The 70443-nt window shown below is 45.3% G+C and overlaps 3 protein-coding genes across 7 annotated transcripts; 2 read left to right on the top strand and 1 right to left on the bottom strand.

The window, feature by feature from the left end:
• Positions 1–36069: 36069 nt before the first annotated feature.
• BNIP2 (BCL2 interacting protein 2) lies at positions 36070–45356 on the top strand. 5 transcript variants are annotated; one of them, XM_070953542.1, is made up of 12 exons: positions 36112–36150; positions 37138–37178; positions 37345–37470; positions 38111–38175; positions 39191–39358; positions 40387–40563; positions 40677–40779; positions 41179–41310; positions 41489–41575; positions 41670–41768; positions 42428–42463; positions 43941–45356. In XM_070953542.1, the coding sequence occupies exons 3-12, from the start codon at positions 37421–37423 to the stop codon at positions 43987–43989; spliced, it is 966 nt and encodes a 321-aa protein (XP_070809643.1). In that variant the 5' UTR covers positions 36112–36150; positions 37138–37178; positions 37345–37420; the 3' UTR covers positions 43990–45356. The 5 variants fall into 5 exon arrangements, with proteins under 5 accessions (XP_070809640.1, XP_070809641.1, XP_070809644.1 ...); XM_070953539.1 differs by lacking the exon at positions 37138–37178 and having other exon boundaries at positions 36070–36150; XM_070953543.1 differs by lacking the exon at positions 37138–37178 and having other exon boundaries at positions 36095–36150; positions 37330–37470.
• Positions 45357–46647: 1291 nt separating this feature from the next.
• Positions 46648–51707, top strand: GTF2A2 (general transcription factor IIA subunit 2). Its single transcript, XM_070953715.1, has 5 exons — positions 46648–46758; positions 48620–48753; positions 49420–49524; positions 50074–50200; positions 51381–51707. Exons 2-5 carry the CDS (start codon positions 48682–48684, stop codon positions 51404–51406), a joined length of 330 nt encoding a protein of 109 aa, XP_070809816.1. The 5' UTR covers positions 46648–46758; positions 48620–48681; the 3' UTR covers positions 51407–51707.
• Positions 51708–58202: 6495 nt separating this feature from the next.
• On the bottom strand, positions 58203–59600 carry GCNT3 (glucosaminyl (N-acetyl) transferase 3, mucin type). Its single transcript, XM_070953649.1, has one exon. The coding sequence runs from the start codon at positions 59598–59600 to the stop codon at positions 58203–58205; it is 1398 nt and encodes a 465-aa protein (XP_070809750.1).
• Positions 59601–70443: the final 10843 nt, after the last annotated feature.

Below are 70443 nucleotides of genomic sequence, written 5' to 3'. Positions count from 1 at the left end.
ATGAGCTGCCTCTAAAGTAGATTTATCTTTGTTTTAGTCTCATTGCAATCAGTAGTAACAAGTTAATCACGCCTAACTTCAATCCCATTGGTTTCAAGGACACTTCTGGATCAATCTACGGTTTCAGTGTCAATAAAGGAAGATTTTAAGAAACAATGGAATTCCGTGATTCAATTCCCCATTCTTTTTCTTTTATAACTTGCCTTTATATATGTGTAGGGGAGAGAAATCTGCAGTTAGACTGTTGCTCTTTCAACACCCAAAATGTTAGAAGAGAGGAAGACGGCCTAGACTGAGTCCAGCCATTGGTTCATCTATAACTCAGTGTTTTGGGTGAAGCTTTCAGGAACTCTTAGTAGAATTTTTTTTACAGCTCTTCCTGGATACTGGATACAAATTGAACTTGGCCTAAAGTAAGGGTAAAGGTTCCCCTTGCACATATGTGCTAGTCATTCCCGACTCTAGGGGGCGGTGCTCATCTCTGTTTCAAAGCTGAAGAGCCAGCGCTGTCTGAAGATGTCTCTGTGGTCATGCGACCGGCATGACTCAACGCCAAAGGCACACGGAACGCTGTTACTTTCCCACCAAAGGTGGTCCCTATTTTTCTACTTGCATTTTTTACGTGCCTTCGAACTGTTAGGTTGGCAGAAGCTGGGACCAGTAATGGGAGCTCACCCTGTTACCCGGCACTAGGGATTCGAACCACTGAACTGCCGACCTTTCGATCAACAAGCTCAGCATCTTAGCCACTGAGCCACCGTGTCCCTCAACTTGGTCTAGGATGGTGATAAACCTAGTAAGCCAAATTGAAAGAAAGAGGTTGCAATCCAGGAAGCACCAGAAACCTACAGGTCTTCAGAACCCTGGACAGTTCCCATGTTCAAAGTTCAAAGTTGGTCTGGAGTCTGAACACATTGGAAGTTCTCTGAGAGCCTGAAACAAATGGATCCCAAATTGCCTACAAATAGAATTCCCACATACCATGTTGTCTTACTCTGAAGAGGCCAAGGCGAGGATAACAGTGGAAGATGTTCCCCTTAGAGTCCCTTGCAAAGAAGACAAAACTCAACACCTTTAATAGTTGAAAACAAAGCCAAGATCATCTCAAGAAAGTGATCTTAACAGCATTCAGAGAGATTGCTAACGACCAGATGACTGCAAACAAATAATATCCTTCCATTCCTCCCCCACCATCCTTCCAGAACCAATGAAGCTTCTTGGATGAGAAGCAAAACATCTTCAAGGAAGAAACCAAGAAAGTGAAAAAAGCACCTTTGAAAAAGCACCTTTGAGACAACCATGACCTGGATGATTGAGAATCTCCACAGACATCTCAAGAAAATATTAAAACCAAATCTGATGTAAAACATGTTTTGGAAGCAACGCCTGTGAAGAAGCACTAAGTTGTTAATAGTCCCCGAAGCTCTTATTGACAGTTAATAAAAACACTCTTTGGCTGCCCCCTCCAAACAGGGTCACACATCTGTTGTTTTCACCCTGTTTATGTTGTATTTACTCATTTACAGGAGGAAAAAAAAAGCAGTTCATTGATTGAATACGAATGTCATGCTATTGTCACTTGGGATAACACTTGGCGTATCCCATTTTCGAGTGTCTAATTATTCCATTTGTAGACATGAATGCCACTTAGATGTCAGTTAATTCAGCACGGTAACTCAATTAGATTTCTACCGACTTGGATTTATGAAACAGCAATGGATTCGGAGAGAGATGGATGGGAGTCCTGGTTTATTTATCTCTAGCCTTCCTGATGCTATTTCTCAGGAGTTCAATTAAACATGCAAGCACTGAGAATGTTAGCAATCGTGAGCTAGCCTTTGCAATTAGACGAAAACGATTGAGAGGCAGCTCAGACAAACAGACGCCTATTGTTCCAGATTTTAAACCTGGATAGTTTCTAATAAACTGTAACGTGCCAGGCAAGAAATTTATGCCACTGAATTTCTCCTCTAGGAATGTGGTCAGCACTAGAAGGAAAGAGAAAGAAAGGGAGAGAAAGGCATGGTCAGGATATAGCCATCACAACGAAAGACAAACCAACCTAAAGTTAAGAACAGAAGGAGAAAGTGATGATAATCTTCATGTACATATTGAACTGTTTGTTGGTAGAATATACATCCTGCTTTTCATTCAATGAATGGTGCTAGGCAATTGTATTTATGCATTGTTTTCCTGCAATTTGCAGATTTCTAAACAATATACTTTTTTTTGAAATGCAATAATAAAAGCTAGGTTGGCTGGGGAACTCTGGGAGTTGAAGTCCACCCATCTTAAAGCATGTTTATTGGGGAATTCTGGGAGTTGAAGTTCACTTTTTTTAAGGTGGGCCAGGTTAGAGAAACACTGCTTTAAGTTCATAAGAATATAAGGGGGACCTTTCCGGCTGCTTCAGTGGAGTCAAGGAGATGTTCTAGGCCTGGCATCCTTCCTCTGGTGGATGGCAAATCAATGGCTTCTTAATACCAGGGAGAACTAAACTGATATTTCATTATGGCGAAGTCGTATTTTCCGTTTTCCCCTCCCCTAAACTGCCTTCAGGTGTTCATTTAATTTTTTTTTAAAAAAAGTTAAAATTAAGAAGATTTTTAAGGCTTAGTAAACAAAAAAAAAAAAAAGGATTTGAGCGGTGCATATCAGCTGGAGTAATAATGCCCTGCAAACTTGCTGGTTCTAGTACCCTGAACAAGGCAGGACGAATGTGGGAATCTCTGCCCACAGATGGCTACGGACCCTGGTTAGCCTTGGATGAATCAACTGATTTAAATTATTAGAAAAATGAAACGAAATCTTTGCCCTCCAGGAGGTTATTCAAATGCCCTGGCAGAAGAACGCGCTTGGATTACAGCTTTTTAATCATTTGGCAACCGGTTGGAGACCCTGCAGGAGATGCTTATTTTATGGCCAATGAGATAGGTCATCGATCTGAACCAATTTGTCAGCTGGCTGAGCATTCATGGAATTCCTCCTTTCCTTTCCTTTCCTTTCCTTTCCTTTCCTTTCCTTTCCTTTCCTTTCCTTTCCTTTCCTTTCCTTTCCTTTCCTTCTTCCCTTCCCTTCCCTTCCCTTCCCTCCCCTCCCTTTCCTTTCCTTTCCTTTCCTTTCCTTTCCTTTCCTTTCCTTTCCTTTCCTTTCCTTCTTTCCTTTCCTTTCCTTTCCTTTCTTTTCCTTTCCTCCTTCCCTTCTTATCTTCCTTCCCTCCTTCATTTCCTTCCTTCCTTCCCTCCCTTCCTTCCTTCCTTCTCCCAGGTGCTGCCTTAACCTTATCCAAATCCACTGAGCTTTATCTGGGATATAGTTTTTCAGCTGCAGAATTCATTGCACTGCTACAAGTTATCATTTCAAAACAGAGGTTGACCATCGTAAGTAAGGGTCCTTCAGCCTTTCTTACTGGACCCTACTGTATTGCTTAAGAATAAATTTTGATGGTCCCCTACAACCACCTGTCCTGAAATTATTATTTCCTTTTAACAGTCTGGTGAAAATCACATTCAAGATCAAGATGGAATGGCAGGCGAACATTTGAAATCCTCCTTGTACACTTTTGAAGAGAAGCTCTTAATACATAGCTTTAAAAACACACACATTAATATTGCTTACATTACAGCAAGCGGAAATTAGGGCCTCTAAGACTTCCTTGCCAGTGTTAGGGAGTTAAATAATAGTGCGTGTTTTCCATTGTACTATGATAAATGCAAAGCTATTACATAACCTTTTAAACAGTTGATGTAATTATCTGTAAATAGTAATGGTACCCCAAAAGGTCAGCTTTTGCTACCATTAGAGGTTTATGGATATAAAGTGAATTTATGCTTCCATAAAACAAGACTTTGACTAACCGGATTAATTCTACCCCAACTAAACCAACTGTAGTAATATTTAGACATAATAAAATGAGGCCAATTAAAACAATTTTATTTTCTCTTCTCTTTCTCTCGTGTGTCATATTGATTAATGGCACACTAAAATTAAACGAAGACCTTAAAACCCGGCATGGTTCTTCAGAAGACGTCCGCAGCTTGGCATTATTATCAACAAGATGAGGAGCTAAGGAAGATGCCCTGCCCGGGTATGAATATTTAATTAATAATTAGTCATGTAATTTCTCCTCAGGAATTATTATCCCTCAAACTGGTTTGTGAATTTAATTATTAGGAGCCTTTTTGTTTCCACGTCCCCCTCATTACTGTCAGGATTGATGTAACATAAACTTCATTAAAAATTAAAGCAAGAGTCTTAATTACAAGGCTACCCTGACTGAAGTCAGAATTAGCCAAGTCAGTGATGTGCAAATGAGTGCATTATTTAAGAAAGATGCTAGAAGTGCTTATGATAATACGCTGGGATCGCAAGAACAGACCTTTCCTCTTGCCGTTGCATATTCATTAAATGCACTATGCAAATTTAATGTAGCAGCCTTAGTAATGCGTTGTTAATTTATTCAGATTTATTGAGTGCCCGTTGTGTGTGTGTGTGTGTGTGTGTGTGTGTGTGTGTGCATGGGCTTGTGTGTGTGTGTGTGTGTGTGTGTGCGCGTGCAAATTTAATTACTCTACCTGCTGGGAAGATATTAAGCATACTGTCAGAGATTTCGGATGTGTTGATCTAGGGTAGCACACACCTTGATGGGGGCTGCAGTTGTAAAAAGGAATACTGTTTTGGGTAACTGGACTTGAAAACCTATTTTGAGTTTTACCTGATAGTCAAAAAAGTAGTGAATGGGACTTCCTAATATGTAAAGAGAATCTGCCCGAAGTCAAGGGAAGATCTAAAGAATTTTGTAACTGACATCATGACAGCAGTAAATGACAGAGGTCCATTGAAGCTTGAAGGAATCATCTCGGTGGAAAGCATCACCTATCTATTTATATTATTCATTTAAGGGTTTTCCGGTTGAATACTGGAGAGGTCAGATGTTGGCCACAACTTGGGCATTTAATAACAGCATCGAGGTAAGAGAAGGAATGGCAGAATCTGGGGGTGGAGTCAAAAGAGAGTTCGGCCTCGAATCCCTACGTAGCCACAACAAACTAAGTCCAACCTCCACCCTTGAGTGCTGTTGAGACTTATCAAACTCTAACCAAGTGCTGACCATTAGTTGAGAAGATTCCTGCACAAAGGCTTTCAGCAATAAATCAGTTAATTGAGATGCCAATCCCCAGAATTGTCAATCATGATGGCTTCTGATGAATCTGGAGGGTCCAAAATGTTACCAAGTGTGAATTTGTCTTTAAATTAAAAAAAAAAAAAAAAAAAAACCCAGCAGCCATTGGACATCTCTGCTTGTTCTGTTTATCTTGTTCATGGACCGACGTCCATCGCACGCTGGGAAGGGTGGGATGATTGGGCATTTGCATCTGTTTAACTGCAGAAAGAGCTTGAAGCTCTGTTTAATTAAGGGCTAATTTGTTTGGGAGGAGGTCTCATGCTGGGAATTATGATGCTTTTGTGACTCGGTTGTGAGGAACAATAGAAAAGGAATAATAAGGCATCCTCTCAGCCTTTAATGGAGAGCATTGCCGAGCGAACAGATGACGGCCAATTTCCAAACGGAGGAATGTTGGCATCGTCTCAAAATGGGGTCTCGGAAGTAGCCCTTAAAGAGAAGGACAAAGGACAGAGAGAGGTCAATCTCGGTAGGTTCTGCATGTAACAGATGTTCAAGAGGTCCATCACCAAAAGCCATGCTATTCTGCCTTGCAATCTCCTGGATTCCCCACCTCCCCCTTGTGTGAACATCACCTTTAGAAGCCCTCCTGTGGTTGCGTCAACACCACATCCGAGCTGACAAATGGAGAGAAATTGATCTCAGTGGTGGCCCTAAATCTAAACCAAGTAAACGAGAGCATCAACACAAGAACCACCATAACCTTGCAAAAACCACGAATCATCTGAAGTCCGGAAATGATGGGAGATGGAATTCCCAGACACAAAAGAAAACCATCGTTTCAACTAAGTGGTCTTCTTTTCCCTTTTGCTATGGACCAGTGGCTCATCGGCCTTTTCAACACCATCTCTAAATGTTGGGCCTTGGGCTCTTCAGAAGTAGGGCGGAAGTCAACTTCCAACCGTTAGAAGTCAACTTTTAACTTCTAGTCGACCTCTCTGGGACCCCAAGGGCCTGGGGGCTGAGTCCAGGAAAGTCAAGTTCTTGGAGAACAGGAGGTTAACAGTCTCCGAAGGAGGAGAGCAGGAGGGGCCGAGGCTCTGCAGTCCCCGGAGACAATCTCCAGCTGGGCTTCCCGGTTGCCAGGCATTAAAAACATCTAATTCCGTCGCACACTCCATCCTTCTCCCCGTCTTAAATGGCTGTCTATGGGGCATGATGTGTAATCGACTGGGGCTTTAGGACCAGTTTCTCTGAGAAGCTGGCAGTGCTCAAGGAGGGCCCTTGACACCATTCTGACTTAATGCTAGGCACATCTGCAGCTCCTTGGGACAAAATTGACACTGTCTAGAGACCAAAGCAATCACCTCGCGCAGCATTAGAGAGCATTTACACTTGAGCCCATGTTACCAGACAGTCAATCTTGACCTTTAAAAGTTCAGAGATTAGATTCTTTTGCGGTGAGCGTGGCAGGCATGGCGGGGAATTGGTTGCTATTCAAAGCAGCTTCCCGCGGTTGCCTTTGGGCTTAATTCTGCGCATCAATCATTTTGGGGAAGGCTCTTTTTAAGCACAGAGAGTTTGAAAGAGAACCCGGGGATTATTTTCACATTTTAGCCCGAGCGGCCGGCAAGGAATTGAAAAGGCAGGCTAAACCAGCTTTTAAAGACAGGGAGATCTTTTTCGGGATGCATGGCTGCTGGTAAATACATGAAAGTTTGGGGAGGGGGAAGGGGGAGAAAGAAAGCCAGGCAAGAAGGCACAAAGGGTAGCAGAAGTCCAGAGGGATGTGGGTGTCAAAATGTTGTTTTGGATCTTAGAGTTTATCAGGCCGAACTTAAACCAGATTGACCTAACTTGGTATCTTGGAGAGAGGGGCTAAGGGAGGCTGAGGGGGTGTATTCTGTAGGCCCCATCCTTAGTTTTATTTAAATATGTAACAAGACAAAGAACCCAACATCTCAACCCAGAGCTACATAGATTCTGCTCTCTGACGGCGTTTCTGTTGACGTCTTCAATCCATTGATCCCAAATCAGCATAAATGCAACCCAGAGCATTACATGACACCAGAGTGAACTGTAAAATAATGAGGGGAAACTTAAATTAGCTTGCCCATTTGGTCAACAGGCAATTGTCTGAGCTTGTTTTGTCCCCTTCCCTCCTTGGAGCCAGGCTTTTGAGGGACTGAAGGCTTCCCCAGTGCTTTAGTTCTGCCAAATGGTCCGATTTGGTTCTTTTTTTCCCTGGTATATCTTTGAGATCTAATTTTCCATTTAGGAGAAAGAACATACCCCAATTGTCTTTCAACGTCCTTTTAATGTTTTGAAAATTTAATTGTAATGCCTCAGCTGTTTGAATGCTTATTGTTTCTGTTAAAAGTCCGCAGAATTTCAAGCCGGGGAAGAATTCCCAGACACTTTTATTGTGCTGGTTCCTCTGATGACCATGTCAATGTGGTGGTGGGTTAAATCTTATCCGCATTAGACAGACGCACTGTTTCATTTATTCGTCCAAATGACCAGGCATGCCACCATCCTGTTTACTGAAACAATACTCACACCAACAAAACAGTCCAATGGTCTAAAAAAAATATATTAAAAGTTTTCTGACGCCAAAACCTAACTAACAACAGGCAGAGGAGTTCAAACTGGTCGTCTCTTCACCACACAGAACACTTAAGCCATCCATGAACAATTTTCCCAGTTGGGTTTTGTTTTTTTTGCCAAATCGCTTGTTTTGATCTCACAGTCCATTTTGCAAAATGCCCAGGTAGAAGGAAAGAACCGATTACCCAGCCACATCAAGTTTACTTTGTCAACCTGCACAATAAATACACTCTGCAATTGCTGTTGTTATTCTATCTGAATATTCACCTTTTCCATAGAGAAAAGTAAGGTTGGGTGCAGGGGTGAAATCCAGCAGGTTCTGACAGGTTCTGGAAAACCTGTAGTGGAAATTTTGAGCAGTTCAGAGAACTGGCAAATGCCACCTGTGGCTGGCCCCAGGAGTGGGGTGGGAATGGAGATTTTGCAATATCCTTCCCCCAGGAGTGGGGTGGGAATGGGGATTTTGCAAGTATCCTTCCCCTGCCACACCACGCCCACCAAGCCATGCCCACAGAACCGGTAGTAAAAAAATTTGAATTCCATCACTTGTTGGATGTATTTCTCATCACCCTATGCATTTCCTTCTCGCTGCTACATTTTTAAGGCAGGTTCTTGGACTTGAGATCTTACAAAGCCAAGTTCTGTAGATCGTGGGCTTTGCCATGCATCTGTTCTGGGGTGACTACCACTGTAGGTGATCAGAAAGTCATTTATAACATATGGAAGGCTGGGTTTCTCACCTTTCTTGAGCTTGCAAAGGAATCCTGTGACAAGGATGCCTCAATCAAGACTTTTGAACCTTGTCTCAAAGATGATGCTTCAAAAGGCAACTGGACTATTTTTTGTTTTCCCTTGAGGAAGAAGACGACGCTTGGCTTCTCATCCGAGAAGCTTCATCGGTTCTGCCAGTTCTCATTCCTTGGATGAGAAGCAAAACATCTTCTGAACCCTTGGCTTGCCCTCTCCAAAACTGGTATGAACTGGGCAGCCGACCGAACGTCTCCTGCAGATTCAGCCTTTCCGAGCATCGCAAGAAAGACTTCCACATGGGCTCCGGAGTACGTTGCTGATTAATTTCCCTTGTATATATTTTTGAAAGCTTGTTATAATTATACCACTGGTTAATATTGTGATTGGAAATGTCAGCCGCGTACTTGATCTGCCTAATTAAAGAAAAGGATTGTGTTGGTTTATTGCTGCGCGGAGGCTGTCAATTTATTATTATTGTTTTAAATTTTTTGTATTTTTTTTTTTGTTTCTGCCCAGTGTTTCCTCAAACCATCCTTTTATGCTGCGTTTAAAAATTGGACAGAGCACCTTGAGCAACAGATCTGCATTTCAAATATTCTAAAGAGCGGTGCAGTTCTTTGCTGATCTGTCATCCTCTGATCTTTGCCTTTTCCTCAAGACCTCCTGCACTGGGGGCTCATTTCCAGAGAAGACTCTTCTCCCAGAGATTGGTGGTGTTCAGTTCCTTGCTCTGCTTTTCTCCCACCCACAATCCCACCCCCTCAAGGGTCTCTCTAGCTCTGCCTCTCAAAATGACACAACCGGCTCCAAAGAACCTGAAGGCAAAACAAGAAGCAACAGATGGAAACTAATCAAGGAGAAGAACTAAGAACCTAGAACTAAGGAGAAATTTCCTGACAGTGAAAACAATTCATCAGTGGAACGGCCTGCCTCCAGAAGTTGTGGGTCCTTCAGCACTGGAAATGTTTAAGAAGGGATTGGACAACCATTTGTCTGAAATGCTGTAGCGTTTCCTGCCTGACCTCCACTGTTTACCCTCAGCCGATGCAACGGGGAGATGCAGCTTGCCTCTCTTGTAAGGTGGGGCGGTTTGCATCCATTGGAAATGGAGAAGGTACATCTTGGAGCCCTTGGAGCCTTCTCCCCCCCCACCCCAAATAATAAAACCTTGGAGTTTAATTGCCATGTCAATTTACTGGACCTAAGGCTTCACTGCTGTTAGCACAGCTAATAAGACGTTATGAGTTACCACCCAGGAATTCAGCCAATTTAACTGTAATGAAGCAGCCAGGAAACATATTCAGAGTGTTGGCAATTTTATCAGGGTTTTCTCCCTCTTCTTTTCAAAATAGGTCAAGAAACTCATTTAGGGCTTACCTGGAAATTCATCTCTAATTCCAAGACTTTTAATTCCCCCCCTTCAGTTCCGTTGTTGATGAATTTTGTGCAGCCGTACTGTGCAGAATACTTTGCAATGGACCTCAAAGTGACACTAATTCTTTCTGAAGTGTGTAGCTCTTCTTCCTTTGACCTTGTCCCTCTATCTGGGGTGATGGAGGGGTCACACCTTGTTCTCTCCCCCCCCAACTCACCTTCGTCAAAAGAAACCTCACCTTCCTCTCTCTGGAGATTCTCTCCTCTGGAGCTCAGAGGAAACTCCCCATTGTTTAAAGGACAGCTTTGCAGTCCTTGTCCGGGTGAAGGAACATGGGACATTTGGGGAACACGTGTCAACCTTTGGAGAATTGGGAGATGCTGCCACTTCTGAGGCTGAAGCTGTTGACACAGGGAAGGCGGCAATATTAATAGCTGCCCTGACTCATCCAGATGATGCGAAGGCTGTGGCTCACATCTGCCCAGACAGCTGTTGGGAACTGAAACTGACAGCTTCCCTGATGATCTATGGGGAGCAACACACATATTTCGCCGAGCTGACAGAATCAGGTCCGTTCTACAGATGTACCTGGGCTGCCAAGAGCCTCAGGATGAAAAATTCCCCAATAAGCACGAAATCTTAATTACTTCATCTCTGCCAGAAATCTTTGGACCCGGGTGGACTTCCCACATGGGAAAGATTAGTATCTCAGTGTAATTATTTATCCCTCTGGACCTGCTCCCGGGGGGGCTCCAACTGCTAAGCGAGTTGCAACCCACAGTCTGTGAAAGACCCTTCAGATGGCCAACGTGAGTTGCCTCTCATTTCTGGGCTATCAGATTGGTATGAAGAACAGAGGCCTGCTGTTTTGGGGCACAGAGGACCCTGCTTTTACCACCTGCCATTTCAGATCAGTTACAGGAGATCCCGTCTGCTGCAGGAATCTTCTCCGAGACTATGATCCTTTTCAGAGGCTCACCTCTCCCTTCTGAGATCAGACTGGAAGGGTCCCAGGTTGAACGTGAGCATCACCAAATGTGCAAAGCAGCACAGGTATGGTAGCTTCTCTTTCCCACGGGGGGGGGGGGGGGGGGGGCTCTGCGGCCTTCCATCAAAAGAGAGAAGAGCCTCATAGCTGATGAGAACAAGCACAGAAGTGGTAATTGCCTCTTGAAGAACATCGCTTCCTGCACTCCGCCATCTGCTAATGACCAGTAGATTCCGAAAGGAAGAAACCATCTTCCCAATTATTTAAGCACCTGGAGCAGTCTCGCTGCACCAGGAGCTTCAAGAACAAAAGGAAGCCAGCGCATCGGGAGGGCGGGTTTGATGTCCTTGTGTCTTTATGTAATTTTGATTTTAGGAAACTAAAGGCAAATAAGACTGGGATGAGGTAGGCGAGGAGTTTTCCTTTGTTCCTGCTGACGACACCACCTTTGTTTGAAGAGCCCGGAGAAACCGCACCAGAAACAGGTTCCATTTTTATCATCTCAGAGAGCCCCGGGAAGACAGAGGCAGACACTTCAATCCTCCCTCCATTCCACCCAGTGAAACCTCTTTTGCCATTATTCTGGCCCCATCTCAAATTGATCTTCCGGCACAACAGGGTTGCAGGATCAGTCCTGGATTACAAAGAGTCTCTGCTCCAGGGTTTGGAGAGCAACTGGCAAGCTATTGCCAAAAGGCTTCTGCTTCATGGTGGTGTTGTGGCCCATCAGTGGCCTGTGCAGTTAGTAGCTGATTCTGATAGCGAGGAGGCTGGTGTGGTGCTGGCACTCGAGTCAGACAGTGAGGAGGCTGGAGAAGATGTGGTGCCAGAGGCGGGGATTCAGCCAGGGCCTTCTGAACCTCCAGAAGCTCCCATAAGTGAAGAGGGAGAAGAGGAGGAGCCTCTTCTCGATGCACGAGCGCACAGAGCTGCGAAAAGGCAGGAGTGGCTCCTCAGGAGGTCTCCTCGAGAGTAAGGCTTGGGGCTAATTGGCCACTCCCCTAGCCTATTTAAGGAAGGACGACGACTGATGCAATTTGCAGGAAACAACTTCGTTCACATTCCTTTGAGTCTTGATTACAGAAACATTTGATTTCGGCTCTTGTTTTTCTCTTATCAGTTTTCCTGCAAATTGCTTCTGGGCATTCTGCCAACCACAGTAAGATTATGGTTATCTGAAATACTGTGCCTCAGAACTGAGTTATTATTCTTTGAATTCTTGTCGGCTGTTAATGAAGTTAAATTAACAGCCTTTGTTCAGAAAAGACTGATTTAAACTATACTTGTGTTCGAACAACTACTAAGAAAGCTCATTAGTAGTCTTTAATTAGTAAATTAAGGTTTGTACGGATTTTGTGTGTGCTGCGTTCTTTGGGGTCCGTAGCTGGGCAGAACAGGTGGGGCCAATGTTCTGGAGACTTCTCACGGGGGAGACTTCTGCTCAGCTTCCTCCTTCTTGTCCCATCTTGCTTGAAGAGAAGCCAGCAGGAGGTCAGAGCAGAAAGCTCCATGTTTGGGGGAAGACAGATGTGCAAAGATATGGGTGCGAATCAACTGCCATGGGTTGCGAGGATCACCTTAAGAGACCAGAGGAAGAATTGCAGCCAGGGCAACGTTCAGATACGAGACATCTTGGCCCACCGAAGGAACAAAGGTGGAGAAAGCTTCTCAGAAGGACCCTTCCATGTTCCCTGAAAAGTAACGGCAAGGGAGGGCAGGAGGATTTTCAGACCTGCAAGATTCTGAACCTTACAATGAAAGCAGAATTTCTGCAAATTGGTTATTTCTATCCTTGACTGAAGATTGGTACACTCCTTCTATCTGGGATGGCCGTCCTCTTCCACCCAGCATGCAGCTTTGGGAGGGGCACAGATGCAATGGTGAGGGAGGAAGGGGGAACCTGCCTAGTCAGTTAAATCAGCCAAATCAACCCAGGTGATCAATGGGGTGACAGATGTCACAAACAGCTCACCCTCCCATCTGTAAAGGGGCTATTTGTACATCCACTTCTGCCGGGGGTTGCAACAATGCTGCAGTGAAGTGTTTGGGGGGTGGAGGTCCACCCCGGGGATCAAAGGCCACATCTAAAACCTAAGTGAGACCTTCTGCCTCTCTTAGCAAGAGAATTGGGGTCCTGCAAGATTGACGGCAGCCCTTCAGGAAACCAAAACCAAGGCTCCCTGATGCCTTCATTGGGCCCATTCCTTCTGTGGGTTCAGCTGCCTCTTATGTGTCCCTTGTCCAGTCTCCGGTTCTTCCTTCCGTATCCCAAGGCCATTCACAGAACATAGAAGAATCATAGGCTGGAAGGTCATCTTGGAGGTCATCTAGTCCAACCCCCTGCTAAATCGGCAGGGAGTCCTTAGACCATCCCAGTGAAATGGTTACCCAATCTTTTTTTTAAAATCTCCATTGTGTATAGATAGTCCATTCAGACTACAACTGAACCCAAAATTTATGTTGCTAAGTGAGACGTTCCTTAAGGGAGTTTTACAACCTGTCTTGCTGCAGTTATTAAGTGAATTCCTGCAGTTGTTAAGTTAGTAACACAGTCATTAAGTGAATCCCCATTGACTTTGCTTGTCAGATCGCAAGAGGGGAATCTCGTCAGAGGTGGGTTTCAGCAGGTTCTGACCAGTTCTGGAGAACCGGTAGCAGAAATTTTGAGTAGTTCAGAGAACCGGTAAATACCACCTCTGACTGGCCCAGTCCCCACCTATTCTCTGCCTCCTGAGTCCCAGCTGATCGGGAGGAAATGGGGATTTTGCAGTAACCTTCCCCTGCCACGCCCACCAAGCCACACTCACAGAATTGGTAGTAAAAAAATTTGAAACCCACCATTGGATCCCGTGACCCCGGGGTCACAACATACCCTTACAGGTGTCTCCTTTCCACACGAGGCTCATTTTAGTGCCCCTTGCACCAGGGTGCATTAGACGAGAAATGTCCCTGTGCCCCCCACCCCCGAAAGCACTTCAAAGGCACGTTCACGTGGGTTGGGTCTGCCATCTGCATCTGTCTCCCAGTCTGTTGTCCTCGGCAGCTGCCAAAACCTTCCCCGGCTTTCCCCCCTCGAAGCAGACGGCATCCCGCGAGGCGCTGCAGGCCCCAGCCTTTGCCAGTCTTGCAAAAACCTTCCTCTCCATTAGTGAAGCATCAGCAAGAAGAAGAAAGCCTCCGACTTTGGACAGGAACAAGTGCTGCACATTATCCTAAGCATCTAAATGAATAATTAGCTGGAATAACGGTCAGCCTTAAGAATGATTCACACCTTGGTGCGTCCATGATGATACCCAGGACAACAGGTGTGGACTCTGCCTGCAAGGTAGAGCAGGTATGATTTCTGGCCTGCTTTTGAAGATTTCCCTCCCCCACCTCGCCCCCAGTGATTATTTCAGGGGGAGAAAAAAAGAAGACAGGGGGGAAATCTACATAATTAATACGGATCATAAATATTCAGCCTCAGTTCATCATTAAGCAGAGATATGCAACACATTTACTTGGAAACTGAGTTTGGGGACCAAAAGTAAAAGACTAATAAGACTCCGTAGCCACCATTCCTGAAAAACTCAGGGATTAAGAGAAAATAGGAGTGGGTGTATGGGTCTGTGTGTGTGTGTGTGTGTGATTAGGTAGAATTTCATTCTTTTAGGACTCCGCCACAAGTTACTGCCAACCATTGAGGGCATCCAGGTGTGTTTCTATCTTAGCAAACCTGAGCTAAGTTCCGAATTTGGCATTTGCTCCTAAACAGACTTTCTGGTTTGTGGGTGGATTGGATTCAGCTCAGGAACGGGCAGAAAATTAATTCAAACCGTTGTCTTTTCCTTTCCCAGCCTGCAAACCAGTAACATGTGAGTAGCATGATGTAAGGGTAATGTGCTGCACATTGGCCCATCAATTATGCATAAAGGAGCAAATGCAGGAGTTTTGACTTATTAGGGAGACAGCTGTGAACGGTTGCTTATGTAAAGAATTATTAATAGATTTCCCAGGAATTCATGTTTGCTGGGCTCAGCCACGCTAAGCAGGAGTGGGAATCTTCGGTACAAAAAACATCCAGGAAATTGGGGGGAAAGAAGTCTTGCAATTGACAGGTAGTTCTTGACTTACGACTGCAATTGAGCCCAAAATTTCCATGGCTCAGTGAGGCATTGGGTAAGTGAACTTTGCCCCATTTTATGACCTTTCTCGGCACCGTTGTTAAGCAAATCACTGGAGTTGTTGAGTTAGTAACATAGTTGTTAAGTGAGCCTGCCTTCCCCGGTGACTGTACTCGTCAGAAGCTCGCAAAAGGGGATCCCACGATATTGAAACCGTCATAAATACGAGTCAATGGCCAAGAATTTGAATTTGGATCACTTGATCATGGGGATGCTGCAACGGTTATAAGTGCGAAAAATGGTCACAACTCACTTTTTCAATGCTGTTGTAACTTTGGTCACTAAATGAACTGTTGTAAATTGAGGAATACCTTTACTGGACTTAACGTTTCAACTGACCTGAATTTTTTTTTTTTTTTTTTACCAATATGATATCTTAAGAATTTAGAAAACGTTGAACTGAAATTAGTGGTTCCCGAAGGAGTTTTTCACTTCTGTTTTCCTTCTCCCCCCCACCCCCGCATGAAATTCCTCCTGCAAATCCAACTAAGGGCATTTTTGAAGGTGCCCATGTCACTCTTTTTCCTGGCACCAAATTCTATACTTTTCTTTGTAGGTCGTACATGGATATGCATTTTTGTCTCTCCTAAACCTCCCTTCATCGGATGATCCTGGAATTCAGGCTTTTGTCTTTGATGAGAAAAAGCTCCCCTCTTCCAATCAGTAATTTTAATAACGATACTAATTAGAGAAGGTTTTCATTAAAAAAAAAAAGTTCATAATTTTACGAGGCATTGCATTGGTCCAATTAGAAGGACGTCAGCAGAAATGCTGTTCCTGCAAGAAGTCACAAAATGTATAAAAGCCCAAAGCGTCTTCTCCAGGCCAGCAGTGACCCAGCGTTGACCTCCAACCAAACTTCTCGTCCCCTTGTTAAGTAAGGAGTGGTTGCAACCAGCTCTTTATAGGGCTCTGTGGAAGCCTTGTTTTCAAAGGAAATTGCAAGAGTCAATAGATGCAAAACTAATATTTACCCCCGCCCCCCCCTTTTGATAGTTACCCCTCCCACTCGAACGTCTTCGCTGAAATCCTTGCGGCCTCGGGATATTTATTCTTCTTGCGAGAGAAATTGCTTACATCTCGCTAATAAGCTACCTTAATTCTTCCTGCTTTTGTGTGGCGGTGAAACAAAGCATAAAATATCAAGCCACCTGCCTGGGAAGATTTGGGGTCTTCTTCCAGGGAAACTAAGGGTGCTGCAAAACATATTGAAACCGTCATAAATACGAGTCAATGGCCAAGAATTTGAATTTGGATCACTTGATCATGGGGATGCTGCAACGGTTATAAGTGCGAAAAATGGTCACAACTCACTTTTTCAATGCTGTTGTAACTTTGGTCACTAAATGAACTGTTGTAAATTCAATATGCTCCGGCAGCCGGTCAGGAAAGCAGAGTTGCCTTAAGAAAGAAGGGGTGGCCTATAAGATAGATAAATGGCTGGATGGCTGGATAGATAGATAGATAGATAGGCACCGACACACACATACACACACATATACATACATAGAGGGAGAGATGATAGCTAGAGATAGGATAGTTAGTGAGATTGGCCAAAATGTTTCCAAATTTATCACCCAAATGTTGGAGATGTGGCCACAAATTAGGAACATACTACCCACATGTGGTGGATGTGCCCTAAAATAAAATAAAAATGGTATAAAATTAAGAGATGGTTGGAGGAAATTACATTACAAAAGATAGAATTTAAACTGGAGCTCTTTCTATTAGGAATAATAGACCCCAAAATAGAGAAAACTTTGCAATACATAATATTACACATATTAATGGCAGCAAGGATTACCATTGCACAAGTGTGGAAACAAAATAACACACCATCAGAAGAGATAGTGATTGGAAAAAATTTACAATGTGCAGAAATGGATAAAATGATAATCGAAATTAAGGATTACTATAGAGTATGGAACAAAATGTATAAATGGTTAGAAAAAAGAAATCAAAATAAGAACTGCGAAATTTAAGTTAATATTGCTGAAATACAGAACTATATTGCTAATCTCATAATATTGATTATGTAAATAAATATAATGTAAATATATGTATTTAGTAGAAGAATTGAACAAAAATGGAGAATATGTATGTCAATACAGAATGGCTGTAAAAATAGCAAATATTGTATTGTTATGTACGGTTTTTTTTTAATTGTGCTTTTGTCTCTGGTTTTTTTTTTCTGTTTTTAAAGGTAAAAAGCTCAATTAAAACTATTTTAAAAATACAGATAGATGAGAGAGAGAAAGAGACAGATACAGTAGATAGAAAGAGAGACAGAGACAGCGATTGAGATAGATGGATGGATAGGTAGGTAGGTAGGTAGAAGATGGATAGATATACCTGTAGTTTTCTACGTGTTCCTGGTGTCGTCATAGCTTAATTCCTCCGTGATAATTGGTATATATTTATCTCCCTGCCTTTCTCCTCCCCACCCCTTTCCTTTTATGGGGTAGCAATCTGTGTGACCCACAGGAAGGGGTGATCCTCCGCGAGATTGTCGGCTGCCTTTCAAGACTAAGAGGCTTTGTTTTGGCTTTGCACCACAAGTAAAACATCAAGACAGCATTTTTCATTGCAATCACCAAACAGAGAGTTGCCAGTTGGGGCAGAAGTCTCTGACAAGGTTAATAAGTTAGATTTAGTGACAGCCGTTCTCTAAAAGAAGCATTTCCTTCCTCTTAACTACCCTATTTAGATGTTAATAACTTTACTTAATGTCACTCCTTCACTGACGGATGGAGGCTGGCGGGGCTCCAGGTAGCAGATGTTGGGGGTCCTTTGTTCCTCCCATGGCAATGCCCAGGAAGAAAACAAAAATGCAAAACAGGTAAGTTTACCCATGCCTGGCTGGGGAATTCTGGGAGTTGAAGTCCACAAGTCCTACAGTTGCCATGGTTGGACATCCCTGCTCTAATGCGAAAGAAGATGGACATTTTTTTTTTAATTTGATTTATATGCCGCCCTTCTCCGGAGACTCAGGGCGGCTTACAATGTGCTAAGCAATAGCCTTCATACTTTTGTATATTTTATACAAAGTCAGCTTATTGCCCCCACAAACTGGGTCCTCATTTCACCTACTTTAGAAAGGATGGAAGGCTGAGTCAACCTTGAGCCTTGGAGAGATTCGAACCAGCAGAAATTGCAGGCAGCTTGTTAATAACAGGGTGCACTAAACCACTGTACTATCAAGGCTCTTAATAGCACGTGTTCAGTGAGCACACTCTCAAACATGAGGCTTTTCCAAACACGGTTGCATCCTGGCTTATTCGCCACTGGAATGTATGAAACGGAGCCCCCATCTCATTCTCATTCTTTGTGCAGCTCCAAACAGTCCGAAAGGTGAATTTCCCAGCGGTTTGGTGGCCTGGATGTTCGGACGGCCACTTCCAACCACACAGAGAAGCCTTTCTTAATTTCCAATCTAATTAGCCATTTAAATTGTCTTGGGTTCATTTATGAACACTTTATTCATCGGGGTGTAACTTTTTACGAGGCTTTATGGCATTTGGAGATGATATTTTACACAAATACAGCGGCGGCTTCCATGTTCGGCGGAAAAGGCCGGCCCCCCACAAGGTTTTACGGCACGGGGCCGTAATGAACCTTAGCAGGCCCAAGCTTTGATAAGTGTAAAACGTCGCCGGACTCATTTTGGTTCGTCTTTGGTGACGGATACTCCGTGTCGATTGAGCACGATAGCCTGGTCCCGTTAGCGTTTTCCTCCCCTCCTAAATGGGATTGCAGCAGGAGCTATTAAAGGTGGCTGCATAATAAAATTAGTCAAAGCAGCTGGTAGAGCTTTTCCAGCCCTCTGAATTTCCATTAGGGTATTGAAATTTGTTAGACTGTAAAACCATCAGGGGTGGCTTGAGAAGAGCCCCTCCGTTGCTCAGGAAAGGAAGAAGGGGGGTAGGAGGAGATCGGTGCGATCCGTTCGATCGGAAAGGAAGAGAGCAGAACAGAAGATAAGAGAATAACAGCGTTGGATGGGGCCTTGGAGGTCTTCTAGCCCGACCCTCTGCTCAAGCAGGAGACCCTATACCAGTGATGGTTAACCTTTTTGGTACCGAGTGCCCAAAGCGCACATGCACACGAACGCACGCACACTTGGCCGAACCCACAAAATACAATGCAAGGGCCCCCCCGTGCATGCACTCCAGCCTCATGCATGCGTGCATGTCCCCCATGCATGGGCCCCGGCCCCTCTCGCGCCCTGTTTTGGCTTCCAGGTTGGTGGAGGAGGCTTTCCAGGGCCAAAACGGGGTGTGGGGGGGCCCCATGCTTCATTTTGGCCCTGGAAAGCCTCCTGCACCAACCTGGAAGCCAAAACAGGGCACGGTGGGCCCGCAAGGCCCCCCCGCGCCCCGTTTTGGGCCTGAAAAGCCTCCTGCACCACCTGTGCATGCACACGCGCATTCCCTGCACATGCACAGATGCATCCCCCGCAAGCGCCCCACTCCCGTGCATGCAGGGCAGAGACCCGAACACTAGCCGGCTGGCTGGAGGCCCGTGCACATGTGCAGTGGAGCTGGGCTGGGGTGACAGCTGGTGTGCTGGCAGAGAGGGCTGTGTGTGCCACCTGTGACACGCGTGACTAGGTTCCCCATCACGGCCCTGTACCATATGTCCAGCCTCTTCTTCAAACCTCCAGTGATGTGGCAGCCACAACTTCCGAAGACAAGCTGTGCCACTGATTCGATTGTTCTAAGGATCTTGCTTTATCCCAAGGAAGAAACCATCATCCTCAAAAACAGCCAGATGTATGGGATGGCGAGGCTGAGCCTGAGGGAGGGGTCAAACGAGTCCTCAGTCTCGAGTCCCTTCGTGCCCACAAGAGATCTAAATCCAGCCCACTTTGAATACCGCTGGCTCTTACCTACTGCCAATTTGCCCTGACTGTCAGTAGTTCAGATTCTTGTAGAGAGCGTTAGCATGCAATAAACCTCGACTCACTTGCTTTAAATTGCTTATTTAAGGCACCGGTTGTAGGTTCAGAAACCCTGCCTGTTTTCTAGGACAACCAATTATCTGTGGGCTCTTGTCTATTCTTCTAATGGCTGAAGGTGAGGACGGTGACCCTGCTTGACCACGTAAGGCCTGGCGGAAGAGGGTCCACCCCTTCTCCTGTCGGAAGAGCCTGCTAAAAAGCAGAAAAGGGGGAAAATTGGGTCTTTTCGTTTAATGATCTGCTCCCCCAGCATTTGCCACCATCCTGGCTTTGCCCCCAAAAGAGCCCAGCAGGCCTGCGATGCAAAATATGCTAAAGAGCGCTGCAGTTGCATTCTCGTGTTGTTTCGCGAGATACCAAGCTGTGAACTTTAAATTAGCAATAAGGGAAACTGACAAGGGCAGCCTCGCCAGGAAAGCACGGAGCCCGACAGGCATAATTATGGAGCGAACGGAGAGACAAAATAAGAGGACGAACAAGAAAACACAAATCCGGTTGCAAACTTGTATCTCGTATAATATAAATAAAAGATTATCTCTTCCACTGGTCGCCTATCAATCAGAAGGATGGCTTAAAAAAAGAAAAGAAAAAAAAGGGGGCGTGGAATCTAATGGTTATTTATCTCCTGTTGCTATTAAATACAGATGATAGATAGATAGATAGATAGATAGATAGATAGATAGATAGATAGATAGATAACTGGGATAGACAGACAATAGATAGATAGATAGATAGATAGATAGATAGATAGATAGATAGATAGATAGATAGGATAGATAGATAGATGATGAATAGACAATGGATGGATGGATAGATAGAAAGAGAAAGATAGATGATGAATAGACAATGGATGGATGGATAGATAGATATAGATAGACAAATAGATAGATAGATAGATAGATAGATAGATAGATAGATAGATAGATAGATAGATAGATGGATGATGGTTAAACAGACAATGGATGGATGGATGGATGGACAAACAGAGAGCAGGCATGAAGAGATGGAGGGATGGTTAGGGTTATGGTTGGGGAGATGAAGATATGGATAGCTACATAATAGATAGATAGGGAGATAGATGGATAGCTAGCTAGATGATAGCAGTTAGCTACAATGAGTGGATGGAATGGATTGATAGATATGCAATGGGCGTATCTTTTTGCTTGAACCCCAGGAAGCCTCTCATTGGGACAAGAAGGTTTAGGGGTCTTTCTTATTCCTTGGGCCTTTCCTTGAAAATAGTTTTAAAAACTTTGATGGTTCCACAGCTCTTTTTTTTTTTTTTTACTGCAAAAGTTTTACAATTACATTTTCAATTCCACAGCTCTTAACAGTGGGAAGGTTGAACAGAGCACAGAAGGAAACACCTTCCCTGCACCTTTGCATTTTACTCCAAATCCAATTCAAGATGATTATAATCTGAGTTTCAACTTCCTTTAATCTTATTCTTCTAAATTTCAATAATTAGCGGTGTGTTTCAACACAGGCATCCTGGTTTTTTTCCCCTAGCTGACCTTTATTTTTCAGGTCTCTGCTTCTTGTTAGTAAATTCCTCTCTCTTCCTCCTCCCACCCACCCACCCCCGTTTTCCTTTTTAACCCCGACAGGAAAGTGCCAACGACAGCAATCCCTGTTCCCCTCTGCTGCAGCAGCTGCCCTTTGCCAGACGAGGAGAAAATCAGTGCAGAGAATTCCGCAAACCTTTGATACTGGCGTCTCTTTCGCCACTCCGGTGCTGGGCTCAATTAGTGGGAACATGGCTAATTGGAACATAAGTGGGTCCCTTTGTTAACACATCTGACAGCCAGCCCCAGGGAATACGAGCACCGTTCATTAGACACTTTAGTAATCCTCCTCTTTCCTGCCCCAAAGTAGACCCCTTGCCTGCTCAAAGATGGCAAAGTCCTTCTCCAGCGCACATTGGCAAGGAGGTCGAAAGGCTTTCTGGTTCTGCCCCCAACACATTCATCAGCACGCCAAGTTTAAACCCTGAGCTGACAGAAAGTTGTTTAACCTTTTTTCTTCACACGTTTTTTGTGATCACAGCCACTCTACTTCCCTTCCCCCTTTCCTTTCCCCTTTCCTTTCCTCTTTCTATTTTCATTCTTCCTCCCTTCCCTTTCCTTTCCTTTTCCTTCCCTTTCCCCCTTCCCTTCCCTTCCCTTCCCTTCCCTTCCCTTCCCTTCCCTTCCCTTCCTTCTCTTCTGTTTTATCAAGGGGAATCCTCTTCCTGCCAACAGAAACTTTCCCTTTTCTTATCCTACTGCAGAACATTGTCCTGGCCAGTGGAAAGCGTTGACAGGAATACAGCTATTGCCATGTTTATTTACTTATTTATTAAATGTATTTGCCACCCATCCAAAGTGACTTTGGCTGAGCCTCATAATAGCAATAGCAATAGCATTTAGACTTATATATCGCTTTACAGTGCTTTGCAGCCCTCTCTAAGCGGTTTTACAAAGTCAGCTTATTGCCCCCAATAATTTTGGATCCTCAACCTGCACTGATGCCAACTTTGGCCATTGCTAGACTACAGAGCGCTGCAGTTGCATTCTTGTGTGGTTTCGCTTCTATCTGCGTTGACCATATCTAATCCATCAAAAGTTCGAGCGTTGTTTTGGGCTGTGGAAATGTCGGCCCTTTGGGTGAGTCCCCTAACCGACAGTCCGTCTGAAAGAATGCTTTTCATTAACGAATATAATTTGAAGAACCGGGTAATTGACTCACATTTGATTAAGGCCATTTCTGTTGGATTAGCGTGATTAATAGGTAAAATTACAATCCAACAGAAAGCAGTGCAAAAGGTGTCTGAAGTCATGGACCACGTCAAGATTTTAAATTTAAAATAACGAAGATCTGTGAGCAGAACCATCATTTTGTGGGCGTACATTGAGTTGGCATCGTCGTTCCAAACAGGCAAGGAGATGCCAAAGGAAGATTGCACTCTGTGCCCCTTGTGTATTAGACAGTAGGTATATTTTTCCACTTAATTCCAAGAATAAAATTCTAAGAATTGATACTTGGCATCCATATTATAATAACTGCATTGACTTCCTGGTCACTTCAAGTACAATTGAAAGTACACTCAAGTCCCAAATATCTTAATCCAAGGAAGAACATTTTCAGGTTTCTAAAAAGTATAGGTAAGTCCTTGACTAATGACCAAAATCAAGCCCAGAATTTATGTTGCTAAGTGAGAAATTTGTTAAGTGAGTTTTGCCCCATTTTATGATCTTTCTTGCCACATTTGTTAAGTGAATCAGTGCAATTGTTAAATTAAAAACATGGTTTTTAAGTGAATCTGGATTCCCCATTGACTTTGCTTATCAGAAGATTTTCAATCTATATCTATAGATCTATAGCTATATAGTGATATTGCATCTCCAACAGTCACTAAATGAACTGTTTTAACTCAAGGACTACCTGTAGTTTGAAAATATCTCTAGTCTTCACACAGACCTTTCTTCTTCCCAACCATCTAGAGCCACTTCAAGTCTTCAACTATCTTCTTTGTTTCCAAATGTTTTGGCCTTCATCTCGCCAAGAAATCAATGGACTACCACAGCTTAAAATCAGACTGGCACCCAACTCTTTCCTGGTGCTAATGTATGCCAACTTGCTAGTGATGTGGAAACACACCTGAAGAAATCACTCTCCATGTGAAGGACCAGGTTCCAGGATGATGACCAAGCTCAAATGATCTACTTCAGACACATTATGTGAAGACTATTGGATTGTTGGAGAAGGTTCTAATGTGGGAAAGGTGGAAGAAAAGAGAAGACAACCGGCAGCAAGAGGGATCAACTCACAGCATTGAAGCAGGCATCATCCTCAAGATCTGAAGAACCAGGTTAGGGACAGACCATCATGGAGAACATCTACCTAAGAGGTCACTAAGAGTCAACACTGCTTTGATTAAACATAATCGATCAACTGAAAAGAAGACAGGGCTGTGGAAAATTATAAGCTAAGGGGGAGCACCAACTTGAGGAAACATAATCAGCCATGCTGGCTGGGGAATTCTGGGAGTTGAAGTCCAGCCATCTTAAAAGTGGTCAAGGTTGGTAAACACTGGTGTCTTCGCTCTTGTCATCCCTGCTACCACCAATGGCTGAAATGCTGAAACTTCTCTCTCTCTCCACGAAGACGTCCGGTATCTCCAATCAAGAAGGCATTCCCCATATAAGCCCGTTTTTACCTGTCAAATTGTGACCTGAATTGAAGCCTTTTCTGACTTCCCTCCAAACAGGTCTCCCAAACCCAAACATCTTCAAGACATTTCCCTGGAAACTCTACCGAGAAGAAGCCAAGAGAAAGCTGGTCTATTTCTTTAAATGTTGAGCCTGCCCAAACAATTAGAATTTATAATCGTTTCCCTATCCGCACTTCCTTAGGAAAGACACCGCCTTAAGCCAAAGAGTCGAATATGGCTTTCAAATGCAAATATTTTAACAAGGATAACACACAGAAGCATGAACTATCAATTCTTGCTGGTAGGCATATGTAAAGCATCTTGTTTATCATACCAGAAAAAAATTAATATATATCTATATATATATAAAAAACAAATTAAGCTAAGCATTAAAAAAAAAACACAGCACGGTGATGAACTCAAATATCATTTTGTTTTTCTGCCTTTTGGCCTTTAATTCCTAAGTATGCAGAAAAAGATGGCACAGGTAGTAACCTTGATTTACGACCACAAGTGAGCCCAACATTTCTGTTGCTAAGTGAGACGGTTGTTAAGTGAGTTTTGTCCCATTTTATGACCTTTCTTGCCACAGTTGTTAAATGTATCACTGCAGGTGTTAAGTTAGTAACACAAATGTTAAGTAGAATCTGGCTTCCCCATTGACTTTGCTTATCAGATTTTCAAACTATATCCATAAATCTATAGCTATCTATAGCTATATAGCAACATTACAGTATATCTTTATCTATCTATCTATCTATCTATCTATCTATCATCTATCTATCTATCTATCTATCTATCCATCCATCCATCCATCCATCCATCTCCATATTCCATCCAATTATCATCTGTCTATCTATCTATCTATCTGTCTATCTATCATCTATCTTCATATATCTGTCCAACTATCCATCCAACTATCCATCCATCCATCTATCTAAATATATATCTATATATTTATGGATCCAGCATCACGGCTTGGAAATAAAACCCCAGCCAGCACTCAAAACCTCCAGCCAGCCCATTCCAGGGTGGGATTACCTTTGGCAACTGGAGGGGAACATCCTTCCCAACTCCGGCTTTGCTTCCCACCTGACCTTGAGGATATCCAGAGCGGTGTGGCGCTTTCCTCAGGCAGTTCCATATCCATTCTCAGTGTCGATTAAACCTTGATCTCATTTATTATCACAGGAAATGGTCTCAAGGTCACAGGGCTGGAAATTTAATTATGGCGGCAGTATATTAAGTGGCACATTTAAAGATGCTGAATCGTAGTAATTAATTTTTTGGATGGTGGTCTCCAGGGAGCCGGTTTCCTCCACACAGGGGATTCAGGCATCCATCAGGGCCACTGAGCGTGGCAGCTGTCTTTTAGCTTTAAGCTGGCCCATTATTCATCTTTTACAGCCGCCTTTAAAAACACCCGACAATGCTACCCCTCTTCTTATTGTAATAGATGTCTCCCCTTTACAAGCAGCCATACTTCACCTTTGCTATAGAGGCAGCCTATGGGGTTGACTGCCACCCTGGCCCATGGCTCAAGGCTGGAGATTGCTTGGGTCAAGAGAAAGGGAAGGAGGAGGAGGAGGAAAAAATTAGGAAGAGGACAAGAGGAAGAAAATGAAGAGGAGGAGGAGAAAACAGGAAGAGAAGAAGAAGAAAAGGCAGGAAAAGAAGAGGAGGAGGAAAGGAGGAGGAGGAGAGGAAGAGGAGGAGAAGGAAAGAAGACGGAGGAAAGAAGATGGAGGGAAGAGGAAGGAAGAGCAGGAGGAGGAGGAGAAACAGGAAGAGAAGAAGAAGAAAAGGCAGGAAAAGAGGAGGAGGAGGAGGAGGAAAGGAGAAGAAGAAACAAAGGAGGAGGAGAAGAAATAAGGAGGAAGAGGACGGGAAAGAGAAGAAGAAAATAAGGAGAAGGAGGAGGAGGAGGAGAAGAGGGTGGAGAAAAATTATTATTATTATTATTATTATTATTATTATTATTATTATTATTATTATTATTATTATTATTATTAGTAGTAGTAGTAGTAGTAGTAGTAGTAGTAGTAGTTGGGCCTTGCCAGCCCTTCTGTTGATCTCACCCAAGAACAAGCCGTAATAATTAGGGAGCACCCGGGATTTGTTCTGCAGCCACTGTTGACTCTAAGTTATTGAAAGTCATGCGGCTCGGCCAAGGTCTTAAAAAGCTTGTAATGTTTAATGAAGGGATGGTCATTAAACTCGCTGGTTCAAATATTAGGCAAAGATGGTCTGGGAGGTGCGGAATAAAGAGCAAGGAGAATAAGAACTCAATTGCCCATCTCCATGAACAATGCTGGCAGCTGCCCAGGGCACCCTTCAATGGCCGGCATCTCCCAAGGGTTCAAGGCACCTATTGGGCAGCCTGGAGTTTCAGCAGGTTCTGACCACTTCTGGAGAACTGGTAGCAGAAATTTTGAGTAGTTCGGAAAACTGGTAAATACCACCTCTGACTGCCCCTGCCCCCATCTATTCTCTGCCTCCCGAATCCCAGCTGATCGGGAGGAAATGGGGATTTTGCAGTAACCTTCCCCTGCCACACCCACCAAGCCATGCCCACCAAGCCACACCCACAGAACCAGTAGTACAAAAATTTGAAACCCACCCCTGGAGGGAGCCACCACTGAGAAGGCCTTCTTCTGGGTCCCACCAGGTGTATCTCCCTCGGGGATGGAACCCGCAATATTCCCTGCCTTCCCACTCTGAATGGGTCGGGTAGGTGTGACCGGCAAGAGACGGTCCCTCAGATCACCTGGTCCCAAGCCATGAAGGGTAAATATTGAGTAACTAGACCTGATATGGCATCAATTCTGGCTTCTTTGTAATTGGGAGGGGGGAGACCCCTTCACTGGGACGATTCTAGTCCACCTGATTAAAAAAAAACCTCTAGGAAATCCATCTGCTGCTTAATGAGCCACCTTACCTTTTCGGAGACTTTTGCCTTGAAAACTCGGCGGCAGAACTGTGGCCCCGCATGACTGATACTCTCATCACCCAGCAGGCTGAACTCTGCTCAACTTTCTAAATGAGATTTTATTGGAACTGATTAGAGTTAGATAAATGGGCAGCTCTGCTAATGTATTATCCCGTTTTCAATTACAGTGTATGTATAATCATACACATTTCTTTTTGGATAGTCTGACATTTATGTGACAGCCCTCAGATGAGATAGACTTTCTGTTTACAGAATAGTTTGGTTCCCCCCCCCCCCTTCTGGCTCTCTCCTTAAGGGAAGCCATGGGTTCTACTCCTGATCTCCTAATCCTAGGCAGGATCTTTTTCTTTAAAAAAAAGAAAAGATCTCTTTGAATCTCCCCATTTTGGAGGCAACGCAGGTGACTGCGTCCTGTTTTGAATCCAGTTCTGATGATCGTCGGTGGTTAGTAGCCATGAAAGCAATATGGAACTCCCAGGCACAGAAGTAGTCTATCTTATTCCTTGGTTTTTAAGAGAGTTTTTTTTTTTTTAATTGGCACATATAGGTAAGTTCTTACAAATTAAGCACAGATGACATTTCAGTGTTTTTGGTAAACTGCAACTGATGGCTCCAGGGTGTATGTGAATGCAGCTAATTGCAGCCAATCCACTAAACTGGTTAAACTATGGTTTAGCGGCAACATGTAATGCAAGCCTTAGTATTTAGACAATTTCCCACTTTAAAAAAAAAATAACTCTTAACCCTTCAATATACCATGCAGATCCTACAGCAGATCAAAGTTATCCAATCCGGCCACAAACCAACATTTGCATGACTCCAGGGATTAGGTTCATACCACCTGCTAAACCAGAAACAAGCAACTGCATCATGGCTAAATGGGGGGTGTAAACAGAAGCATGGTTTGGGGTTGGGGCAGCTCTGAGCCCTTGCTGATTTTTGCACCCTCCCCTAAATATTTGTCCCTGCTGTCGCAGCCAAGATAGTTTTAATTTTTGTAAAATTTGCTTCCCTTAGTTGAGCAGCTATCTTCGTCCCCCCAAACCTTCCCTCTCCCTTAACCTGCCTTTGATTCTACAAGTTCCTTTTCCGAGCTGGCCATTAAGCCATTCACTTCTTCCAATTGGAAATTCTTCCGCTCGGATACAATCGTGCAAACAACTGGCAGAATTTATTTAACCTTCAGCCAACTGCTCAACCAAGTTGAAATTATTGATAGCCTCTCGGTAATAATCAAGATGGAGAGCTCAACCGGGAGGAGGCGCCCCCCCCCCCTCGCTCGCTCGCCCTCCCTTCCAACCCAGACTCGCAAGAGAGCCACTGAGCTGGAGGACTACAAATGCCATCTCTGGGCAGGCGGCATCACTCGGTCAAGGCACTCAGCGGTGGGTGGGAAATAAAACTGTTAAGCCGCGGCGATTCCCCAATCCGTCACGGGGGTAATGGCGTTTCCTGGGAGTCAGCTCGCATGTTAGGACAGATACATCTCCCGGACAGGATCTGAGAGGGCCGGAAGCCCCCGCAGATTGTCTGAGAAAGGGAAGGATCGGTTGATGATGGATGGTCGGCACAGGACATCGAAATCAATTTTGCATTCTGGAGCGGGTAAAGTTAATCTCAATCCCTGCAATCCCGGTGGGAGCTTTTGATAGAATATTCGTTTTACGGGTAGCGATAGGATTATCAACTCCAGTCCAGCCCCCGTTACCTTTCTGGAGAGGATGGGGGCTTCCGACTTGCCCTTTGCTAGCTGCAAAAAAGGGTGTTTTTTTGATAGGGCTGGAGAACTTCCTACGTTTGGCCTGGAGACGAATGAGCCAGTGGTTGATGGGCGTTTTCTGCTCCCCACTTGAGACATGGAAGGACATTCACAACCGGGTGATCTTTGGATGGCCCACTGCCACGCTGAACGTTTGGGGCATGCCAGAGGTGATGATACTAAACGTCCGTGGCCCCATCAAGTGGGAAAGGATTTTTCTATTTGTATAAGTGGAAACTACAAATGAGGGGGGCCTCGCGCTCTCTGAGTTTGGCTGTTTTCTTGCAGACGTTTCAAGACCCAACTAGGGAACATCATCAGTGCTAGCAGGGAGCGCTCATGAGCAAACCCCCTTCCCTTCTAGCACTGATGATGTTCCCTAGTTGGGTCTTGAAACGTCTGCCAGAAAGCCACCAAGCTCAGAAAGCACCAAGGACCCCTCATTTCAAACCTGAGCTACAAATATTCTCCTTTATTGGAAGTGGCAGGTTATTTACCTGATGGGCTTCTTAACGTTAGACATGGTGGCTGAGCACCCTTCTCCCTGCTGGCCAGAGGTCCATGACCGCATCCTGGTCCTGGTGAATTGCCCGCCTGGGCGTCTGTGTTCTGCAGCTGCTGGCTGGGACATGCTATCATCGCCACTCCAAGGGTCTCGTTGCCTTTTCCAGAGTCTCTGTTAGTTCTATCCCCCAAAAGGACAAGGGGTGTGTGTGGTCTCTTGCCATCTTCTTCTCCTTCGTACCTGTGGGAATGCACAAGAAACTTCAGTGGGATTCATGCTCTCGTGTACAGGTAGTCCTTGACTTATGACCACAACATAGTACAAGACTTCAGTTGCTAAGCGCGGCAGTTGTTGCGTTTTGCCCCATTTTATGGCCTGTTCTTGCCGCATTGTTAAGCGAATCTGGCCTTCCCGCTGACTTTGCTTGTCATCAAAGGGGGTCATGTGACCCTGGGACACTGCAACCATCATAAGACCAGGCAGGGGTGAAATTCAGCAGGTTCTGCAGAACCGGTAGCAGAAATTTTGAGTAGTTCGGAGAACCAGCAAATACCACCTCTGGCTGGCCCCAGAGTGGGGTGGGAATGGAGACTTTGTAGTATCCTTCCCGCTGGAATGGGGAGGGAATGGAGATTTTGCAGTATCCTTCCCCTGGAATGGGGTGGGAATGGAGATTTTGCAGAATCCTTCTACCAGGAGTGGGGTGGGAATGGAGATTTTGCAGTAGTCTTCCCCCAGGAGTGGGGTGGGAATGGAGATTTTGCAGAATCCTTCTACCAGGAGTGGGGAGGGAATGGAGATTTTGCAGTATCCTTTCCCTGCCACACCCAAGCCACACCCATCAAGCTACACCACGCTCACCAAGCCACACCCACAGAACCGGTAGTAAAAAAAATTGGATTTCACCACTGAAACCAGGGCATTTGCCAAGGGTCCAAATTTTGATCACGTGACCATAGGAATACTGCAATGGTTGTGGGAAAAACAGTCGTGGGTCACTTTTTTCAGTGCTGTTGCAACTCCAAACAGTCGCTAAACGAACTGTTGTTATGTTGAGAACCGCCTGTACTTGGAAATGCACCCATGTGCCACTCTGTTCCTCTGTTACTACAAAAACCCTAAGAAGGGAAATCCTTAGCCGGTAAGACTTTAGAAGGGGGCATTGTGCAAAAGTAAACGAGTGAATTTTTTTTTAAAAAAAAATTAAATAATTATTATTTGACTTTTGCGTTCTCGTAACGAGTGGGTGGGGATGTTAGGTAGCCCTGTTTAGCCCACCCAGTGATGTCCTTCCTGCCAGGCTCCCCTTGCCTTCAGCCCTCCACAATTACCCCAGCAATGCATGCCAAAATGACAATGGATCTTACCCATTAAGCGCCCTGGGGAGAAGGCCTGGCTTGATAGGCAGATGCATCAATTACTGGGGAGGATGAAATGCTACTTGGAGCAGAACCGTCCCGTCTCTCCAAAGCCCCTTTGCCAAATGGGAAACCCACTCCAGGAGTTCATGAAGAATAATTACCGGCCCCTTTTCTGGGTGGGCTCTTTGACGGTGCGGAAGAAACACTCCTCCAATTGTTTGGGGGGGGAGGGGGAGGGGGAAGCAGGCAAACAATAGATCAGCCCTAGATGAGGCTGGGGTCCCAATGCCTTCGGCACCCGCGATGGGCCATGGACCTCCGGCTTCATGCAGCTGTGCTCCTTTACACACCTGTCCTTCTCCCCAGCATCCAAGACTGGGGTGGGATACAGGTAGCCCTCGACTTACGACCACAGTTGAGTCCCAACATTTCTGCCGCTAAGCGGGACAGTTGTGAAGTGAGTTTTGCCCCCCACTCGGTGACCTTTCTTGCCACAGTTTTTACGTGAATCACAAGATGGGTCAAAAACCACAGAAACAACCCTCTGATGCCTAACCCAACCTGGGCTGGTTTACCAAGATGCTGGGGAAGATGATGGGCTTTGTAATCCAATCCTACAGAGACCACCAAGTTGGGCAAAGCTTCTCTAACAACGGAGGGAGAAAGATCACAGCAAAATCTGCAAGAGGGGGTCCTGTTCACGAGGACAGGAGCGTGCAAACTAGATTTGGGGGTGTGACTAGAACCTGCAATTTCGATCTTCAACACCCCCCCCCCATCCCCACCCCCAGTGCAAAGCAGGCAGGCAGCCTCTCAGCCACAGCATGGAGATTTACACGCTGCTGTGGGTGCTAAGGCTTTAAGAGTTGCAAGCACAGGTCGATGTACAACAGTTGATTTTGTGACCCATCAAAGTTACAAGGGCACTGAAAAAACTGACTGATGACTGTTTTTCACACTTACGGCCATTGTGGCATCCCCAGGGCATCCCCTTGGCAACTGACTTGTATTTATGACGGTCACAGTGTCCCCAGGGTGTGTGTGTGTCACGTGATCCCCTTTTGAGAGCTTCTGACCAGCAATGTCAATGGGGAAACCAGATTCACTTAACAACCGTGTGACTAACTTAACAACTGCCTTGATTCACTTAACAACTGTGGCAAGGAAGGTCATTAAGTGGGGCAAAATTCACTTAACCAATGTCTTAACCCAGTGGAACAGAAGTTGCCTCCAGAACTTGTGGATGCTTCATCACTGGAGGTTTTTAAGAAGAGACCCGACGGCCATTTGTCTGAAATGGCAGAGGGTCTCCTGCTTGAGAAGGGGGCTGGATTAGAAGACCTCCAAGGCCCCTCCCAGCTCCATTCTAATTGAATTGTCTCACTTAGCAACAGAAATGTTGGGCTCAATTATGGTCGTACGTTGAGGACTATCTATATGTATTTGCATGAATCACTGCCATCTTCACCTCCTTTGCTAGTTCCAGGAAAAAGCAAGCATCAAAGAAGTCCATTACGTTTTTCCACTTTAGCTCTTCACATTTAATAATGTTATTTGTAAGGAAAATCACCTCCAAATTTTGGAGACACTCCTATCTCGTTTGTGCCAATCTGGGACTTGGGATCTTGGGCATAACCTGGGTGAAAATGCCATCCATCTGTCCCCAAAACACGCCTTGAGCTCCTGGAAAATATGAGAGATAATTTGGAGGAGCGAAAAATAAAAAAAAATTACAGCATCAACAATAACAGATACTCGACGGTTGTGCACAGCATAATAGACCCTTTAATGTATTCCTTCTGTCGGCATTGTGTATCTGCATGATAATTTTATGTGACAGTGTAATTAAATTGGAAAACAATTCCCATTTCCTATGTCTTTTACCTATTTATCATCATTTATTTCTTTACTTTCACCCCCTGCCATAAATATTATTGTAAGAAGAGTTAAATAAGTTAAACCAATGCAATTACTTTTACAGATTGAAATTAACTTCATATATCAATTTATACCCGTTTCCCAGTGATCTGGCCTGGATTTCCGGGACTATATTTACGATGTCACCGTGGTTTCTGTGTTTGCATTCGTTTTTGAGTAATGATCTGTGTGTTAAAAGCTGACATTTTAACAGTATTTTCAAACATTTTCATTCATTATCAAATAACCATTTGTTACACTGTGGCAATTCCAAACCATTTACTGCTCCCCCCCACACGCCCATTGCTAAACAATGATTAATCAAGCATGGTGCAAATTTTAATGCTTATCACAGCAAATAGAGAAAGTCGCATTAGGAAGTGACTTGACTTCAGGCAAGGTCCAAATTTTTATTCTTATTTTTTTTTTTTTTAAAAAAAATTCCCGATGAGACATTTATTCAGTGTGAAATATTTTGCATTTTTTTTAAAAACAAGCCAGAGAAAAGTATCAAGCAAAGCATTGGGGAAACCCTTTGAAATCCTGCCGCGTTCTTCACGGGTCTGTTTCAATTTGTATTCAGAAGTTTCCCCATCAAACCCAACTTTCAAATGTTCAGTTGTCAGTCCTGAGCCACTTCCTCACGTTAAGCTCGAGTCGAGTTGGGCAGGAGATCAATCAATCAATCAATCAATCAATCAAATAATGCTCCTGAGAAGTGGGATTTTTCGCCCTCCCTCTGCTGCTTCATTCTAGGATCAGAAGCTACCCAGCTTTGCATATCTTTCATTAACTATAGTTTATTGATTGGGTTCACACGATGCTCTAAGACAGTTTCTTAATCATGGTTTGTTGGCTGGGTTCACATGATGCTCTAAGCCAATGTTTCTCATTCTTGGCGACTTTTAAGAATCGTGAATTCTTAAATTCAAACAATGTCGACTGACGGCCCCCAGGAGGAGAGCCTTTTCTGTGGGGGCACCTACTATCTGGAATGGGCTTCCCCCGGAGTTACGAAACATCCAAGACTTACGCATATTCCGCCGTGCCCTGAAAACATTTCTATTCCAACAAGCTGGTCTGGCCTAACTCTCCCTTTTTAATTGGCTTTTAAACTGGCTTTTAAATTGGGTTTTAAACCTCTTTAGATAAATTTGGATATTTTTTAATCTTTGAGCCTAAATTACTTAATCTGTTTCTTAATAGTTTTTAACTTCTATATGTATTTGTATTTATTATGACTGTTCACCGCCCTGAGTCCTTCGGGAGTAGGGCGGTATACAAATATGAAAAATAAAATAAAATAAAATAAATAAATTTCAACTCCCAGAATTCCCCCTGGTGAGGAAATTCTGGGAGTTGAGGTCCACACATATCATTTGGGGAATTCTGGGAGTTGAAGTCCACCCATGCTGGCTGAGGAATTCTGGGAGCTGAAGTCCACACATCTTCCAGTTGCCAAGAGTGAGCAATCCTGCACTAAGCCATCAACGATACAAAATGTTACATCCGAACAAACATGGTTTAGTCAGTTGTCCGAAGGCAACCAGTTCAAGGCTCGCTCCTTTCCTGCCTGGTTTTCCCCATCTCCGTCTTCCTGTCCTCCCATGCATTTCTTCCACTTTTCATTCTGATTGAAAGACAATTTTGGAAGTGAAGAGACCCACCTCGTTGAGAAGGAAACCACACCACACCCCAGAAACAGAACCGAAATGGATTTCCACCTTTTTTTGGGGGGGCCCAAATGAACGGCTGTTTCTTCATTCCAGATTTCTAGAGTTTTGGGGCATCACCCAGCCCCAAAAGGACAATGGCTGCAAGGCGTTAGAAAAAGTCAGAGAAAAGATGGGAAATAAAGCCTCTCTGGGGGCTGAAGGGCAATTTCTTGAATTGATCAAGTTCAGGGGAAAAAGCCCTCAATCCTGGATCCTTCCATAATTAGCCATGTATTTGCTGAAACATTAGGCTGCTTTGCAATTCAACATCTTGTTAATGACGGGAACTTAGCATGCCAAACAAACCCTGGAGATCCTGGGAACAGCCAGGAGTGGTCCACCCTAGGAGGTCTCTAACAATACCCAGGATGCCCAGGTGCTCCTATGCTCATGCCCAGCTTCACCCCATCAAACAGGTGGAGCCTGCCAAGTGGGTGAGAATTTCTGAAAAGCACTATATATATTTAATTTTGTTTTCACATCTAACTTTGTTTAGGAAAGCCCACAAGCTGGGCAGATCATCCACTTTTCTTACCTTCCCTCTCATCTTCCAAAAATGAGAAAAAAGGAGTTGCAACACTCTCCCACACCAATAGAGGGCAGCAAAGAAAACCACTTGTTGCCCCTAGTGGTTCATCTAGAGTACTGCAGGCCAGAAAGAGTAGTTTCAGCCCCTCCCCTCCCCACTTCTATCCAGGTTTATTCTCTGCATCGCCTCTAAATCCTTCCCTGCTTTTCATTCTTTCATGTTTAGGGATCTGCCTGCCATCCTGTGGACAAAGAAAAATGCTGCAAAACAGCAACTTTTTCCCAAGGGGGAAAAAAAAGCAACACAGAACTAACCCCATTGCAAAGAAGTCATTGTTCTACATAAAGAATTGTTGTAAATAAATCTTGCTTTTCAAATCCGAGCCTTCGTTACTTTCAGGCTGAATGTAGCCTAACCTCAACAGTTCTAAGTAGTAAATCATAAGAAGCAAAGTCTTCCAGGGAGAGGAATAATGGAACCTCCAACTGTAGGGGCAGTATACCTGATGTTCTGTTTGTGGGTGACTGGAGGGAGATCTCTGGGCGCTTTTTATGTTCCGTAGGGGTGGCCTTAAAAAGACTTGATTGACCGACAAATATAGATTATGCAAGTTTGATATTGAAGCGTGCTGTGTGAATCAGCCCAGGGTTTCCCAAGCAGTCTGACTGCATGTGTGCAGACAGCCACTTATTCTGTAATAATAATAATAATAATAATAATAATAATAATAATAATAATAATAATAATAATAATAATAATAATAATAATCATCATCATCATCATCATCATCATCTGCAAAGATTGCATCGTCATGCAATCTTTGAAATTAACACCCTTCCTCCTTGCCCATTTGCAACCTGGCGCCCGCCGCTGCAGAAAATCATGCCCTAATAGAACTATTTGCATAAACCACGCCCACCACCTTGTAGACCACTCCCATTGCCCGACTCGGGAGACGAAGGCAGCGCGGCGACAAAACCAGAAGGAAATCTTCGCTTTAGACGCATGCGCAATTTACCCGCAGGCCTTAACCGGAGTCGAGCTCAGCGCATGCGCTCTTGGCCCCTCCCTACCGCGCCCTTCCAGCCGCCTCACAGAGCGCAGGCGCAAAATAGCGGCCCGCTCCGTTTCCTGAGGAAAGGAGGGGGGCTGCGTCCTGCTTCCTGTTTGCTCACGTGTCCTTCCGGGGCAGGGTCGCCACCTTCGGGAGGGGTCGTTCCGGCCGGCTGTGAACGACAGAGGCACCGCGTTGAGGTGAGTCCTTCAGGGCCGGCGAGGGATTATTATGGGATGCGGGGGTCTCGGAGAAGAGAAATGGGGCGGGGTCCTCCGCCTCTCCCCTGCTTCCCCCTCAGATCCTTCCCCAGCTAGATTTCTACCTGCAGGGAGCCTGTGCTGTTTTCTTTCTTGGTGGGTGGGGCCCTGATTCTGAGGGGGAAAACCCCCCATATTTGCTCTTTTGGCTGCTCGTAATTCGGCCTCAGGTCATCGTCAAAGCCCCCTGGTCGATATCATAGGAGGGCGGGGCCAGCCCTTTCAGGGGAGGGGCTAGGAAGCTCCCCTCCCACCTGATTGGTTCATTCGGGTCCCACTGAATGTGATTGGGCAGGGGCTCCTTGGAGTGACAGCATGGGAGGGGTTCCAACTTTGCTATGCTGGGGAATTCTGGGAGTTGAAGTTCCAGAAGTCTTAAAAGTGACTCAGATTAGAGACCACTGTTCTATATAGCTTTACAGGTAATCCTCCACTTACGAAAGTTCGTTTAGTGACATCCTAAGTTGCAACGGCACTGAAAAAAGCGATTTAGGACTGTTTTTCACGCTTATGGTCATTGTAGCCTCCCCATGGCCACGTGATCAAAATTTGGTGATTGACTCCAACAATAACTGGATGGAGTTCGGCTATTTTGAAATCTGCAGCTTGGTTTCCTGCTTCACCCTTCTAATGGGAAGTGGAATTACTCAAATGTTGTTTCCTCCGGGGCTTGAGTAGGCAGAAAACTCACTTTCAAGGGACTATGATTAATATCCTTTTAAAGCTTGCCCTGTAGCCATTGCTGGATACACCCAAAACTGTGGTTGCCTCTCCTACCAGTGTTCTTCCAAAGCAGAGGTCTTCAAAGTTAGCAACTTTAAGACTTGTGGACTTCAACTCCCAGAATATGTATATTGGTAATGTGTAGCAGCTCTTTGCCTTTATACATACATCCACTGGCTGATGAGCACAGTCTTTTCCAAACAGATCTGTAAAGGCACACTGAGAAAATGCATCAATTGCAGCAGGTCGGTTGTGGAATATTTCAGCAGAAATGGAAAAATTGCTGCTGCTTTGGCATAAATGCACTGCCCCAGTTTCTTCTGTGGATTAATTCAGATGCTAAATTAGAGCTTCCTAGGAAGCCACTCCTGGCCTGACTAAGCACGTCTTCAACAGAAACATATTTTGCAGTTCCTCACATCTCCCCCAACAATACGGAACTCTGGATCAAGACAGAGCTGCGTTAGCCCTTGAGGCAAAGCTGAGGATGGAAGGAGTGGAAGTTAAGGAGGAGTGGCAGGACGAAGACTTTCCCAGGTAAGGCACAGCCAACTTGTTTTGGTTCACTTTTGTTGGAAAACGAAGTCAGTGATTGTATAATTTGCAGTGTGGCCTCAGGGCAAGGTTTTCAGAAGATGCATTTGTCAGGGTGGACTCATACTGCATTCAAGGAGCTTGACTGGATTGCAAGTGCACAATGTGAGCCTAAGCTAATCTTTGTGGTCCGGGGAAGTTTGGAGATCTGTTCACAATGTACAAAAAATTTCCTTGCCTATGAAACTCAAGCAGTTTGTTACTCAAGGCGCCGTTGATGATGAAAATTAATGCAAGTTATTGCAATGAGTTATTTATATGCTAGTGATAATATCAGTCCTGATTAGCAAAGGTATCTTTTACAACCCATTGTGGGCAGCTATTTATGCAGCAAGGGTTGAGAAGGTGTGCAGATATCACATGAACAGGTTGGACTTTTGTGCAGTCCTGAGGTGTTCATGTTAGTGCGTCATCTCCTGATACAACAGGACTCACAAGTGATCCGGACTCTGGAAGTAGTTGTGCCATCCACTTGGAACCAAATTGCTTGTGAGCTATTGTAACTCTTAAGTGTTACAGAAAGGAAATAGGAAAGGAAGCAACTCTGATCTTGACTACATTTAATGTCTGCCTTCGATTCCAGACCTTTGCCAGAAGATGACCAAATGGAGGCTATGTCTGGGCCAGCTGAAAGAGGAGACCAATCCGGTAAGTGCATTCATCTCGGTTGGAGAAAGCAATTTCATGCCCTCAAGATATTGTGAACTTGGCCTTGGGACTAAGGCAGCTGAGGTAGAAGTAGAGATGGCGAAGGCCTATGCTTCATCTCACAGCCTTGAAACTGATCCAGTAAGAATAAGAAACTCTGGTGGAACACTTGATATATTCTGATGTTTCACTTCAGATTTTGTTTTGTCTGATACTCCCCTGGCTAATTCCAGTATTCTAGAAGTGAGCAAAACATTTTGATGTTGCAATTCTCCAGCTTTCAAATACTGTTTTCTGTATAGCAGAGGTGTCTAACCTAGGCCACTTTAAGACTTGTGAACTTCAGCTGGCTGGAGAGTTCTAGGAGTTGATCCACTTCTAAAGTGGGCAAGGTTGGACACCCCTGCTCTCAAGGTTTTCCTACTTTGGAGAAGACTGAGGCAGCCTTCCCAGGAGTGGTCTAACCTTGAAACTGACTATCATAACGATGAAAATGGTTTGAAATCAGACTACCTTTGATAAGGTCAGAACATTTCAATAAAGAGGGACTGGAGTGTTGAAGATCAGTCGCATTAGGAATTCAAAACATTATGTTTGCTTCTGATGGATCATAATGGACACAGAATAGAGTGTTTTTTATAAAAGATAAGCACTCACTTCATTAGAATGACTAAAGTTACGTATATGATCTCTGCAGAAATGTCAAAATGGATTTCAAACAGAATAGAAACAGTCTTGTATTTAATTCTAGAACTGTTGAGTATATAATTAATTTCTTTGCTGAATGAAGTGCCTGTTTGGCCTCCCTTTTAAAAAGTAAAGAAAGATTGTAACATAATGCTTATGTTTGACGGGCCTTCAACTATTAGCCCTACTTCTCAACCCCAAGTAAAATAACTTCTAGCTGTCCCCCTTCTGTTAAATAGTCTCTTTTCTAGTTTTGAGGCTTCTTTTTCTAGCTTTGACATTTATCACGAAATCACTTGTTATCTTCCCCTACCTTTCAACCTATTAGAAATTAATGGCAACAAAGTTAAGAAGAAACTAATAGCTCCAAATATAAACTTGACTTTGGATCAGAGTGAAGAGTCCATTTTATCTGGCTTAGAGGCAAGTGGAGATATTGACTTGGATGATATAGACACCCCCTCGGAGAACAGCAATAATGAGTTTGAGTGGGAAGGTAAGGTTAAAAAAAAAAAAAAATAGCAGCGAAGTTTTATCCTTAGGTATGTTCCCTCTTGGGTGCTGCTGTTGCTGAGCCTGCTCCTTTGTATGGATGTTTCACATGTGTTGAAATGGGAGGTGCAGAGTCCACCACTCCACAAATGCTTGGCTTTTTTTTTTTTTTTTTTACTGTGGGTGAGAGGTGGGTTTGGTTGTGTGTCATTGCAATAAGGTTTCTATCTCTTCTCTTTTTAATGCCGCTGTCTGCGTTTCCCTGGGAGGATAGTTTCCCTTAACACAGCCTTCTGTCCTTGGAAACAAACTACTAACTTGCTGAAGTAGTTTTTCCCACCTCTGTGGTAAGGCTTCCACTACTGAAATCCCTGTTACAAAACCAGGAGGATGATTTAGTCCTCGCTAGCGCCCCTCCCCCCCTTCAATATCAGGCGTAGCTTTGATTGAAAAATTTGTCTATTTGCATGACTGCTGCAAATCAGGGCAGTGACAATGATTTTGTACCAAACTTAACAATCAGTGGGGAAATGATAGTTGAAGGGAAACCATCCAGCTGTCAACTTCTCAAAGAGTTTTCAGTATGCGTCTGCACCACCCTAAATACTCTGAATGTGTTTTTTAAAAAGGCCTTGCTTCTGGAATTTGGGTGTGTCGAACTTAAATGCTGATTACTCTTTGTGGATGTAGAGAACATTAATCAGAATGAAACTCACATTGATTTTAAAAATCTGCAAGAGATTCCATGTTTTTAAAGAAAAGGGTAACTTGATATTCCCAAGTATCTTGACTTTAAAATCATTCTGTTCAGTAACTGCTTAATTCCTCGATTCCTTGTTCATTTCCATAAGTGAATGTTGACCCTTCAAAACGTGAGCCTGTCACTCTGAAACTCTTAACTGACCAACCCATCCATGCGGCCTTGGGAGTTCTGGGAGCTGGAGTCCAAACATTTTAAAAGTTGCTGGAGTTGGGAAACCTTGGTCTGACAATCTAACGCTGCTTCCAATCCTCTGTTTCCATGGTGGCCAGATGATCTTCCAAAGCAGAAAAGCTCCGATGCTGCTCGGAAGGGCTCTCTGCTGGAATACACGGCATCGGAAGAGAAGGAGGAAGAACGGCGATGGCGGATGTACCAGATTGGTGACCAGGGTCACCGAGTGGACATGAAGGCCATTGAGCCCTACAAGAAAGTCATTAGTCACGGAGGTGAGTGCTGACTTATTATAATGCTTGGTTGGCCAAGTTGGCTCTCTGCAACCCCAGGAAGCCTCAAAGAAAAAGCATCATTGTGATTGCTATTTTTTTCCCTCTCTCCCTAGGCTATTACGGGGATGGGCTAAATGCAATTATTGTCTTCGCGGTTTGCTTCATGCCAGAAAGTAGTCAGCCAAACTACCGATACTTAATGGATAATCTGTTTAAGTAAGTGGAGGAACAAACAGGTAACCCTGCTTTGATTAGTTAGATTTCGATCCATCTTAACCTGGAAGAATGGTTGTCCGAGGAGCTGGGAGGGATGGCCCATCGTCCTTCTTACAGGAAATGCTAGGGATCAAGCCACAGTTCTTGGTGTGTGGAATACCACCGAGATAAATTTCTCCCATCTGAACAGTCTTTCTCATTTTCAAAGATGAGTTAGCAATCAAATTGTTTTGGGAGCTTCTCCTGACACACAGAGAGGTTGTAAAGTGTGGGCCAAACTCGCTTAACAACAGAAATGTTGGACTCCATTGTGGTCGTAAATTAAGGACTATCTGTATTTGTCTGGTCTTAGTGTGAATCAAGCTGCTACAACAGCTGTTCCTCTTTTCCTTCCCACAGATACGTTATTGGCTCCCTAGAATTATTAATAGCGGAGAGCTATATGATTGTTTATCTCAACGGGGCAACCACTCGGCGGAAAATGCCCAGCCTAGGTTGGCTCAGGAAGTGTTACCAGCAAATTGATAGGAGGTAAGATTAAATTGGGGGAAGAGGTGCAGCCAGTTGGAAGAGCAGTACAAATTCTTTGAAGGGTGGGAATTGGGGATGTCTCTCATATGGGATTGGGATCACGTAATTTTTCGGGAAGAGTGGTGTTGCCAGCCTGTTGCCTTCCATTGCTGACCTCTGTTGCTTTTATTGATCTTAGGTTAAGGAAAAACCTGAAGTCCTTAATAATAGTCCATCCTTCCTGGTTCATTAGAACACTTCTGGCAATCACAAAGCCATTTATTAGGTAACACACATCATATTTACCCTTTTTTGGTTAAGCTATGCATCCGCGTGGTTAGCGCTATAGCGGTGACTGTTTCCCCTCCTGTCTCTTTCAGCTCAAAATTCAGCCAAAAAATCAGATACGTCTTTACTTTGGCAGAGCTGGCAGAGCTCATTCCCATGGACAGCGTTACCATCCCCGAATGCATAAAACAGTAGGTCACCTTTCTTTTTTGTCCACGGCCCCCCAAAGACTGCCTGAACGTTTGGGTCCGAAGGGAATTGGGATAGAGTCATAGTGACCACCAGCTCCTCCCAAACGTGGCCTCTTCCGGGAGTTGGTTGTTAAAATCCAAATGAATTGCTGGCACTCTTGGGAGCTTTCTCAGAGAAGTCCCCTGCCCTGCCCAGATTACAGATTAACAGAGTTGGAAGGGACCTTGTAGGTCATCTAGTCCAACCCCCCGCCCAAACAGGAGACCCTACACCATTTCTGACAGAGGGCAGCCCAATCTCTTGAAAACCTCCAATGATGAAGCTCACACAACTTCTGAAGGCAACTTCTGTTCCATCGGTGGATGGATCTCACTGTTATTACGGAGGCTCTAAATCCATGCTTTCTACCTAAGTTTGTTCCAGCTGCTTGCCTGGGATCTTACCCTCCCTTCCCAGGGGACGGAGCATCAGAGATGCCCAACTGCTCTAAACTTTGGAGGGAGACACCCGATAGTCTGGGGGGAAAAACCCTTTTGCTTAATGTCATTTTTATACGTCGGTGCTGGGAAGTGCTTGGCTAAGTATATGCAGCTGGCTTGGGTTTGGCGAGTTTGAAAATCTGCACCGGCTGTACTAAAATTGAATTTTCCCTACTAAGGTATGAAGAAGAAAAATTTAAAAAGAAACTCCAAAGGTATCTGCACTTCTTGATCAGGAATGCGTGTCTTCTCGTCTTTTCTGCTCTGGGCTGGCTTTGGGAAGGGGGGAAGGTGGCTGGAATGCACGCAGCACTTGGGGATGGGAGTGAGTTCCCCCTTGCAAAGAGCTTGCACGCTTCTTGGACTCCTGCTGGGCTGCCCGGACATACCTCTGCTTGTTTCCAAGAACAACAAGTAATCCCCAAAGCTGAGTCTTGGCTGTCTAACTGCAGGTGGTCCTCGACTTACGACCACAATGGAGCCTCAGATTTTTCTTGCTAAGTGAGACTTTGGTTAAGCGAGCTTTGCCCCATGGTACGACCTTTCCTTGCCACCGTCGTTAAGTGAATGACTGCAGTTAAGTCAGTAACACATTTGTTAAGTGAATCCGGCCTCTCCATTGACTTTGCTTGTCAGAAGGTCCCAAAAAGGGATCATGTGACCCCGGGACACTGCTACTGTCATAAATACGAGTCAGTTGCCAAGTGTCTGAATTTTGATCACATGACCACGGGAAAGCTGCAACGGTTGTAAGTGTGAAAAAATGGCCCATAACTCACTTAGTTTTCAGTGCCGTTGTAACTTTGAACGGTCAGTAAGTGAAGAGTCGTAAGTGGAGGACTACCTATATTGACACTAACCTTCAGATCGAGAGCTGCAAATTGTTCTTGTTAGAATTGTGCAGCCACGTCTAAAAAAAACCCCACTTCCTTAATTTTAGGCCGAGGGAGATTGTGACTCAGTCAACCTCTGTTCATCTACCTTAAAAGCTGAGGGAATTACTTCTTTTTTTCCACATTGTGCTCTTTGCGGTTGCAACCCCTCCCTTCCCCTTCTCCCCCCACCCCATTTTTCAATGCATGCGGAATATTTCTGATGGGGCTTTTAACAAGAGCAGCCTGCTAATAAATAACATTTTGACAACACGATCTAATCTACTGCATTTATTGCTGTGGCTGATTAACAAATCCATTTGATCCAGAAAGTGCTATAATCGTCTATAATTGCTTCAAATCCCCCCCCCCCTTTTATTCTCCTTTGGAGGGACGGCTCAGAATATTAGCAAACTTGGCAAACCCCCCAAAAGCTGATCCCATCTTCATTCCCAAAAGGGCTGTGGTCAACTTCCCCTAAATTCCTTGGGACCTGATCAAATTGCTCCCAGGAGTAGGCTGCCATACTTGGGGAATTCCTATATTATAGGCAGAACAACATTAAAGCTTGAACTCTGCACGTGTGAGCCCGGCTGTTCGCATTTGACCTCCATAGAGGAAGAGTTGCCCAGTCAGTTTCATTTCCCTGTAACTTATCACCATTCAAAGTTCCCCTCAATTCTCTGTAGGAAACTTCCTGCTTTAAGTTGTAATAACTGTTTCACCGCAATTGCTAAATGATAAGTTTCTTTTCTTTTTTTTTCCCCTCCATGCAAACACTTGCAAAATACGGCATGTTTTTCTTTTCTCCAATGAGCAGAATTGATCAAGAACTTAATGGGAAACAGGAGCAGAAGTCTGAACAGTAAAAAGAACTATTTCTGAATTCAAGCCGAGAGTGAAGAACACGCTGGGGGATTTGAGGTCCTGAAGAACACGCTGGCCTTCTGCGTCCGGACTTGGCCTGTTGGATGATGCACTGCTGAGTGGGTTTGCATGTCCCAGGTGATGCCGACACTTCGTAGTTGCCTTTCTTATAACTTTCACACGGCAGTGTCACAAAGGCATCCTAGGAGGGGCACCCATTGTTATAACGCGATGCTTATTCAGTAAGTATTTATATGCTTCAACATTAAGGGGAGAGATAATATATATTTTTATGACTCTTCGATGCATATTTTATAATGTTCATCTGCAAAAAACCTCTTGAGACACATTAGCCCACCGATGACGGTTGTCGTTTATTTAGGAATAAAATGCATGAGAATTTCTTATATATGGTGAAATGCTTCTTGGCTAAAGAAGATGTAACTTTGGTTATCTGCTACGCCTAGCAAGAATCCTTTGCTGTTTCCACTGTGGGATGTGCCTAACCCTTGAGTTGGGTGTCCTCAGCACAAACTCGATTCGGTCCAAGCCCTTCTGGGTTGAAATTCTGAGGTTTCAACTCCCTCGCCTCTGAACAGAAAGATCCGGTAATTGAGAATACCATTACTACTGTTTGAATGTTGGGGCTGGTGGAGGCTCTGTAGCTCTGGATGCCCAGGGATGGGAATATTTCCCAAAAATATTTGGGAATTTGGGCGACATTCCAGAGCGGAATGGTGGTGGCCTCCTACCCAAGGAGATCTCAGTCCAGCTTCTGCTGATGTGCCTTGCTGGTTTGCCGCCCACCCCATAATGTGGAGCGGAGTTGCAGAACATGGTATCGGGATGTGGCACACGAGAGTAGAGAAAGTGTACCCAGAGTTAGGGCCAAGGACAGCTTAGCCTACGGAGTCCACCCTGGGTCTCTCGCCAGGGTGGGAGAACAATGTTACGCGGTTATTTCATACTTTGGAAAGCAAGGCTCTTGAAACGGCACTTTCCACCAGCACTAGCTTCACTTTATAAAAAAGGAGTCTGTGTGTGTGTGTGTGTATGTGTGTGTTTGTGTTGCATGTTTTACCTGTTTTTAATGGCTGCTTTAAGAGCAGCCTCCTCAGTTAAAGGGCGCGGATGTGTCGTATGCACTAATTCCTAGCGGGTTAATCATCAAAGCCGTAGTGGATAGTAGCAGAAACGTTAAAAGCGTTTTTTGGAAAGCTTGGGCATCACTCCCTTTTCATTTGTATTTAACATTTGTGCGTGTCGTTAGCAACACAGCCTTTTCTTGTTCCCAGTGTTTATGGGCGGAAAAATACCGCCCCTGTGTCAGTTCATAACCCAGTCAATAAAATGTTTTTAAATAAAAGAATGGCTTTAATTGGGTGTTTGTCACAAATGCTTAAACTTATTTATTTTAAGATGGGGAAAACCCTACTTCTCTTGCCTAACAAACCCCCAGTCTTCACAGCATTGGGAGTGAAAACGGTTGTTAAGTAGCACGACCATGAAGGGCAGGGAGGGAAAATGGGGCAGTTGCGTTAATTGGGCCAACGACAAGAATAATTGCTGGGTCAGACATTGCTTGTTTGTCTCATAAGAACCCAGACGTGATTTTAAAATGCTGTGGATTTTCTTTGGTGTTCCTGCAAAGCAGTGTTTCTCAACCTTGGAAGCTTGAAGATGGGTGGACTTCAACTCCCAGAATCCCCCAGCCAGTGGTGCTGGCTGGCGGATTCTGGGAGTTGAAGTCCACCCATCTTCAAGCTTCCAAGGTTGAGAAACACTGCTGTAAAGGGTCTGAAGCTGTGGCCCACCTGTTCAAATGCCAGACAGCAAAAAAAAAAAGAGAAATATTAGGCACAGAAAAACATTTTCTTCTCTTCTTCGCCACTTTTTTTTTGATTATTAGAACGGGGGTTATTCTTGCTTCCTTGGTGGAGGTTTGGCAAAATCTGCAGGCGGCATTTGTGTCTGCCTTCAGTTTAGAAGTGTATTTTAAATTCAGCCAAATTATTTAATTCGTTTTTAATTCACTTTAAATTTTTTGTATTTATGTGTTTTATCTCGTGGCTGTTCACCAGCCTGAGACCTTCGGGAGAAGGGCGGTATAGAAATTTAATAAAATTAAATAAATAAATAAAAATAAAGTGGGTGGGGAGACCTGGCTGGGCTGCTGGTCCTCATCTGGGCCCCTAACTTGGTGCCAGGAGGAGGGCAATGAGCAGCGTTTGCTCCAGTTCTGCTTACAGCCGAGGATCTCCTGGTGGCCTCCCATCCAAGGGCCACCCAAGGAACCCTGCCAGTGGGGCGCCCGAGCTCCTCCGCGCGAGCGCAGAGGGCCTTTCCCTTGCATTCCTAACGGATAAAAGACCCTCCGGCGCCGAAGAACGTTTCCCGAAGGGCGATTCGAAGCCGCCCCAAGTAGAACGCGGAAGAACCACCCAGCGAACCCCCCGCCGGCTGCCTTTTCCACGCATGCGCCGACCTTTCCGGGCGCCGTCACGTTCGCTTCGCTGCCGAACGCTCCACGCCCGCTCTCCTTCCCCCCCACCCCTTCCTCAGGAGCGCATGCGCACGCGCGATCGCGGCTTTCGGCGAACGCGGACAGGCTCTATGGTCACGCCCGCGGCGTACATCGACTTCCGCTTCCGGGTCCCGCTCGGTGCTGTCGGGAAGAGGCGGGGATCGGAGCCGGCGGCCCATTTCTCCGCGTCGGAGGTCTGGAGGAGGCCGGCGGGCCCCGTGAGGGCGAAGGAGCCCTCCTCGCCGAGGTAGCCGCTCCCTCCCTCCCTCCCGCCCTGCCCTGCCTGGGACTCCGCGTCCCATCATCCGCAGCCGGCCGGGCCTGGCTGTGCGCCCCCTGCCCCACCAGCCTCCCCCCCCCCGGTCAGCAAAGGCCCCGCGGCTCGGCTCTCCCGGGGCAGACAGGCGCCTGGGGGGGGGGGCGAAGGCGGGCGCGGGTCTCCTGCAAAGCCCGGGCAGGGCGCCCCCTTCTGGCCAAGCAGGCAGGAGGAGCGCGTGCGCAGGAGAGGCGGTGGGGGGTGGGGGTCCCTTCCTCACCCCTCCACCCCCGCAAGAGGAGCTTTGGGGCTGGTTGGGGACCCCCGTAGCCCAGGAAGGGCCCGTTGCCGCCTCCTCCTCCTCATTGGACACGTGTTGCGCTTTGGCAATAAAGGTTGGGTTGGGTTGAGTCGGGTTGGGTTGGGTTGGGTTGAGTTGTTGAGTTGAGAATTGAATTGACACCTCCAGTTGAGTTGAGTTGAGTTGAGTTGAGAATTGAATTGACACCTCCACCTGAGTTGAGTTGAGTTGTTGAGTTGAGAATTGAATTGACACCTCCACTTGAGTTGAGTTGAGTTGAGTTGAGTTGTTGAGTTGAGAATTGAATTGACACCTCCACCTGGGTTGGGTTGGGTTGAATTGAGTTGGGAATTGAATTGACACCTCCACCTGTGTGGGCATTGGGGGTGGGTGGGTGGGAGGTCAGTGGTGGAGCGAAGCCTCTTTGCAGCAGGAGTTTGGGGGGGAATCCCTGCCCTGCGAAGACTCCTTTTCCAACCAGAGATGCACTCATGCATCATTACTCAACTATGCAGGCAGTCCTCCATTTAACAGCAGTTCATTTAGTGGCGGTTTGAAGTGACAGCAGTCCTGGAGAAAGTGACTTATGACCACTTCTCAACTTACGACCCTTGCGGTATCTCTGTGTTTCACGTGGTCAGAATTCAGACGTTTGGCAATTGACTCCTATTTATGACGGTTGCAGCGTCCTGGGATCATGGGATTCTCCCTTTTTGTCGACCAGCAAAGTCAAGGGGGGGGGAAGCCAGATTGGCTTAAAACTTCATTTTAATGTACGCCGATGAGTGGACATTCAAAGTGGCAATCATAGTTATTATTCTAACCACTGAACAACTCCGGTGGTTCACCCAACAGTGAAGAGAGGGGCTCCTCCGGGTGCCGTCGGCCAAACAATGTCGACTGGCGGCCCCCAGGGGGAGAGCCTTCTCTGTGGGGGCACCTACTATCTGGAACGAGCTCCCCCCCAAGATACGGAGGATTCCGGATCTGCGTACCTTCCGCCGCACGCTTAAGACATTCCTATTCCAGCAAGCCGGCCTGACCTAAACTTTTCCTCTTTTAAATGGGAATTTTAAATTTGGTTTTAAATTATTGGGGTTTTAAAATGGTTCAGCCAAATTTATTTAATTTGTTTTATCTCTATTTTAAATTTTGTATTTATATGTTTTATTTTATGGCTGTTCACCGCCCTGAGTCCTTCGGGAGTAGGGCGGTATACAAATTTAATAAAATGAAATGAAATGAAATGAACAGTCATGGCAAGAAAGGGAGTAAAATGGGGCAAAACCTCTTTACAAATGTCTCGCTTAGCAACAGAAATTTTAGGCTCAGTTGTGATTATAAGCCGAGGACTACCTGTAATTGAAAGAGCAGGGTGTAGGCGGGATTTTATTGGCAAGCAAGCTAAGTGGTGTTTTTATTATAGTGTATGTTTTGTGAGAAAAAGGGAACTGGTCTTGAACTGGCTGGAAGCTCTCTTTTATCTCAGTCTGTGTGTCACGTGCATTCTCCCTCCCTCCCCCAGTATAACTCTTATTCTGAATTTTCCAGGTCTTTAGTGAAAGTTGAGTGGTTTCAGATCTGTGGATGATCAGCCTCTGTCTCCTTCAGCCATGGCTTATCAACTGTACAGGAACACCACCTTGGGAAACAGCCTTCAAGAAAGCCTGGATGAGCTCATTCAGGTAAGATATAAGCTCTTTTTTATTCCCATCCGTCTGAATAAATGGCTTAAGTAGAATAAACACAATTTAAGTAGATGCACATTAGTTTTGCAGTCAGAGATCAAAGCAATACATCCTGCTTAGGTCAGGGGTTCCCAAACTTGGCAGCTTTAAGACTTGTGGACTTCAAGTTGAAGTCCACAAGTCTTAAAGCTGCCAAGTTTGAAGACTTCTGGCTTAGGTGAAAACAATGTTAAAAGGGCTTGCTTTTCCTCCGTATCATAATTGGAGACAGAAGCAGAGAGTAAGGATGTCCATGATAATAGGAGAGGTTTTTACAAAAGAAGGCAATAATCTTAACTGCCCAGTTTCTCAAACGCAAGACAAGGGTTTCCATTTTCCAATGGAAAATGTTTGCTAGTCTCCTGAAGTTGTAAATGGGCAGAATCTCATTTATACTGATTTAAGCATCTTTAGAGTTCTGCATTTGTATGGTGGTTAAAGGGAATTGGAAAAACTAGTCAAGTCATGCAGGTTGAAATTGTATCTAATCTGTGCTCTAAAAGTTTTGGCTGTTTGGACAAACTTGGTACGCCAATCCATGTGTGAATATCCAAACGAAGTTCTGATTTTGGGCAGGTGAATGTTTCTCTTTGGAGTTTAAAGTTTTCTTCTTCCATCTTTCAGTCTCAGCAGATTACGCCTCAGCTCGCTCTCCAAGTCCTTCTCCAGTTTGACAAAGCTATCAATGCTGCATTAGCCCAGCGGGTCAGAAACCGAGTCAATTTCAGGGTAAGAAACGCTAATGAGAAATCAGCTGGCATTGACTAAGTTTGCATACAGACATCAGATTGCAGCTCTCTTCTAAGAAGCACCTGAAATGGTAGCAGAATATAGGGTTTTTCTTCCTCCATAGTTTAAATCTGTTTCTTCTAGTTTCCCTTTCAAACGTAAGGCTCAAAAGGAATACAGGTAGTCCTCGATTTATGACCGCAGTTGAGCCCAATATTTCTCCTGCTCACGGTTGTTCCTTTGATGGCCACAAGGGGGCGATAGAACTATTTCCAGAATGGCTGCTTGCCTTTTTATCAGGAAGAGAGAAGGGAGCTCCAGGCATCCAAGGCAGAAACTCAGCCGCCCAATTCAACAAGTGTGTTTTTTCTGCTTTTCCTTTTTCCTAAGCATCTGTGGACATTCTCAGTCATCCAGGTCTTCTTCCTCAAAAGAAAAAGAAAAAAAGGGGGCGGGGGGGGGGAAACCCAGACCAAACCGCCTTTTGAAAAAGACCTTTTTAAGACCCTTTTCCTAAGCCCCCTTTCCCCCCCCTTCTTTCTCCCAAAGGGCTCTCTGAACACCTACAGGTTTTGCGACAACGTTTGGACCTTCGTACTGAATGACGTGGAGTTCAGAGAGGTCACCGAGGTGGTGAAAGTGGATAAAGTCAAAATCGTGGCCTGCGATGGGAAAAGTAAGTTTGTGGGGGTTACTACGTCTGTGTTTCTCAGCCTTGGCCCTCTTTAAGCTGGGGGGGACTGCAACTCCCAGAATCGGCCCACCCAGTTTAAAGTGGTTAAAGGTTGCAAAACTCCGCTCTAGGGATACCAAAACCAGGCAGATCCATGATTGCCTGCCAAAATCAACAAAAGGGCAGGTTCCCTGGTACGAAGAAGCTCTCTATTGCCTGTTAATACAGAGCCTCATTGTGTAAACTCACCGGCTCACTTCCCTCACCTGACAGCAGTTGTTGAACGGGATGTTCAGCACGTCAGGTGAATCCTGTGGCCATTCCAGCTGCACAGACCTCTTGATCTGTGTATTTGCAGAAGTGCTTCCTCCTTCCTTCTGACAGTAACACACACCGTGGCCAGCTTCTTCTTACCTGACTTGCTTCTCCTGAGCTGTGACGTCAAACCCTCCGTTTCATGCTGCAGTTTCCATTTTTGCAATGCTGGTGGAAGGCTGGGTCTGTTGAGGGCAGGGCCCCAGATTAGGAATTTCCACGTAACGCCTTGTATCTTTGGATCAATGTTGACTCAGCCTGCCTTCCATGGTCGGTAAAATGAGGACCCAGATTGTTGTGGGCAATAGGCTGACTCTGTAAACCGCTTAGAGAGAGATGTAAAAACAGTATGAAGTGGTATATAAGTCTGTGCTATTCCTTCCTTCCTTCCTTCCTTCCTTCCTTCCTTCCTTCCTTCCTTCCTTCCTTCCTTCCCTCCCTCCCTCCCTCCCTCCCTCCCTCCCTCCCTCCCTCCCTCCCTCCCTCCCCCTCTCTCTCTGCCCTTCACAGGGCTGTTGTGGGGAAAACAGGAGGAGGAAGCTTTGTTGGATAGGTTCGCTGCCTTGAGTTATTTGTAAAAATAAGGGGAGATATAAACAAACACTGCCTGGACTTGTCCCTGCAGTTTCCTTGGCAAGGTTTTTGGAAGCAGTTTGCCCCGACCTTCCTTCCTGGGCCTGAGTGATGGGCCCAGATTCACCCAGCTGGCTTTGGGGCTGACTGGAGCTTAGCCGTCCTGCAGTTTCTAGCCTGGTGCCTTAACCACAAGACCAGCGTGGCTTATTAGGAATAAAGAAGTCCTCCATTCCTTCTGTGCAGCTTTAGTTTTTGAGCCGTGTTTCTCACCCGGTGTTTCCCTTGCCTCCAGATACAGGTTCCAATGCGGCGGAGTGAAGGGGGATCGGGGCCTCTGTGCCCACGTGGACTGGATGGGCAGGGCTTCTTCCAGGGGAGCAGCCTGGGCCAAGAAAGACTCTGTCAGTTGTTTTAATAATGCAGGCTCACCTTTTCTGGAAGGCCTTGTGGAACTGTCTTAGCCAGGTCCCATAAGGCACCTCCGGGCGTTGGCTCGGTGACGAAGATAAGCAAGATTTTGCCTTTTTTTAAAAAAAACGATCAAAAATAAGGATGAAACATTCACAGCTACTTTTGGGTTCATCAAGGTCACCAATAAATATTTTATTTAAAACTTTTAGTGGTGTGATAAGTATTGAATCCTCTTCCTATGTACAATCAGCTCTTGTTGGATTTGCCTGTTTTGCCCCCCTTTAAAATCTCACTATTTTGCCAGTCTTGGAGCTTTGCAAATGTAGCCAATCTTTTTTGGTATGCTTTAAACCCGAATTTAAGAATGGCTTATTCTTGTCCTTAAAAAAATGCTCAAACATGGTTCTGTATATATATATTTAATTTTTGTTGTATTCACAAGATCATGTTTTATATCTAACCTGTGTAGCCACCTGTATTTTTTTTTTCTTTTAATTTGATTTATATGCCGCTCTTCTCCGGAGACTCAGGGCAGCTTACAATGCGTTAAGCAATAGCCTTCATACTTTTGTATATTTATACAAAGTCCATTTTATTCAGTGTTGGGATCATTACATACCCCATCTCCTTTTTAAAATTAACATTTAATTTAGGGAGAATCAACAACCCAAGTTTAGTCTTGAATCCCAAACTGGGAGTTCAGCAACCTGAATTCTGCCTTCATGGGCTCCTCCAAGCATGCTGAGTAGCGATGAAGGACTCGCCTTGTATATTTGCAACAGAAAGTAAGCCTTGCTCCCTGGAGCTGCACATTTTACTGCAGCCAATGAGAACATTGCTTGTTCTCAACTCCGATTTCTCAGATAAAATGTTCCCTGGCTGGTTTCTGTTTTATTGCGAAATAGTTAAGCCATCTATCTGTGCCATAAGGCAATTACTTGATTGTGGGCATAGCAACATACTTAATTTCCAAAGGCGAATATCCTTTGTGCCATTTTGATAAGGAGATCGGCTTCAAGGCTAGGCACATCCTTTTTCCTCGTTGGCTTTTAGGACTGCTTTTTCCCTGAAGTGTGTGGTTGTTGGGCAGCAGCTGAGGCCTTTACAAAAAGTTTCAAACGGGCACTTGTTTTCTGCATGCAACCCTTAGAACCCTTAGCAATGCTTCAGCGGACATAGCTGGAGATCTGATGGCTGCCAGATGTCACAGATTAATGATTTTTTAAAACGCTTTGGCCAAGTAGACATTTCTTGAAAAAAACCCCAGTGCTACAGTACTGTGACAGGCATGTGAAGGATGTGAAAAGAGGTTGCCCTGCTTCCGAAGGACTTTACAAATCCGTAACTCTAAACCACCTTTGCAGAAGCTCATGGCAGATAGAATAAATCAATCAAGATGGTTACCCTCTACTTGGTTGGGGTCTTCCAAGCTGTCTGCTAGAGGCATTTACATTCCCTCTTGCTAAAGCAGGGGTATCCCATTTCGGCTCCTTTAAGCTGCGTGGACTTCAACTCCCAGGATTCCCCAGCCAGCTTGGGGAATTCTGGGAGTTGAAGTCCATAAGCCTTAAAGTGACCAAGGATGGATACCCCTGCTCTAAAGCTTACATCATAATGACTCAAGGCACCAGTTGTGGACTCATCACACACACACGCATCCACCCACACCAGATAACAAAATGAGCCTCTTGTACAGATAGCCCCTGACTGGTTGCTTAACGACTGATCTGAAAAAGACTTATGACCTGGATTTGATTGATGGTTGTGCCCCCTCTGGTCACCTGATCCAAGCATTCAACAGTCATGACATACGTCCATAATGCACTGCTCCTTTGCAGTCCTATATTGAGGACTGTAAGTGCAAAGGGAGGTTTTAACTGAGCTAAGAGTTGGGGACATGTCAAAAGAAACAGGGAGATGGGTGAAGTTGTTGAGAAGGTAATCATGGACCGGTCAGCTTGATGTCAACCCTTGAACAAACATTTGTGCATCTAATTTATGAGCATATAGTAAAAAGAAACCAGAATTGGCAGGGCGTATCTAATCCCGAACTGTTTTACCAGCTTAATTCTGCTTCCTTGGGCTTGCTGGCTCTCTGTTTTCATGTCACTCTCCATGATTGGTGGCAAAATTCTACTCAAACAATTGTTCCTTTGATGACCCTCTTGAGTAATTTCCTCCAGGGAGAAACTGGGCTTGTTTGCTTTTTTTTGGAAAGGCGGGGGGAGAAGGACTTTCTACGTCACACAGTGTTATCTTGCAAAATAAATTTTGAGGTTTGAGATTAATAGTTACTTGAGCAGCTTATTTACCATGTGGTTATGCTTCCTTTCCTGCACATTTATTACCACACTACGCGCAAGAGAATTTTGCTTTTGCTACAATGAACAACTGGTTTGAGGTGGTGCTGATACATTTAGGCCCAAGCATTGTCCTTTACAATGTTTACCTGTAGGCAGGTGAGCCAATAAAGCCACATCCAAGTATGAAATTTATATCACTATTGACTCCAGTAGAAACGTGCAAAGTCCTGGAATTATAACGTTGGAAAAGACCAAAAGGATGATCTGGTTCAATCTTCTCCAACGTGTCCTCTGGTCATCCAGTGCTAACGAGACTAAGAGAATAGGAATTGGGTATGAGGAAGAACCTTCAAAGGTGGCAGAGATACAATTTTGGAGAAAGAGCAGAGTGAAGGCCACTCTGATTAGCTATACACAAGTCAACTAACGGTCAAAGCTAAATTGGCGATAGAGAAGGATTAACGGAATTCAAGGGGCGGCTGCTGGACTTGGGTGTCTTGCAGCTGCGCAACGACTCCAGACTAGTGACATGTTTAACCCTTCAGGCCGAGCTGAATGGCAGGGTTAAACATGTCATCAGTTTGGAGTCAATGTGCAGCCATAAGACAACAAGTCTATCCCCCTTTCCCTGAATTCAGTTGACCCTTGTCTATCGCCAGTTTAGTGTTGAACGTTAGTTGACCTGATTCTTCCATATAGTACCTGAACTTTACAAATTTGTTATTTGGTTGCTAAGTTGCCTCTGATTCTTCATGACCCCATGGAGCACAGCACGCCAGACCCCCCCGCCCCTCTCCTGGTCGTCGACTGTCTTGTGGAGTTTGACTAAACTCATGTTCACTGCGTTAATGACACTATCTAACCATCTCCTCCTCTGTCGTCTCCTCCTCTTGCCTTCCACCTTTCCCAACACCAAAGTCTTCTCCAAGGAGCCTTCTCTTCTCATTTGGTGGCCAAAGTATTTGAGCTTCAGCTTCGGTATCTGGAAGTTTACAAAAACTCCTGGTTACTGGCACCTGACTTTATGGCTTTTTTGGGGAGAGCCACTTCACCTGAACCTTCAAAGTCCCTCACTGAGACTGGCCATCTGGGGCCCATGGAGAATAGGAACTATTTCAAAGCGACAAAGGGAAACCGGAACAGGTGAGTTGGTGGTTTGACTCCGTGCCGGTTTTCAAACATTTGCAAGTTGTAAGGAAAGGGGCCTCAGCACACCAGCTTTGCCAAGTGTGTTGGGGTGGGGGATATTATTCCATTAATTCCTAGCTTCCAGTTGTGAAATCTAATTTTTTTTACTACTGGTTCTGTGGGCTTGGCATGGTGGGTGTGGCAGGGGAAAGATACTGCAAAATCTCCATTCCCACCCCACTCGTGGGCCAGCCAGAGGTGGCATTTGCCGGTTCTCCGAACTGCTCAAAATTTCCACTACTGGTTCTCCAGAACCTGTCAGAACCTGCTGGATTTCACCCCTGCTAGCTTCCCTCTTTGACTGCAAAAGCTAAAAATTTGGGGAAGATTTGGGGCTATCAAACCTACCCAGATCATGCATCCCTCAACCTAAACGCAGCCTCCCGTGAACCGCCAGGAAGTTGAGAAACCTCTGTGCAGGTGTGGTAGGTGAACAGCAGTCTTTCCCCCTCCCAAGTCCAGGTAGAAGACAACTCTTCTCAATAGGCCCCTTTGGCCGTCTCTGCCCTTCGGATGCTTGGCAAAAGGGACCCAGAACGAGTGTGCGGTAAGACAGGTGTGGCCAGTGAGGCTTCTTTTCAAGGTAAGTGCAAAAAAAGAATAAAGGGATAAAGATCCTTTCCGCCCACCATTGCAGTTTTGTAAGAAGGGCGTTCTTTGGACTTGGCGTTGCGCAGCAGCAGCTGTGGAAATGAAGGTGTTGCCACACCAGGGGCTGTTCAGGGAACCAGAGGAAGGATCGGCTGCTCTGCTGAGCCATTCTCTCGGAGAGAAGGCGAGGGGGGGCTGCTGGGCTCTGGGACGGGAGGAGGGGGAGAGGTCGCAGGTTGGCATTTACCCGTTTTTGACCCGCTCAAGCAGATGGAGAGAGCAGCATCAACTTCTCAACTGCTTTGCTTTAATGCCAATTTCTCATTCCAGTTCAAGGTGACAATCCCCGAAGAAAAGTCCCACAGCTGCTTTTGTCCAAAAGGCAACTGGACTTCCTTGGGTTTTTTTGTTTTTCTTTGAAAATGTTTCACTTCTCATCTGAGAAGCTTCTTCAGTTCTGAACTTAGGGACAACCATGACCTGGATAATTGAGAATCTCCATAGACATTCCCCCCCCCACTTCCCCCCTCCCCCCAAAGAAAAGAGCCTGCAAATTGCCCTGGATCATTATCATCTCCTGGATTTAGGATGAGAGTCAAAGTTCCCACAAAAACCAAAAATAGAAACTGTGCTTTAGTTTATTCTGATTTTTTTTTTTAACAGCGTGGCCTTTTTGAATGTAGACACACAAACATTGGCACATCCATAAATAAACCCCTGGAAACCCGGTGTGACATTAGACCCTGGAGTTACATACATGGAAATATGTAGGGCTTCATTGGCAATCCTAAAACGTATTTGAGCACCTTCCTTACATCATGGCACATTGTAGCATCTATAAACATCACTGAGAAATAGAGACAAAGAGCAGAATTCAACCAAAGGCTCTGTGTCATATTCCTCTTTAATCTGAGGTCCACCAGATGTATTGGACTACACTTCCCATCATCCCTACAAATGTTCTCTCCCCAACTAGCTCATACACCCATCCGATCTTCTTGGCTTGTGTTAGGACAATCTGAATGTGGAAGCTGGTTTAAAAGCTAGACTTAGCCCCGTGTTTCTGAACCGTGTCAACTTGAAGATGGGTGGACTTCAACTCCCAGAATTTCCCAGCCAGCATGTTTTAAGAGAGGTGGACTTCAATGCAGAATTCAGAATAAATAGAGTTGGAAGGGACCTTAGAGGTCTTCTAGTCCAACCGCCTGCTCAGGCACGAAACCCTGTACAATTTCAGACAAATGTTTGTCCAATCTCTTCTTAAAAGCCTTCAGTGATGGAGCACCCACAACTTCTGGAGGCAAGTAGTTCCACTGATCAATTGTTCTGTCAGGACGTTTCTCCTTAGTTCTCGGTTGCTTCTCTCCTTTGTTAGTTTCCATCTAACCAATTCTCAGAAGCATGCTTTAAAAAGAGTGGACTATGAGCCGAGGTGGTGCAATGGTTAGAGTACTGCAGCTACTTCAGCTGACTGCTAGTTCAGCAGATCAGCGGATCAAATCTCACCGGCTCAAGGTTGACTCAGCCTTCCATCCTTCCGAGGTGGGTAAAATGAGGACCCAGATTGTTGGGGGCAATATGCTATTTAGTATACTGTCTTTGGTGTAAGCCGCCCAGAGTCCTCGGAGAGTGGGCGGCATAGAAATATGACTAATAAAATAAAAATAAAAATAAAACTTCAATGCCCAGGATTCCCCAGATAGCTAAAGGAACATCATCTAATCAGTGGGGAATAAAAACCTAAGAAAACCTTAGCACTTGCTGAAAGGAGGGCTTTTTGGCCAAGGAGGGGGACGGGCAACCCTGGCAAGAACAGACTGGCATTATAAGCTGGCAGTATCTGTATGACCTGGGGCACGCAAGAAAGCATTCTGGCTTGTGCAGAGTCTTATCACCAAGAAGCAGACAGCTCATGAGCTTCCTAGAGAACTTAAAAAGGAAGATATTCTTTTGACACTGGATGCCACTTGGAAATGAAAATTGAGCGAAACGCAGAGCTGTGTTGAGAAATGAGATGCCAATTTGCTTACACAGTAAGCTGGATGCAAATCCGGTGCCCTGGAGGCTGTAAAGGGGTGGGGGGGGGGAGGAGGAGGAGGAGGAAGAGGGGTCTGGATGAATGCCTTCCCAAACAGTCCCTCTTACCCGTTCAGCGCAGCACAATTATCACAGCTGTGTATTTCCCACATACGGGAAACAGACCAATGGAAACGAATGATCAAATTCCACCGTCTCCTTTCCAACATCCCTTAAAAATATAGAAGGACAGAGTCCAAATACATTTGTTCATCAGACACACATTTTTTCCACAAGGAAATACAATGCAGGGCAGGAGAGTGACTCATAAATCTAACTCACACTGCCAGTTTTGCGGAAACTGAACAAGTCGGGTTGCGCAAGTCCCCTTCCACCCCCTTCCACCTCTGGAGGGAAAAACGATCTCCGTACCTTGTGGTTTGCAATGTCCCTGAATGTCAGATCTAGGCCCATAAAGGCCTTCGGAAGGCTGAAGGTCTCCTAGGGCGCGAAGTCCGGCCCATCGGATTGACCCACAGTTTGTCTCTCCTGCTGTCAGAGGGATCTCCTTGTCTCTCTCTCTTGATGGATGTGGTGGGCCGTGCTCAAAGGGGCTTTTGATAGATGGCCTTGTGGCGCAGATACTCTTCCAGACACTGGATGACGTAGTCATCCACGCTGGGGTCGAACTTGTTGGCGAATAGGTGGTGCTGTGAGAGTAGCCAGCGAAGGTCTCCAAATCCATAGACGCAGACTGCCCGCTTGTAGGCTCCGGTACACTGGGGGTAAGGGGCTCCCTTGCTGACGTCCCCTTCGCTGTAGGCCCACTTCACCACCCGGGCAATGGCATTCATGTCTGTGAGATCAAATTTGTCGCTAGAAGGAACCGAGCCTGGCACCTCTGGCATGCGATGCAAGGTAGCCCAGAGATGCTCATCAGGGCTATAGGTGTCTTTGGACCACTCGATCAAGCGTCTTGCGCTCGGGTCTGTGAAGAGATGCTGGACAAACTCCCTGGTGACCACAATGTAGGCGTTGCCAGTGAACATGGGGGAGTTTTGGGGAGGGGGGCTCTTTGTCACCTTGGTCTGAACGATGGCATTGGTCACTTCGTGGTGGTATTTCCAGCGGTTCCTTTTATAGGACGAAGGTTTCTCGGATTCCATGTTGTTTTTCCCGTTCAGCAGTTTTAGGGCTCTGACGATCTCTGTGTTCGTCTTGATAGGGAAATCGGTCCCACAGGTGTTCAGGAGGTACCTCCAACGCACCTTACTTTGAAGCAAGTCCTTCATGCAGTTCAGGTCGGCTTGGACCCTCGACCAAGAGGCATACACCACACTCTCCTGCTTAGAAGCCAGAAAAACATTGTCGAAGCAGGAGACAATGGCCCGAACGGCTTTTTGGAAAAGTTCAGGAGATTTTCTGTCCACATGGACACAGTATACGTTCTGAGGAGCAAAGATGGATCTCAGTAACCTTTCAAACATCTCGATATTCTCATGGATCACCATGGAATAAGCAATAGGGAAGTTTTCTTCCTCTTCGCTCAGGTAGAACCCAACGAATCTTCTCCTTTCTTTGAAATTCTGACAATCCTTGGTTAGGTTCAAGTAGAACATCTCATCTAAGGCTAACCGTTTGCTCTTCCATTGCAACCTACTCACCAGAGCGTCCTCCATAGCCTTAATGTCCCCCCTGCTGATCCCAGAGCAACTGATGTTCTCCATGGGGAAGAGCCTCACGGACTGGTAGAACTGGTCCTTGCAGAACTGACCTCGGGGGTCCGTAGTGTCCCTCTCCAGATAGCTGGGGTCACACTGCCAACGGCTGTACTTCAGCATGGCTGTGGCCAGCAACATGAGAGTCCCCAGTGCCAGGAGGTGCGGAAACTGACGCAGGAATCTTTTGTCCCCCAAATACATCTTGCGAGAGCAACTGATTCTCCAGCTTTTGAAATCCAACCCTCTGCTTCCAAACTCCTCTGGAAGATTCAACACTCTCATGCTGCAATCAGCATCTCCTGGAAACAGGTGGTTTACCTGAGCTCTGAAGGAAAGTCCTTTCTCATATCTGGATGGCAGGCTTGTTCGCAAGTGTAACCTGAGAGCTGTGATGAATTGCAGGTAGAGTTCAGACGGGGCGGGGCTGAGTGAGAGAGATCGCCTTCCCATTTGCCCAGGGTCTCCAATCTCTTCACTCCAGAGGTGTGGCCATCCATATCACAGCCATGAACCAACAGAAAGAAGCTGAGGAGATTTTACTTGGCTTGTTTGGTGACCTTTCAGAAGCAATCTGAGGTTCTAGCAGCTTCACAAAGGAGATGTAGATTGGATGTCTAGGTGTAGGTTACGTGAAGCTTTGTGCTTCAGAAGACAATCGCTGGATGTTCTCAGAGTAGAGGAATCAGGAAGTGGGCAATTTTTGGAAAGAAACTCAGCTCTGGGTTCAATTGCAAACGTGCTTACCTGGGAGTAAATCTCACTGGATTCAATAGATCAGGCAAGTAGAGAAGACCCTGATTAATGGATTAGCAAGTCAGGTGGCCTAGAGGTAACTCTGCAGTTCGACCTTCAGAGGGAGGTTTGAAAAGGGATGCCTCGTGCAGTTTTCTAAGTTTTTCCATGAAATATGCCATAGAAAACTTCGTAGCCCCACTATGTGCGATAGCCACTTCTTTTTTTAAAACTGCAGTATAACTTTATTATTTTTAGTAAAATACAAGCTAACGAAACCATGGGGATGCTGTAAAAGTCATAACTATGAAAAACGGTCATAAGTCACCTTTTTCAGTGCCATTGTAACTTTGAACCATCACTAAAAAACTGTTGTAAGTGGAGGACTTTGATTTCCCCCTCTGTCTTGGCTAAAAAGTCCATCAACCAATGGAACCAAAGTTGCCTTCAGAGGTTGTGGGAGCTTCATCACTGGAAGCTTTCAAGAAGAGACTGGACTGCCATCTGTCAGAAATGGTGTAGGGTCTCCTGCTTAAAGCGGTGGGTAGGGGGTTGGATTAGAAGACCTACAAGGTCCCCTTCAACTCTGTTAATCTGTTAGAGTCTTCCCATAGCTGCTTCTTCCCACTGGGGCCTGTAGATCACTGTGGCTGCAGCTAGGAAGAGTTTTCCTAGAGACTTTGAAGCTGCATAATCAGTTGGTTCATGGAAGATGGACCATCTCCCCAAGTTACCTCTTCCCCCCTCCTTCTTTTCTCCTCCCAGAATCAGACCAGATAGAGCAAACAATGCTAACGTGGCCTCCTGAGCTGGCAGGACCAGAAACAGTCTCTCCCCTGACAGCTAAATTGCACATGAAATGCTACTCAGACGATGCTTTAATAAGGCAGCCTGTTCTTTCCTATTAATAAATTACCAGCAATTGCTATCTGACTCAAATCAATGGTGTTTTTACAAGCACCACTTATTTTGAAGCAGTCTACTTCAGCCAAGACAAAAATCCACCTTCCTATTTAAGCTCATTCGAAGGGCGGCCTCCGAAAAACATACCTGAATGGATTTATGAGAATCTTCCTGAGCATAAAACCAACAATAAAGGACAATGAATGCAATAATGTTTCATAAATGGCCCAACTGATACATACCAGAGAATCTTGGCCAACCTGAACTAGCTCTGTCTTTTAACCCCTTCCATGTTCTACTGAGACATGATATTCATTGTTTCTCTTGCAGCCAGATTGTGTGTGTGTGTGTGTGTGTGTGTTAAAAAATTAAAACCAAATGCCAGTGAGTGGGTTCAGGTGAGGAATCACAGCTTGCAAAGATGGGAAATGTTGAGATAGCCTTCTTTGTGTTGACCCAAATCAAGTCCGATCCCAATCAAGAGGTCCTCACTAAATGAGCTTCTTGACAATCATAGAATCGTAGGATTGGATGGGACCTTCAAGGTCTTCTGGTCAGGCCTACCACTCCCTGGGAGAAGCTGGGCCCAGATTCACTCTCTTGCCCCTTCAGTGAAGATAAGGAACCATCTTCTGAGTTGAAGAGCCAAATAAGTTGCTCCATCCATGTTCCCATTGCAGGTTAGTCTAGACCAGAAAGTTTCAGGCCCTCATCGAAAGCTTTGCCCCAGGAATCTCTAGACAGAGGGTGGGGGTGGGGTCCTGGGGGAGTCCCGAGATGCTAAAGCTATGTGCACCAACTGCATTCAGGTGGGCCTTTGCGAGAAGCATCCTGTTTAAACAGGACTACAAATACAGTTTATGGAAGAATAACAGCCATAAACTCTGTGACTGTAAAAGCTGTGATTCATTATTGGCATTTTTATATATTGACACTGGGATAAACTATGTGGACAAGGATGTTGAACCAGGTTGTATGACGTTCCTGGGAGAGATGCCTTTCATACACCACTGGCCTCCAGCAAAGGAACCTCAGGAGGGGAAAGGGGCTCAGCTGTGGATGAGAGGAGAAAGAGGAGGTTCTTGAGTTTGAACTTTTCTGAGAAAAGAAAAGGACCTGAGGTACCAGGTGTCCCAATTGGGAAACGAACACCCCCCATTCATAGATTGCAGATTGTGGGTTTAAAGTGGCGGGGGTCTTCTGACCTTCTGGGATGCAGTTGGTCAACCCCTGCAGAAGAAACAATGTTGGAGGCGGAAGCGGTTTCCAATTTACCTGGGCTCTCTGCCTTGGCTGGCCAGGTATCTGTTGGCATCTGTGTGCCAGATTTGCCTTTGCTGCACTGAATTTTTGTGGTTTTGGACTTGTATTGTTTGCGTTTTGAAAGTATTTATGCGAAGTGGATCCTGGGTAAGCAGAACAAACGTTTATAGGCCCCGACTCAGATTTCTAGCTTGGAGATGGGAGTGGCATGAAATTCTTAAATTTCTCAATCCTGGCAGCTTGAAGATATATGGACTTTGACTCCTACAATTGGCTGGATGGGGGATTCTGGGAATTGATGTCTACACACTTGCAGCTGCCAAGGTTGAGGAACGTTAAAGGAGAGCTGGGAAAGAACAAGAGTGTGATGTATGATGTTTTGGCCTGTAGATGGAAAGAGAATTGGGACATTCAGCAGATGGGGGGAGGAGGAGGAGGAAGAGGAGATCTGAGGGAGTTTCAATGTAGATGAGCAGCTGTCACCAGTGACTTAAGGACAAGAAGCCATCACTTCTGGACAAGATGCACAGTTCAAAGGCCACCATCCCAATGTAGCCCTCCACTTCCAGTTTGACCAGTTGACCAAATGGGGAGCCTACGCTGGGCACCCCACCAAGAGTTGTATTATTGCAACACCATAAGCCAACCCTCAAAAATCAGGAAAGCAAAAAGGGCCTGGTGGCTCAGCAGACTGATAGCATTGTGATTAACACCAGCTGCCTGCAATTACTATAAGTTCGAATCTCCCCAGGCTCAAGGTTGACTCAGCCTTCCATCCTTTCTAAGGTAGGTAAAATGAGGACCCGGATTGTGTGGGCAATAAGCTGACTTTGTATAAATATACAAAAGTATGAAGGCTATTGCTTAATGCATTGTAAGCCACCCTGAGTCTCCGGAGAAGGGCGGCATATAAATCAAATTAAAAAAAAAAAAAAGCAGGAGGATGCGAATGCAGAAAGAGTCCTTTTCGAATTCCACCAAGAAACAATTAGGAAAAAAACATCCTAGCGTGGAGACGTGTCCACTGTTGTCATTTCGAAGACAGTGGTGGTTTGCCATTGATCAACCCTGCCATGCATCAGACGCTCGGGCCACCCTGAGTGGCTCTCCAAACACCACTTCGCATTGTTCATGGCCAGCCTCCTGAGAGGCAAACCCTGCAACTGATCTTTACCATGTCTTGGCAGTTGCATTGAGGAGGAGTGCCAGCTTCCAAGTCCAGGAGATCCGTGTCTGCAACCCATGGATTCCTTCTGCTTCCCCCCCCTCCACCCACCCACCTACCCCCAAAATGAACGTAGGTCTGGAATAATGAGTATCATTCCGTGGTTTGATGATGGCCTGACTAGGTGGCTCAGTGGCTAAGACACTGAGCTTGTCGATCAGAAAGGTTGGCAGTTCGGCAGTTCGAATCCCTAGTGTAGGTCCCCTGCGTGAGGAGGGGGTTGGACTAGATGACCTCCAAGGTCCCTTCCAACTCTGTTAGTTACTGCTGGCATGACAAATTGTTCCTCCAAGAGAAAGATGTCTCCGTGTTACTCATTGCAATTTAAGTCCCGAAGGAAGTCTGAAGTGAAAACTCAGAAGTTGTGGTGGAACACATCTGCAGCTGGCACGAGTTAAAATCTGAAGGGAAACAAAGAGTGCAGTCCACGTGGGGTACGAATTCAGAGGCTGGATTCAGGCAGAGGAGATCAAGTTTGAGCCCTTTGTGGGTCTCCCAGGCAGCTGGTTGGGCAATGTGTGCTTGACCTCCTGGGGGTGACCCATAAATATGTCATGATGAAATGCCCTCCTGTGCGCTGCCTTGAGTACACACTGCAAGCGCAGCCATGAATAATAATGGGCAAACAAGCAGTTGCTCTGCAGAACGACAAGCCCACTGCACGACAATGAAGGACGCGCTGTGATATGAAGGCTCCCCAACACACTCACTGGGAGGGCCAGCTATGTGGGGTACAGGGAGATTTCCTCCCACTGCATCAGTTGCCCCTCCTCCAATATTTCATTCCAACTAAGTCAGTTATAGGTGGGTTTGGTAAATTAATCAGAACGTACCCCATTTCTAATTTATATCTGCTTAGTACTTACAACATGAAGCTAGAAATACTGCAGGTTTGCACCACAATGAACTTTGCTCCACTTAATTTGGTATAATCTATGCCAGGAGAGGGCAACTGTGCTAACTTTATGACCAATGGACTCCCAGAATTCCTGCATGTCATAAAGTTGCCCAATTGCCCACAGTGAGTCGATGCTTCCCTCCTTCCTTCCTTCCTTCCTTCTTTCTTTTCTTTTTCTTTTTCTTTTTTTTCTTTTCATCCTATCCTGTCCAGGAGTGAAATGCTCCCGGTTCTGACCGGATCGCCTGATCCGGTAGCGATGGCAGCGGGTGGTTCGGAGAACCGGTAGCAAAAATCCCTGCCCACCCCCGCCCATGCCCACCCAATCGCCCGGTTGCCCGGTTGCCACTTCTTTTAAAAAATACTTTTAAAAGGTAAAAAAAAGCTCTGACGATCCCAGCTGAGCCACGCAATTGTCAGAGCCTTTTTTTTTTTTACTTTTAAAAGCAATTTTTTATAACCTATTCGGACGAATTGGTTGTAAACAAATGCTTTTAAAAGTAAAAAAAGATTGCGCGCCACAGCTGATCACCCCTCCCCGCGCGCTGTTCTACTTATCCCATGCCTCCTTTTGGTGTGTGTGGTGTGCGCTGCACATATGTATGCCCAGCACACATGCACAGCCAGCAAACCGGTAGTAAACCGGTTCAGATATCGCCACTAGTCCGGTCCTGTCCTGTCCTGATTTGGAAATGTGCTTCCAGTGCTCTGCACTCAGGCAGGGTGTCCTTGTTTCGGGGAGCTTATTTGTGCAAAGTCTACCTGAAATGTATGTTATGGCATGGCACCACCTGGTGGCAGGCGAGCCCATTTAGCCTTGCAACCAGAAGTAGGCCAACAGGTGAGATGCTACCCTGGGCAGAGCAATTTTTTCCCCTTGGGGGAGCACCTTTTTCTCTTTGCTCTTGCAATGCCTTTCTTCTGCAGATGCTCTATGGAGAATATATCTGAATGCAGAAGTATTAGCAATGGTAGAGGAGGGTTGGCTGGCTGGGAGTTAAAAATCCACCCACCTTAACGTGGCTGAGGTTGAGAAACCTGGTCTTAGAACTGATGGTTTCTGGACAAATTCTCAGTTTGTTAGCAGGAAACCATTTTTCTGTCAAGAACCTTCCTTCCATAGAGCAAACGTGGCTGGCCGGGCGCCCGTTTCTTTGCCTTAATCTTCATGCAACCCTAAAATGTAACTCCTAATCTCAAAATTTCTCAAATGCGGCGTGAGACCGAGTTGCACCTTCTCCCTCGGTGCCCCGTTTGTCTGAGAAAAGGGACTTGGCTGAAGAAATGATAAAACATCAGGGGTTTAGTTCCAAGAAAAAGAGATTAAAATGAAATAAAGCCATGAGGTGAATCATCAACTTGTCAGGAAGCACTGTGGAATTTAACAGCCAGCCTTAGCGCTTTTGGGTAAGAAAAAGGCGGTTATTTTTAGCCCGCTGGAGGTATCAGAAATGTTGGCTTATAGAAGAACAGATGAAAATGATTCCCACTTCCAAATAAAAGGTGGAGGTTTGCTGCGTAAGTCCCTGGAGACAGTTTTCTACATGCCCATTTTCATAAATCCGGGCAAATAATATTTAGGGTTGCCATTTTCTGTTTCAAAGTTAAATGAAAATCTCGAAGAATCTGGGAAAAACCATAGGCCCGAGAGGCCATTTAAAATATGATTTGACTAACCAAAAATTTTAAAATCCATGCAGTGGGATAGGCCAGGATTTTGACCTGGCCCCAGTGCTGGTCAACATTTTTAGAAATCATTTAAAATCCATTCTTAGGATAGAAAAAGGTGCTTAGCAAATAGGAAGACCCTCCGAAGTGAAAGGGGACCCCGGACTCCTCTCAGGAGAGGCTCAGGATTCAAAGGCATCCGGCCACAGTTGGGCACTTGATTCTCTTTAAGCAAAGACCATTGAAGAAAAAGGATCATTAAAGGGAGGAGAAAACAGGATGCGCAGATACGAGATGGGTGGTCTTGGCTCTACAGTCGTACTTGTGAGGAAGATCTGGGCATCGGGATAGGCTGTACAGGTAATTCTCGACTTGCAACACTTCATTTAGTGACGGTTCAAAGTTTGCAGCAACCCGTGGTCACATGACTGAAAACCAGACTCTTGGCAATGGCTTCATACTTATGATCTGTGTCCCAAAGTCATGGGATCCCCCTTTTGCAACCTTCTGACAAGCCAAGTCAATGGGGGAAAGACAGATTCGCTTAACAACGGTGGCAAGAGAGGTCATAAAATGAGGCAAAACTCACTTAATGAGTGTCTCACTTAACAATGGAAATTTTGGGCTCCATTGTGGTTGTAAGCCGAGGACTATCTGCACCGAATCATGAATAAATTATAAGTGCATTGGCAACATTGAATAAACACAGCAACCAACACAGAAGCTCTCCCCTCGGGGCAGGTGATTCGGAGTTCCCCAGGGGCTTGGCGTGTTATGTAAACACAACAAGCACTTAGGAAGTCTACCCCAGGAGTGTCCAACCCGGGCAACTTTAAGACCTGTGGAAATTCAGCTTGGCAACTGGTCCCTATTCACTCTGGTCCTGAGGTCACGGGATCCTCCGCAAAAATCAATGGAGAAGCCAGATTCACTTCACATTAAATGCTTCACTTAGCAACATAAATGTTGGGTTCCATTGTGGTTGTACCTGTATTGAAAGATCTCAGCTGTCCCTAGCAACAAAATATCCCAGGTATAGGCTTAAGGAATCCAGAAATGCTGTCCAAAGCTGCTCCAGAAGCGTGGCGTGGAATATTTGGCTACGGCAGAGCCATGAAGAGAGTCAAATGCTTCGTGCTAAGTAAGGCTTGCTGGGTTTCTGCATTTGCCCAACTCTTTGCGTAATATAACACAAGAAGTAGCATTCCCTCTCAAGATGCCATTAACTGAATAACTTGCAATGCCTGTATTTTAGTAAAGTGCTGATAATAGTTCCATCTGGCATTTGTTTTATTTTTTAAAACATCTACCATCTAATTTTGGAAGTCTTTAGCTGGTGCAGAAGAGAGGCGCCTTGGAAAGGGCAAGAATGTGGATTTTAGGAAGCGGCATCTTGATGTGATTAAAAGATTTGAGTTTAGAGGCATCAAGGTTGCTGTATAGACATGGCTGCTTTAGCAGACTTTGGTCACCAGACTACAAAAAAGGACGTTGAGACTTTGGAAAAAGTTCAGAGAAGAGCAACAAAGATGACCAGGGGACTGGAGACTAAAACATATGAGGAACGGCTGCAGAATTTGGGTTCAGCTAAAGAAAAGAAGAATTAGGGGCAACAAGATAGCAGTATCCCAATATATGAGGGGCTGCCATAAAGAAGAGGGGGGGTCAATTTATTCTCCAAAGCACTGGAGGGCAGGACAAGAAACAATGGTTGGAAACTAACCAAAGAGAGAAACAACCTGGAATTAAGGAGAAACTTCCTAACAGTGAGGACAATTAACCAATGGAAAAGCTTGCCATCAGAAATCGTGGGTGCTCCATCACTGGAGGTATTTAAGAAGAGACTAGACAGTTACTTATCTGAAATGATATAGGTTCTCCTGCTTAAGCAGGGGGCTGGACTAGAAGACCTCCAAGGTCCCTTCCAGCTCCTTCTATTCTTTCCTTGTCCCTGAATTTTATCCTGTAAGCCCAGAGTTGTTTGAAACGAGAGGCAGTGTCAGCACTTCAAGCTGCATTTGAGATGACCTCAAAACCTGACAGACAGTTTAATAGTGACCGCCTTCCCCAGTTCTGTTTCCTTGTTGGTGTATGTCCACAGTTTGGGACTATTTGACATCTAGCAGGAATTGGGCAACTTAGATGCCTTATTGCTGGAGCGGTTCATAATGCTGGAACTCAGGAGAGGGCTGCCCTCAACTTTTCAAATCGTAAATTGGGGCTAATTTCATGCGAAATTTATCTATGAAATTTAGAGTACATTTTAAAGTAAAATTAGAAGTCCCTTGGCAAACTATCTGTCCCATCCTGACTCCAATGAAGACAGAAGGAGATGGTAGAGCGTTCAAAAGTCTTCTATGTAAGCTTTTTGGGAGTCCACTGGGGTTCATCTGGGCTTCGAAGAAGCAGGATAGACGCGGATGGTGCTTGTTCAACTTGGATCTTGGGGAAGACTCCTTAGAATACCAGGCATAGCCAAGAAAACAAACTCAATGGATCAGTCAACAAATCTGTGTATTGGCTCAGCACATCACCCCAGAGATGTTCTTGCCATTGACTAGTTCCCTCTCCTGGGGGACCTGGGGCACCCGAAAGGAAAGACAAATAGCCAAACTCTTGAGGAAGGCAATTCTTTGGGGATGTTTCTTGACGCAAGTGGGAGGTTTGTTCAAAAATACAATGGTTGACTTATTCTCTCTGGACTTCCCTCTTTACCGTGACACCTTGAATCACCAGAAGAGAATATCTGTAGCTCAGGGTTGAACTGTGCGATCCTTGGTTCTCTGTGAGCTTAGTGGCAGATTCTTGCAGATCTTTCATGAGCCATCGGATGATGTTCCCTGGTTGGGTAATGAAACATCTGCAAGGAAGCCACCAAGCTCCCAGAGAACCAAGGACCACACACAGCCTTGAAGCTGGGAGATATGGGGCTCAGCCATGAAATTGAGGAGAGGGGAGATGGTGTTTGTCCTCGGCTTCAACGGTGGCTCATTTCGGCAGGAACGTTCTTCCACCTGGAGCAACAGGCCATTTGGCTGACGTGAACAATAGTCTCCTAGCTGGTATCACAAGAATTGGATTCCTAGAAGAAGGTCTTGTCGTTTCAGGGTTTAGGTGGGAACACAACATTTGGCTACCCATATCAAGTGGCTGGATTATCTCAGTGGACTTGGAAAAATAAATACAGATATAATTATCCATATATCTACCTTAATCCTACTTTAATTTTCATTGGCAATGGGATTTTCCCATGTATTTTACTGTGCACCATAAGCAACTCCAAACGAAAGGCTGTCAGCACCGCTTTCCTTAGAGAACCTCTAACCCCTAACCATAAAAGTAATGCTAATCCTAACCTTAGTTTACTGTGACAAATGGATATGGATATAATTATGGGTAGAGGCCTGGCACACTTCCGTAATGGAAAGGGTAGGAATGAAGACAAAGAAGAATCTTTTGCATGCATGTCAAGTCCCAGATGGTGTCTTAATTTACTCCCGAGTAATCTGATTTGTGGACACAGTTGCACAGGTTGGCATGCTCCCGCCAAGGTCCAGCAACTGGGAAGGATGGGCAGCCCTTGGTCTCTTCTCTGGCCCTGAATTAATGGGTTTTTCTGAAGATGGAGGAGTGAGCCCAAGACCATCCTGGAAACAAAGACCAATCCCAGAATCTTTCTGAGTTTACATCTCAAACTTTCACCTCGGAAGACCCCAAAGAAGTCCCTCCTGAATGTCTTCATCTCAGTCTCCCGCAGCTGAAGCCAGAAGAAGACTTCTGTTGGGTGAAGAATGAAGAAGGACCATCTCCAAGTTAACTTTGCTCACCCCTTGGCCCCAACTGAGCCAGTCCAGATGTTGTCTTCAGCCCAATCTACCTTCTGGTAAAAAAGGAAACTAAGGAAGGGGGCCTCTTTGTTCCCATCTCCTTTGGGTTCAGCTGATGGGTGGGGGATGGGAGTTGCAACCCAAAGCCTGAAACGGCCAGGTTGAAGAAAGGGATACAGGGCGGGTGGGGTGGATGGGAGTTGGACTCCTGCAAAGCGGGAAGGAGGCAAAGCTGGGTGGGGATAATGGGTATGGGTGTAAGAATTGGGGATTGGGCGCGGGGAGCACTGCTGAGGGCTTGAGGTGCATCGGAGGGGAACCGCCGCTGCCCTTCCTCCTCCTCCTCTCTCCCCCCCTCTTTCTGCCTCCTCTCCCTCTCCCTCTTCTCCTTCCCTTCCCTCTTTCCTCCTCTTCCTCTCTCTCTCCCTCCCTCTCCTCTTTCCCCCTCCTCCTCTCTCCCTCTTTTCTCTTTCCTCCTTTTCTTTTCCTCTCTTCCTCGTTCCCTCTTCCCTCCACCACTTCCTCCTCTTCCTCCTCTTTTCCTCTCTTCCCTCTTTCCTCCTCTTCCTCTCTCACTCCCTTCCTCTCTTCTTTCCTCCTCCTCCTCCC

The sequence above is a fragment of the Pituophis catenifer genome, unplaced genomic scaffold, assembly GCF_029215685.1.
Source record: "Pituophis catenifer annectens isolate HBS135680 unplaced genomic scaffold, rPitCat1.0.hap2 SCAF_14, whole genome shotgun sequence".
NCBI lineage: Eukaryota > Metazoa > Chordata > Lepidosauria > Squamata > Colubridae > Pituophis > Pituophis catenifer.
This window is presented reverse-complemented; position numbering and strand designations above follow the sequence as displayed.

What these genes read in the sequence shown, in the direction of transcription:
- GCNT3 (XM_070953649.1), bottom strand. Translation starts at nt 59,600, where the DNA reads ATGAGAGTGTTGAATCTTCCAGAGGAGTTTGGAAGCAGAGGGTTGGAT.
- GTF2A2 (XM_070953715.1), top strand. Translation starts at nt 48,682, where the DNA reads ATGGCTTATCAACTGTACAGGAACACCACCTTGGGAAACAGCCTTCAA. An exon ending in GAAACCGAGTCAATTTCAGG is followed by an intron (nt 49,525 to 50,073) that starts GTAAGAAACGCT and finishes TTTCTCCCAAAG; the next exon opens with GGCTCTCTGAACACCTACAG. An exon ending in CGTGGCCTGCGATGGGAAAA is followed by an intron (nt 50,201 to 51,380) that starts GTAAGTTTGTGG and finishes CCTTGCCTCCAG; the next exon opens with ATACAGGTTCCAATGCGGCG.
- BNIP2 (XM_070953539.1), top strand. Translation starts at nt 37,421, where the DNA reads ATGGAAGGAGTGGAAGTTAAGGAGGAGTGGCAGGACGAAGACTTTCCC. An exon ending in TAATGAGTTTGAGTGGGAAG is followed by an intron (nt 39,359 to 40,386) that starts GTAAGGTTAAAA and finishes CATGGTGGCCAG; the next exon opens with ATGATCTTCCAAAGCAGAAA. An exon ending in GAAAGTCATTAGTCACGGAG is followed by an intron (nt 40,564 to 40,676) that starts GTGAGTGCTGAC and finishes CTCTCTCCCTAG; the next exon opens with GCTATTACGGGGATGGGCTA.